Raw genomic sequence first — 71,654 nt, forward strand, 5'->3', positions numbered from 1 at the left:
CAACACTCCTAGACGTTAGTTACTTTGCAGAGCAGGGTCAAAAGGAGGGAGTGATATTGTTTTTTCTTCCACAGGTATTGATAATAAAGATTGTATTACAGTGATGTTTACAGTGCGGTGAAATAAAATCCAATACAAGTTGTTTATACTATGGAATAGTATAAAAGGAGGGACTGTTAGGTTGTAGTGGATTTTATATATATTTGCACATGTAGATAAGAGAAGTTTATGTTTTAAATTAATACATAAAGAAAGATATGATAATTAATTTGGGATATTATGAGGAATATTCTGGAGGAATGTATTATGAAACATAAGAGAGGATCACTGTTTTATTATTCTGTTTTAATGACAAATGTAATGATTAACTGTATGATGCATGAGAATGAATGAATGTTTTATTGTTTAGACAATAGTTAAAATGGATGCCGATTGAAACCTAATGTGTTGCTTTTATTCGGAAGGCAGGATAATAGGGTTTTATTGTGAAGGGGAACTTCCTGTCCTTGACCGGAAGAGTGAGCTTTGACCTCGCCTGTTTACTAATTGGCGTAGCGAGTAGAACTGCGGCATCCTTTGAACTGACCAATGGAACTAACCTTTAGGTGTGAATTCATTTGCATGACCATACTAATAGCCGAGCATTTGTTCTGGGGACATGGTTCTACTGGTCTGGAGACTCGAGACAGCCCCGGTCTGTGGCTCCTTGGGAGCTGCACTCCGTCTGTGGAGAGTTCCTCCTTTCTGGCCCCACGATCGTGAACGCTACATGAGTATTATCTTTGCCATTAAATATTGTTAAACTTTAACTCGAATCCTGAATTTCCTGCGGCCACGGGACCCGGAGCTTTGAACACGAATCTTACAATTGCTAAGGTTCACTACAGGAACAGCTGAGAGAGGGAAAGAGCAAGGTTAGAAAGAAGAAATGTCTTTCTAACCTCAACACCCTCAGTCAGTGTTTCAGTGTCTGGCTCTGAAATGAAAAAGAGAAAGAGAAAGAGAATAGTAAATGTGATTGTGTGGGTATACGTGTAGAAGTTCAACTGACAGTTCAGTTTGGCTAATATTAGAAAGAAAGGCTTTGGTAACAGCATATCTATCATTTTGAAAGTCTTCAGTGGCCAGACACAAAGTTACATATGTTGATGTAATATGGAATGTATTAAATCAACTCCTACTTTCTGGACACAGTATGAGTCAAAAAGAGGATTTTCCAAGCAACACATTAACAGGTTCTGTAGCAACTTGTGAAACTATATGAAACTAAATCTAACTTTCACTTTCATGATTTGTCATAATTTTTCCAAAGGCAATTTGATAACATTTACTTTAAAGGATAGGGCCAGATGACTATGTCAAAACACCACTCTCAGGTCATGTGTACGGTGAATAGCCTTTTTTAAATGTATACTTTGCTTCTTTTGCTTGCTGAGCTGTGGCAGAGGATTATACAAGAAGGAACATTTGGACTGAAAAGACTATATTTTGTTAAAGATACATGGATTTGTCTGACTGAGACTGCTGGAGGATTTAAGCTTCACCTGCACTTTGGAGAATAATTTGGCACAGAATGAGGACTCTGGATTTCGTCCCCCAGTTCTTACACTGGAAAGACATTAGGAGCTGATCCCATGACGATCATTAATGAAAATAAATATGACAGCAACCTATAATTTCTTTTGTGTGCATATGGGTTAGTGAGTATTGTGTTCCAACTTGAGAAAAGTGAACCTATATTCTATAAATTTAGAGAGCTTATTATCAAGATGTTTTACCCTCACTATTGCAAAGGAACTATTACACTGTGTAGCTTCGACACTCGGACTCGAAGGACGGTCTGCTGTGCTGCACATGACTCCAACAAAAACTTTAGTTCAGGAAGCAGGAGCTCGTTAGGATGATGGATTACTATGCACGGCAGACATTATACAGTTTGCAATAAACTCTGTGCTGCATATCTAACGTGATCCTGCTATATGCAACAGATAATGTTTGTTAAGATGTGCACAATAATACATTATGATTACCACCCTTTGATTAACCATTTCGAGCTACAACTGTATACATCACAATAAAACGTTGCATAGCAAAATAAGTCATTTTGTACCTTGTTTTGAAGGTAACAGAGCATTTAATAGCCAGACTGTAGTCTCGTCCCAGCAGGTCAGTAACCTCATTATGCTGCGTCTTTCTCTTGAAAGGAAAGCGTTAACATGGTGTGGAACCTTTGTGATGGGTCTATGTTCAAGAGTTGTGGAGTGGGCTGACATTTGTAAGATTGTGGACCCTGTTCTCATTTTGTCATTATAAGCATGAAGGTTGTTTGCTCAAACACGGACATTTGTTAGTGACCTTTTGCAGTCATGTGGCTTTGACACAGAGTCGCCTTGTGGTTTTAGTATTGTATTTAGATTAGTTTTATTTATGTATTTAGAGTTAAAAACAGATGGGTGCTAATTGGATGACCAGTTAGCAAAAGACAAATCACCTGTAAGAGAAGAGTAATAATGAACTTAACACAACTGTCAATGCAAAAAAAAAATGTCAATGCAAATACAATTTTACAAATGCATTTATTAATTGAGAAAAGTCTCAAAACATGTAATATTAGTAGTAGTAGTATTAATCATCCTATAAATTGATTTTAAAAGTACCCACTTTATTTCTTTATTTTTGTACATTTGGAGAGTAAAGAATATTTGTATAAAGAACAATAAAGGTTGTATCCTAAACTTCTTAATTATCTGATCAAAAATAACGTTTTAAAGTTTAGTTTTTGCAACGAGAGTATGGTGTGAGGTGAAATGAGTTCTGGTGTGCCTTTTGGTTTTGCATCTGTCTGACACCCAGAAATGCTCTAAAATTTTCTGTAATTTTGCTAAATTGTTTGACACTTGTTTTATTTCTTTAGTCAAATGCATTATGCATGAGAGCAAGAGCTCAGCAGCCCGATGCCTTTAATGTACTCGATGGCTGAACTGCAGGTCAATGGTTCTGCTGTCATAATGGCTGATGTGGAAAGTGCAATCGTGTCATGCAATGACAAAAAAAACTTTTGCAGAGCTAACAAGGTATTTGTTTTCAGTGCTTACTGACAGTGTTTGATGGTCATCTCATGAAGCAGAATTACTGAGCTGAGCTGACTCGATATTGGAAACAAATAAAAATCCTGAAACCTTTTTACTACAGTACACATTCAAAATTTGGACTGTTTTTTTGTCTAAATAATTGTGGCGATATTCTTTATTTGTCTTATCGTCAACCAAATTCAACAAATGTATTTATTGCAAATGCATTTTCCCTGGATGCCAGGATTTACAATATTTAAATTGGCACCATATTTAAGTTATCAATAAATAATGGCAAAAAGATGAGGTGGATACATCTTGTGAAGAGCCCCCTTGATGGAGAGCTAACGGATCACCAACAACAGTCGACGCTGCAGTGAACACAATTACACCGGACAGTTTTAACAAATATTTTCATAGACATCTGGGATTCAGGGGATGAGCCGCTTGTTATTGAGCCGAACCGAATATCTCTCCCCGGCCTTCATCCTCCAGACATCTGGTGCCATTGCCACCAATGAGCGTAGAAAGCTTTGTGTAATTGCGTTACTCAATAGTCCACAGGAGCTGTTGGTTTGATTTAAAACACACAGTGAATTTAGACCAATTCTTTATTTATTTATTTATTTATTGTTTTTATTGTAATTTCATTTATTTTTAGTTTTAAATATGTAATGTAAAGTGTCTTTGAGTACCTTGAAAAGCGCACAAAATGGCTGCCATTTATGGTGGGAATTTAATAATAAAACTGAAGCCATCCATGAAACCCATTGTGATGGCAGCTGAGACCGTTGTTGGCAAGTTAAGAAGCACCTTTTAATTTCTCAAGATCGTCATCGACCAGACTTCGGAGGGGAAGTAACATTTCTCAATTTATCTTCCTACTCTGACAAACTAGATGAGCTTTGTTTTTCCTAGAATTAGATATCGATACTTAATGGAGGGTCTCCACTGCCACTTCAAAGCTTGGGGAGGTGTAGCTGATGGGATGGTGACAAACCTTCCCACACTTGAGAAAAATAAGAGGAGCCAGACGGAGAAAGAGTATTTCATTTGTCATTGTTTGACAATGACGATGGCTGTAGTCTAGGAGGCAATCAGGGTATTGTTACCTAAGTAGCTGCTGAAGTGCGCTCATCACATAATGGAAAACAATTCACTCCCTTCGGCTTTGTAGCCACAGGGTCCTTGAGTGCCACTCCGTCTGTGAGCTATAATATGTGTTGCAAAACATTGTTCTCTGTCCTGTGACTGATACGAGTGAAGTTTTGTGTCTACTCAAATGCAAACATAAATCCAGCACATCTCAAATCCATGTTGCATGCATTCTTGAACGTTTTCATTGGACTTAATGTCAGAACATTCAAGCAGACATTAAAATGGACATATGTTATAATTTGCTCTTCTTCAGAAAAGGGACAAAAATAACAGTCTGTCACACTAGCATTGCATTTTATTTCTGAATAATGAAGAGGTCCTAAACCTTACTGACAGTAATGATAATAGTGAATCATAATCACATATCCATCACTGCTCAGTTTTGTGCTTTCTCTTGAGAAAGCTGTAAATGACCATTTCTAGAAGACAGTTATGTACGGATGAATACATGTAACATCCAAGACAAAAAAAATAATATTGTTCAAGGGTTGACCTGTTACCAAGGCTAGGATGGTCTTTCAAACATGGGCTACAGTCTACGCACATTTGACAACTACATACACTTCAGGTTACACATGGGTATAATAGACCATCCTAACTACATGTTTTCTTTTGTATCTAGATAATTCTACTACATAACAGAGACATGCAACATATTGACATGACAGGTAGTCAATCAAACTACATACTGTCTGTCTATGCACTTATATCATAGGAAGATGTTGGCTCTTAACAGTACACAAGTAGCTGTGTGTTTTTTTTTAAAAAAGCATCCATTTACCTGCTAGATGTAAAAGTTCTTCCTTCATAGGCAGTATTTGTACACTTATGTACACGCAACTGTGAGGACATATTATTTAACAATTAAATACACAACAGTCTGATGAGAGTGGGCAACTTAGGCAATGGACTGCTATAATAAGTTCAATCACATGCTTTTTCTAAGAGCCTATTGTGGCTCAAAGCTTGTGGTAATTACCGGAGAATTTGCTGTCACCAGATCAATACCTCCAGTTTTCACTCAAGGCCATTCAATTATGGGGATGGATTTGTGAATGTCGATGAGTTTGACATTTCTGCACATCAGTAATTACCAGCACAGAGGAAGCCTTTTGTCACCGGAAAGAGATTGAACCGGTCTTTATAGACGACATAAAAGAGACTGAAATTCCTGTCAGTCCAATTAAATGACGCCAAAACCAAATGGTACTTCTCTTTTAATGGGAAGCAATTTCATTTTCAATATTCACCATTATTTGTTTTGAAAAAAAACCTCAATGCAAACCGACACGACTACTTTATCGCCTGTGAAGAAGTGGCATTTCCTGCTTCATTTAGTTTTAAGCAAAAGAACTTGCTGCTTTTTATTTGTGTGAGAAATTCAGATTTAAAGTTTACTCTAATGTCATACTGTGTAAAGAGTCAGCAGCACAGAGGATGTGAAAAAGAGTCTAGCAGTCTTCGTCATGAAAATTGTCCAACAATTCAAAAGATGAAAGACGACCAGAGGCAAAAAATTTTTTTTTTTAAACTTGCCTAAGGAGATACATTGGATTTCTTGTTGTAAAATTGAGTGCTTCCAAACCGATGGTGTGCTGTGAAAGTCTTAACAGCTGGCCACTATTCTTATTACCATACAACTTGTCTCTCTTAGGCTCTAGGTCGGCCTCCTTCTCCCTCCTAAATGAATGGGAGTCCTCTGTCTCTCTCTCGTCAAAGGATGCTGACTCTTTCAGTGAGGCCTTGCACATCTGCATCCTCCCCGCCCTCCTCGTCGTCAGAGGCGGGGGCAGGAGACGGAGGCACAAGGTAAGCAGGGTAAGGCAGCGTGTGTTCACGGGCAAACATTTGCCAGCGGCTGTCATCGCTCTCGTGGGTGATATAACGGCCGCCGAGTTTAGTCTCCAGTTCCCGCAGATCCAACCACGCCTGATAGTCCTGAGACATGAGAAACGGGAACAAACAACGGATGAAATTTCAGTTTCAGGAACCCTTACAATTAGATTAAAGTTTAATGGTCTTGTATGCGTTTATAGCACATCATCCGCTAATCACTTAAGCCTGTGCATGTGTGTATGCCTCTGCGCGCGTGTGTGTGTGCGTGTGTGAGTAAGAACTTGAATGACCCTCGTCTTGTCTGACTGCTTCTGAGAAAATAGGGCAGCACCGACACTGAAGCTTTATTAATGATACGATCTTGCACCAAAACAACAACATCAGTGGACTGGTTTAAACTGATGGAGAAGGTTGACCTGTAGACATGTCAGACCTGAGCTAAACGCTCCTCAATGAAGTTCCCACATATCAGCCTTGAGCCTCTGTCTCACCCCTTGGTTGTAAGTGCAGACTCCTGATGTTTATATTTTCCATTTCTGTAATGGCCACAAATTATATTAAGGCGTTTGCAGAAGTAAAAAAAAACAACAACAAAAAAGGTGCAAAATGTTGGCAGTCACCATATCTGCAAAAAGTGCTGCTTCCTATACTTTGAATAGGGGAATCATGGTTTCAGGGAGTGTGATAAAAAAGGGAATAAACCATGTACTAAACAATGTGTATGTTTGTGTGTGCATACGAGTAGTTTCTATATGCTACCTGGAGGTATACGTGGCTGAGACTCTTGTCCACGCTGTAGCGTTTCCTCATCTTAACTTGCAGCAGGTTGTTGATCAAGTCGGTTGCTGGAAACACAAAAGTATACGGATCGGTCTATAAAGTTCAAATGACTAGATAAAAGTAAAATAAATCCTGTCTTGATATTTATTACAAAATCTGTTGTGAAATATAAACATTTGAATTTGTCCTGCTTTGACAGTTCGTTAACCTTCCTCATATACACAGAGAGATATCGCTTCAACATATGATCATTTCAGATAATATAGTTTGTGGTGCTGTTGAACTAGATTAATTTGATAGGTGAGATGTTTGTTTAGTCTACCCTCATTGATATAAATGGGGTGGACAAAAAAAAAACTCAATATAATTCAATAGCATCCTCCAAAATGATCATACGGTGGAATCAACATCTTTCTAAAGAAGGGTTTATTGCAGGGCTGCTGTATTAGACTGAATTTGTGTAAACTAAATGTCCTCTTGTCCCTCCCCCTCATTGTTTACCATCATTGGAGATCTGTTTCCAGGGGTTCGGAGGGTACATGAAGGCTGCATTGTGGATCTGGTCATTGATCTCTTCGTCCTCATTAAAGGGGAATGTCCCACTCAGGCTGACATACATAATGACGCCGACCGACCACATGTCCAGTGAGCGGTTGTAGCCCTGGTTCAGCAGAACCTCCGGAGCCAGGTATGCCGGAGTGCCGACCACAGAGCGTCGGAAAGACTTTTCGCCAATGATGCGAGCGAAACCAAAGTCACACAACTTCACCTGGGGGAAAAAAGAGAAGCGGTGAAATGACAGAGAGGCATTTGAGAATAGTATATAGATGTAAGGAAAAACACATCTGAGCCACCACACTACAAGAGCTATGGATTACTCATTACAGGGTGTCAAATCCATAATGAGAATGGGCTTCAGTGTGTGTACTGTGTGTGCTTGTGTATACCTGGGGGAAGGGATCAGCAGAGGCCAGCAGCACATTCTCTGGTTTCAGATCACAGTGAACGATGTTCTTAAAGTGTAGATGTCTCAGAGCTGCAAGAATCTAGGCACACAAACAGGATATGAAACTTACTTTCTGTCGCATTAGATGAGCATCCAGACACCACACTGGGCAAGCTGCAAAAACAGCAGGTGCAACACTTTCCATGTCAGAGCACAAATGTATTGACGCACGCAAGAAAACCCCCTCGTGACTGGGGCGCATACACACCTGTGTGATAAGGAACTTAGTGAGCCGCTCAGGCAATCTCCCTTTCTCACTGGAGAGGATCATCTCCAGCATGTCACCATGCAGCTTCTCCATCACCACAAACACTTTCTCTGGAGTCTCAAACATGCACTCCAGGTTCACAATGCCCAAGTGACGTAAACTCTGAGAGAAGGAGGAGGGGATATAGGATTATATGGACATTTGCCGATATGGTTGAAAAATGAATGTGTGATAGACAGGAACAGCACGATGGTAGAAGAAACAGAGACAAAGACAAACAAACAGTCAGCAAAAAATGGTAAACCACTCAAGAGGAATTTGAAACATAGAAGTGAGAACAGAAAATTGAATATTACATAAATATGCTCCAGAGATGCCATGAAATGTTCTCCAGAAGGCATATTTACATGATTCTGAGTGGCGTCATTTAACACATGTATTTCACTTGAAAGCTGGTGAATGTGGCAGTCTTTGAGTCTGACAGGCCAAGTGAGTAACTGCCTTTGAGAGACAGGCAACAGACGGATGCTCATCCTGTCTGCCTCCTGCCTCCATCTGCTGGTGACCAATGAACTGTACATTTAAGTATGAGTCTAATATAGAGACCTGGCTGTTCATGAGAGTGAATTGTAAATGTTGCTAAATGATTACAAACAATTGAACTGAATTGATTGTTGAAAAAAAAAAAAAGAGAGCAATTTTCCAAACAAAACATACATTAGAAAACAATTCAACAAAACATAAAACATGTGTTCCATAAATTCACTCCTTTAACTGAAAAAAGTATGTTTCTTTTCACAAACATGCTGGCTTTCAGTAGTTTTAATCAACTTTGATAATTTCTCCAAGAAATTCATTTTCAACTTTATAACTAATTAGTAAATTTATAAAACCTTTGCAATCTGAGCTTTTTGAGCTTTATAGATGGCAATCTGGCTATTGATAAACCGCATAGCCTTGGCTAATGTTTCCCAAACTGACTATCAGTGCTTTGATACATAGTCATGTTAAAACTCTATTAACTATTGAGGGCGGGGTTTTCCTTTCCTTTTAAAAATGGCCCACACACCACAGATTGGTTTGGTCAGACACTAAAGCATCTGTTCCTAAGAAGTACACAGAGGAAACAGTTGTATGTACTTCCTTGAGGAAACCGTTCATGAAATGATTTATGCAGCGATATTCGGAAAATTGAGAATCAGTCAAACTGAATCAAAACAAACCTCCTCAGTGTCACAAAAAACACCAGTACTGGAAGGACTGTCAGCTGTCTTCATGCATGTGCCATTATAACAAGCAACACCAATATCAAATATCTAGCAACGCACCTGGCTGTTACTGTGTCAGCACTAGTACATAAGTAGAATACCCATGTACAGCTACAGTGAAGCGTATGTGTTTACCTGCAGTATGGCCACCTCGTTCCTCAGCTGGCTTTCCTGCTTGGTGGGAAAGCGAAGCTTGTCAATGACTTTGACGGCTACATCCCTGCCCGACTTCCTTTGCTTTCCTGATGCAGAAATGGAAATATTACATTAAAGATGTGCTACAGCACATATATGTGAATATATCGGTCACCCCCGATGTATGTAAAATAACACCACATTCATTTAACATTGTCAAACTCAGAGTGGGTGAAACCGGACTTCCCCTTTCCAGACACATACTCACTTATGCATCAGTGTAGTATATATGGTTGAGGGGTTTGTGATCTATTGTCTTGTATCCTGTTTGCTAACTTTAGACACAATTGTTTCTTATACAGCACTTTATCCTATTAATGTAGACCTTCACAAAATACAGCAATCTAGAGCTCAATCAGTGGACAAAGATCTACATACCTCCATACACTACTCCAAATTGCCCAGATCCAAGGACTTCATCAGCAAATATCTGGTACACTGTACCAATATCCTGTAGGAAAGCAAACATATTTAACACATCCATCATCATGTATAATTCATTTAAAGATTAAAAGGAAATTGCTTAAGATTTACAACAATTCATACCACATTTTCTTGGATTTGACTGTTGGACACAGATATGCTGATAGAAGCTTGTCCTGAAAATACAGAACCAGGAATTGTGAAACGGTTACAGAGTCAAGCGCTAATATCTCCTGTAAAAGAAACACATAAAGATATATTTTGTTAAAGCTATTTTCTACAGCACTAAAGAAAAAGGAGAACTTTACCTCAGCTCAACATACTTAACTTGTGAAAGAACAATTTCGAAACGTTTGCTCTTTATTTGGCCAATGCGTTTTGGAACAGGGCCTTCATGAAGGTGTTTTTGATTAAGAGTTTGATACAGACCAGACTCTTAGTCAAGAGTTGGCAAGTTTGTTTTTTCACATTTGGTCCGCTGTTTCCCGAGCACCCAGTTGGCTCGTGACACGGCAACAGCACACAATGTCTTGGGCACACACGCCCATCCATGAATCTCAAGCCGTTATGTGCCAATAATAAACCTAAGATGCGCTACCTGCATTTCGCTGCGCTCAACTTACTGTGAGTTGTGTTCCCCGCAGCTGGTGGTGCATCCTGAAAGATGACTGGCATGAGAGCCTGGCGAATGGCGCTCTCCCACGCCTTGGCCACCTCGCGCCCAATGCCGCTGTTAGGTGCTACTTGGTTGGGGGAGGGAGGGGTCTGAAGGAGAGGCTGGGGGTTGCTGGGGGACAGAGTGGGAAGGGCGTTGGGGTCCTCCCCTACAAAGTAGCACATAGTGCCTGTGATGAGCTCAAAGCAGTGAGGATTTGTTCCTGTGGGGATCAGAGTGAAGTTGCCAGCAGGACGCACCTCCAGGATCTCGGACAGAGGGATCTCCTGCAAGAAGAAGGACCAGTGAGGTTGCACACTTGGAATAAATAACTTGAGATTATAGCTTTTCATGGAATAAACTATATTTACCTTGTAGTATTTGTTGGTGGTGTTGTTCTGAAATAGGATGATGCACTTACAGTCCAGACGCCAATAGTGCCTCTTTCTCTGTTGGAGGTTGGAGTAAGAAAGCACAGAGGGTGGGGAGTGGGGCACAGATCGAGGCAAAGTTCAAGGATCAATATGAATGCATTTCAAGTTCGGTCCTGACATCAGAGGAAGAGAAGAGTGGCCAGATGTGAACAAGGATGAGCAGGAGCACAAGCTGCTAAATGAGAAGGTGGAAACAAAGAGAAAGGAGACAAAATGAGAGAAAGAAAAGGAGGGTTAGTAAAGCCAGAAAAGGAAGTAAGAACAAGACTAGAGAGGCAGCAAGGTATCCTTGAGGTCAAATACAGAGAATAGTCAGTAAAAGAAAAAGGCAGAAAATAGGCTTTTAGGATTAATTCACCCCACATCTGCTGATCAATCAATTTACTATTGAGGTGGACTGCTTTAGAGTTATGACAAATGTGTTTACCAGTGTGTCCTTATTGCTGTAGTGAACCACCCATCCTTCCTTGATAGCCGTACTGGATCGACGGGTTGTCTGTCTCACCGACTGCACCACCCTCATTAACGGGATGTAAACACTAGAAGAAGGACAGAACTCGTCGGGTCAAATGCACGTTTTGGTTTGTGTGTGCACCGTTATTTTGGTATTCCGATTACATTCCTTTAGGTATTTTCCTAATGTTTTCCTCACACCTCTGGTCTCCGCTGGCTCCGTCCTGGTTGTTGTCAGGAGAGAAGGACCCAGGGATGCTGCAGGACTCGTCCGAGTCATCTATTGAAGACTTGTCTGAGGCGTCGTACTCACTGCTGTAGTCCATTGGCACCTCCGGGTCAGCACAGGGACTCAACATGTCTGGGGCAAAAGAAGAGAGAAGGGGTTAAGTTAACTTGATTTAAAGTGACTGAGTTTTAAATGTTTTGAAAAAATACTACTACTTGCAACTACTATGACCTCTGTGAGAATAATATAACTATACATGCGTCAATACCGGCGACACTTACCGCAGTTACTTCTGTTTTCTGAAAAGATTTTACAAAAAGTTTCAGTCTTGTTAGATAATGTATCATGTATGGTTATTAATGTAACCTAATTATGCCAATGGAAACATGAAGATTAAAATCTAAAGACTTTTATCAAATCCATGCAGGGATAACAGTCATAAAGACATTTGAATGGTGATATATTTTTATATTCCCTCACCTCCAATGGTCTCCCCGAGGCAGTCATTAGGAATCTTGTACACACAGCGTTTATGGCAGTTAAACTTGCAGTCTGAGAGAAATAAAAAACACATTTTGATTAGATTACATATAATACTATTAGATTTAGTTCATATTCGGCATCGCCCTGGACATCCAGAAATAGTCTCTCTCTTTGTCTGTACTCACCTTTGCACTGGAGGCCTTGCCGGAACAGACCTCGGAGAAGCCTCTTGCAGTACTGACACACCGTTGGCCGCGTGTACGAGTGGACAGCGAACGTGTGCGGCACCTTAACCTTGCTCATCAGGATCTTGTCTAAATGAACTGGTCGGCCTGTGTAGAAGCGCCGGGGGTCACTAGGGGTCCGTGGCTAGCAGAATAGAACGGAAACAAAGATCATCAATTACATTTTGTGTGGGTAAAAAAAAAGGACACCATTATTTAATTTTGGCAACAGGTACTTACTAAATAATTATTTGACCTATGAATAACTTGGAGGCAGCCGAAACAAGTTATGAACACAACATTGACATTATATCATCTATGGCGAACTTGTTAGCGAACAACTGAGAGATATATATATATATATATATATATATATATATATATATCTCAGTTAGTAGAGTAATATTTTCCTCTCCTTTAACTATGCTTTTTTACTTTATCAACTCCTGAAGAAAATATCTGACTCTTTATAACTTCACCACTAAGTTCACCAGTAAGTGGCTTCCTGTGTCTGTCTGTTTGGTGCCGAGTACAGCAGGTTTTTAGAGCTTGTTAACCCAAAGCAGCTGCACTGTTGTTTTTAGAGCTTGTCGTCCTACACTGCAGTGTAGGACGACACTAAGAACGGTCATAGTGAAACAAAACAGCAAAGTTGCAGGCCGGACAGCAAGAAATGAGCTGAAACTCAATATAAAACTCCATAAATCCGAGAGGAGCTGCAGATTATAATAATAATAATAATAATAATAATAATAATAATAATAATAATAATCCATTTAATTTATAAAGCGCTTTTCAAGATACTCAAAGACACTTTACATGTTACATTATACACCGTAGACACAGCTACGGGGAGCAATGCAGGGTTAAGTGTCTTGCTCAAGGACACATCGACTAGGGCGGGGATTGAACTGCCAACCCGCTGAGTGAAAGACGGGCATGTTAACCACTAACCCATAGTCGCCCCACTATAGTGACAATTCTCTGTAGCTCTGTATATTGCCATTTAATACATTGTTAGTACGCATATATTCGTTATAGCTGCTTTAAGCTTATGTTTCCTATATAAATACTTCCCTTTCACTTCTTTATTTAGAATAGATTAATAGGGCCCCAATGAATTCATTAATTGCTGATGTTTTTTTTTCTTCTTGATTGAGCTGATCAGTTTACATTGAGTGTGTAAAATCTAGTCGAATGCAGGCGGTTTTGGTTTGATTTTCAGAGGCTTTTGAGGTATCCATCTTACCACCTCATATACCTGTGTTAGAAAAGGTCTCAACCTAAAATGTTTTCAAATCAGTGAGTGACTAAGTTAAAGTGGCTTCACCCAATTTGGGACAACAACATAACCAAAGCAACATTGTTTTATGTGGGAAAATAAATGTTGTCTAAAGGAAAGCCTCTTTAATTGTAATAGTCTAAACCCAAACAGAGCATTGTGTGCATCAACACCAGCAGTACCATTTGTGTGTGTGAGCGAATAAGGCTGGCGTCCTCTGAGCAGTTGGAGGCCGTCCCTAAACTGTACACCGAGTCAGTGGTAGAGAGACGCAGGGACTGGCTGCTGCTCAGGGAGGTTGTGGACAGACGACGTTTGCGAGCTCCACTGCAGTTGTTTGGGATGCTGAATGCACAGCGCTTGTGGTAGTTAAGTCCACATCCTACAGGGGGCAGCATGGACCAACAGAGCAGAAGAGGGGAGGAGGTGGAGAATATTTGGTGAGTGTTACAATTCCTTTCTCAGAGAAACTGGTGGACAACATCGTTTTTTCTTATTCACACTTCATCTCTCTACTTTCCTCACCGTCACACTTGAGTCCTTGTCTGACCAGCCCAAAGAGCATCTCTCCACAGTGATCACAGAAGGCTGGGGCCCGGTATGAGTGCACGTTGAGTGCATGGGGCCGAATCTGGAAATCTTCAAACGTGGCCGCCGCTACAAGAGAAAACAAGTGTACCACGTGATCACAGTGGGTGTCACGACAAAATCATGCAGCTAGCGAGGTAGAATAAAAAATGATTTGAAGGATGAGATAAAGACTGATTTCAGGGGTTGTGAAGCAGAGCAACGACCGTAATAAAAGGGAGATCACAGAGAAATGGAGAAGGAGGAAAGACGAGAGAGCTGGTCACTTACCAGAGAGCACCACCTCCACAAGGTCTCCCTCCTCAATGTCACTGGCACCGTTAACCAATTGCAGGATGTTGTTGGTGGTGGTGTCGTGCTTGAACAGCAAAATCTTGTCGTAAATGCCATAGAAACCGCACTCTGGGAACTAGAGAACAGAAAGTATAGTGGACTTGTTAATAACATTGGATTTAATTTATACCAATAATGTATCCGATATCAATAAGCGCATGTGTGTTGCAGATGTGCCAATCAACAGTTCACTACGCATGCGTTTGTGGCAGAAAATGTTTAGTCCAACTGCATCCAAGAGTGAATACACAGTCTGAACCCATTTCAATTTTAAAACATTATTTTAACGAACGACATTATAGACTTCCTTGAAGAACTAAATATTAGGCTCATGTACAGTACAAGGAACTTTACTTAAAATGTAATACAAATGGCATGCAGCTACCATATTGTTTTTTTTTTTTTACCATATAATCATTTTTACAAGACCCCATAGAAAATAATAACACATATTAAACAAACTGTTGGTCCTTTGAAGCAAAGTGGAGGAACGTGCAAAATGTATTTTTATCAAACTATATGACTAAATATATTACAATTGATCAATTTAAAATGAACTGCAAAGAAAGAGCATGAGAGTAAGAGTTCAGTACATCAGACTGCGTCCTTGGTAACTGTGCCACACGCAGACCACCGACTCTAAACTCAACAGACCGTATATTCAAGCTGAGAGAAAGTACCACATGCACATTTACTTCATAAGATACTCAAACTACACCAAACATCCTAAACTGCCACTGCTCCACTGTTTTTTTAAATGTTATTAACAATAACCAGATCTGCTGTAGCATTTGGAACCATCACATTGAACACTGAACCAGTGCATATGTTCTCAAGCATACCAGTGCATGTATGTTCTCAACTAATTATTCCATACCCCTCTATGTAAAGCACCTGGAATACAGGGCAGCCATCACACACACAAAGACAAGGGTAACCACTGATACACAAGTGGCTAAAGTCCACAAAACAAGTGTTAATGTGGAAAGTAAGACACAGAAGAAACTCAACCCTATCTTCCTGTCTGTTATATAGAAATACACACAAACTTGTTTCCATGAAGCGCTTCCAAAGATATGAGGGATGAGACTGTCAGAAGTCAGCAGAGCAAAGGAGTGTCACAGGGAAACCCTGCTCTCGTGAATACTTAATGCTGTCTGGTTCACGTCAGTGGCCACACACAAACAAAGGGAAACAGAGAGACGGCCAAGCACTGAGCTTTAAAATGTGTCTTTTACACACACACACACACACACACACACACACACACACACACACACACACAGGAAGGGGAACCCTGGTCTCCACCTTGGAAGGACACACATACACTTCATCCTCACTTACCAACAGACACACCCTCTCTTCCCCCCCACTTCCCTTCTCCTAAATACACACACAGCCTCCCTCTCAGTTTCCCCAACCATCACCGCATCTGAAATCCAGGCCTGGCTTGTACCGCTGCCAAGCTACACAGCGAGTCGACCACGCCCCAGCAGCGAGTTACTGCTTCGACCTCACAGTCAACTACAAGTTACGAATAGCCTATGGCTGCTGTTTTTTTTAAAAATATCTGAGAAAAACATATGACACAAGGTTGCGCCAAAAAAACAGCAAGGAGTTAGAATACAAACGGCAGGAGTAAGAGTTGATTACACACACACACACACACGTATATATATAGAGATATGAGAGAATGACATAAGTAAGCAGCGACTGGAGTTGGTCTGCCTAATTTAGCAACTACTCTGAAACATCCATAAAACACACAGTCAACTGTTTTCATAGGGACTATTTCTTTGGTAGCATTTGCTGTGACAACAATTCTGTGATGCCTGTAGAGCCTAGAATTTCCAGAGTAACAGGGACACTGCTTCTATAAAGAGAGGCTGCTGTTGATGTTTTGGCATTTTTCAAAGATGTGAGCCATAACAATTCCAATCATCTAAATTGTAGTGGGACGGCGGCAGAGATGGCCAGATAAAACCAAAACTATCTGCATGTCTGGAAACTGCATGTGGTAAAATAGAAAATAGGCTCTTCTTTGACCCTTTAACCTTAATGTTTCTGGCTTTGAGTCAATTTAATGACACGTACCAATAAGACGAGGCTCCAACTTCACCAAGACCAGACTTAAAAAGACAACAAGGTCTCGACAGGACTGAAACCAGTAAGTACTGCATGGATCGGTACCTGCGATTGCCACAAATTAGACCAACTGCTGCCACTTGTAATTACAAAACACCCACAGATCCCAGATCAGAGGAGACTCCCAGCTCAGCCCGAATCCACAGACAACCCTCAGACAGTCATTTGTAAGCCCCATGCTGCGGTTTGATGCCAGCCTCTCTGCTATAAGCCCCACACCATTACTGCTACTGCTCACTTCTTTCCTGAGCAACCCAAGAAACAAGGCTAGTCATATAATCCTGCCCCGTTGGTCCAGGACATACACAACGCTCCGACCACAACTGCATTTGCCAGGTCTGTGCAAACCACAAGTCTTTACAGCTCAATATCCCAGTTACCTCAGCGAAAATGACAATTTTGTTCTTCTTTTCTGCTCTCCCTGTCCCAGTTCTCAGTAAAAGTACAGCGTGGGAAGAGGACAAAAGCCGCACGTTAATTCTGTTTGTGTCACAAAGATGACATACATAATCACCTTGATCGTGTGTGTGTGTGTGCGTGCTAAAAGGTATTGTTGCAAGAGACTGTTTGTGTGCAAAGTCTGCAGACAAAGAGCCGACTGTATTATCATACATACTGTAGTACAATGTCGTGTGGTTTGCCTGGAGACAGGGCTGTGTCTCTAGCCGGTTTCTTTAGGTTACCAGGGATCAGGTTGCCCTCTTTTGCCCGCCCTATTCCTGCAGCTCTTCGGGCCAATGAAGCCATTATGAGTGAAATGAATTATGGACTAGGCTTTCTTTACCCAAACGCCTCCTTCTTTTTGTCACTCTTAAAATTCCCTCCTCAGTGTCTTGTTTATCAACCCCTACTCACTTTTCTTCTGGGCTGCCCAGCTTTTCCTATCAAATATCAGTCTTGTGTTTTTAGAAATATATGTTTTATGAGCCTTTCTTAAAAAGCAACAACATATAGATGGAGTAAAGTATGCATAAAGAAAGCCATTCTGTCATCTTTTCTGAGCTTCACAAACATTGCCCTCAATGTGGTCCACTTGCAAGCTAATGTAATGTTAAGGTCAGCCAGCGGTGAAGACCAATGTCTTAACTAACTGGTCTTAAAAGGTTTGGTGCTGTGTTCTGTTCGAGACATGGTAAAATTGACAAATTGGCAATCTCTAACTATTTGCAATACAAAGAGAAAACACAGTTCTTTATCATACTGGACTATTTCAGCCCCAACAGAACAGCATTCATAACCAACAAATAACATGGGAAAATATTTAAACTGTACATACTTTCCCCCCTTGCCCATTAAGGAAAATAGGACAGAACCAGACTTTGATGAGCACATGTTGCTTGGATTGCCATGCCAACATGGAATCCTGTGGGTCTCTGTGTGCCAACCATCAATAAGGTCAAACATGTGTCAAGATTACTCAGCCAGTCATTATTAAAAACACACACACACACACACACACACACACACACACACACAAACAAAGGGATCTAAAAACAAGTGATATCACTCCGTGTGTACACTACACGCACAAAACACCTTTCTAATCATATAAGCATGATGTCATGGAACAAGGCTATTGTGAGGGAAATTTGATCTTAAAAGCATCATTTTGAAAACACGCAAAAACACACATAATGCCAAACAGTCACTTCTGGGCTCGTATTGTGTCGGTTTGTCAATACCTCTGGACCACCTCTGCGCCAATGATGCAGGTCACATGCAGAGGGAGCGATTGAGAACGTTTGCATGAGGAGCAGCAAGTGCAGACAAACTAGAACCTGTAGATCATGAAAATTATGACTCAACTCCTCGTGCCTCTTCCAGTTAACTCGTTTGCGCACACACACACACACACACACACTATGTAATTATATTGTGCTCTTGAGAAATGAATGAAGGATTGACGATTTTAGTTAGATAATCAGGACAAAATGTAAGAAACGTAAAAGGACATTCCAGCAAAGGAGCAGCAGCAGAGCAATGCCCACTTCAGCATCAGGTCTGTTGGATTGATTGAGGTCGTCAGGGGTCCAGTTGAGTCGCTTTCACTGTGCTCGTCAAACGGCTGTAGAGCACACTTTCTAAATATAGTGGCCTTTTATATGAAGACGCTGCATGTGTCACGAACACAAAGACTTCAATGTCCTGCCGAGGAAGCCACTTGTTTCTGCTTTTCACCCCCCCCCCCCCCCCCCCCTCCTCCATCACTTCCCCTCCAGAAGCATGAGCCACCTTCGACCACCGAGCCGCACAAACACGCAAGCGTGAGACTCACGCACACACAATCAAATTGATGCAACAGCTTTAGTGCCATCCAACCAAAGCTCTGCTGCAGTTTACAAACATGCAACAAATGTAGGTAGTTACTCAACAAAGCAGAGATTAAGCCGTTATTTTAGTTCAATGACTGACTGATGTAATTATTCATATAAAAGTATTTATGCAACCGTAGAGATGTTATTTGCTCTTTAGTTTTACTTTTTGTAAGGATGTAAGGATGCAAAATGGCTCAAATATAAATGACTGTCTTTGACATCAACACGTTGATGTGTTTTTCCCCTCATAAGTAGAAACTGCACAAGGCCCATGAACTAACAAAGACAGGACTTTTCTGGCCCAGGAGGCCTCTACTCCAATGTTGGGTTGATTGAGTTCTACATCAGTACTATTCTACACACCATAATAAAACATTATTTCTCACTTACTTACACAGGAAGTAGTGGTAGTGCCGATAGCATTAGTTACACTTCATTTTGTAGTATTGATTGTGCTAGGACGTGGTACTAGTGCTATTAATGTTATCAGTTACCTCCACGACACAGGAAACTGCAACCTAGAGAATGTGGTTTATAGCCTTCAAGGGTGTAAATCAACATACAAACTAATGTGGTTCTAAGGAGGAAGAATAGTAGCATTTAACAAAAAACAAAATGAAATATTGCCCATCTATTAAGTTAATGAAGGATATTTCCATGTTTAAGAGCCATCCAACCAGTTCATCCAGACTTCCCACAACAAGGTCAGCATTGAATTATATGATCAGTGCACAAAGAGCACAAGTTATCACATCTTGGTACAATACGTCAGAATAAATGAAGGAATGGTCAATTTCATGTCCCTCTGGGAAAGTAGTAGCCGAGACTAAAATGGAGTAAAACCTTCTCCACTTTAAAGTTCTGCGGTTGTCACTCAGTTTATTTTGTAAATGTGCAGTGTAGATCGACTGGTGGACTGAGATGATACAGAATGCCAGGAGCTGAATTTGTGTTTACACAGAGCACTATATGCTACCAACACTGCAGTTCTGCAGGATCAAATACGCCAAAGTCCAATGATGAAAGCACACGTAAAACTACTGAGAATCTGCACAGATAAAATACAAAACATGCTGCGTGTGACACCTCACGCTCAGCTCTGTAAACAGTGTGACCTCTATATCCTTACATGGCCCTCCACGCCGATGTGTTTCTGCAACAGAAGCTGGTTATCACAACAGGAACCTGATCCAGACAATTTTATAGTCAAGAGGAAACACGCTGCATCCCTTCAAACAACAGACATTGTTTAAACATCCACGTCTTACTGTGTAACAAACCATACAGCCTCCTGCACGCGTGTTGTGTGCCTGAATCCTGCACTTTTCTGTGCATCCGTCTTCTTAAGACACAAACTCACGTTGTTGTGAACATGTCAGACAAAGAACCATGAAAGCTTTCATGAAAGCTGTGAGGGTTTGACATGGCACGGGGCATTCAAATACGTCATCCATCCGACCTCATTAGCTCCTGACAACTTGACGCAACACAGGAATTCTTTCCTTTTGTGCCGACAGCGTTAGTGATGGAACACACACACACACACACACACTAACGAAGAGATGGCGCAAATGACAAAGATCATAGCCATACCTACTCTCCCTCAGTAATCTGTAGTCTGTGCTTAAGTTGGCTTTAAGAAAACAAACAAAGAACATGACCCTTTGTCTTAACACCACAACTAACACCACACATTAAATCACTGCAGTGAACGACAGGTCTGTGCCAGGAGGACGAGGAATTACAATGACGTCAGCTAATCGTTGGCTTGGCAGACACAAAGAAGGAAAACACAATGATGAATCAACACAGAAAGTGTGTACATAAAGGACAGCTGAAAAGGTGCATCACACGGTGCAGTTTACCATGCTCTCATGATGTCACAAACCATAACTTATTCACTTACTTGATAGTTTTACTTTGAGCGTTAAACTTCATGCTGCAACACAAAGACACCTTTCGTCAGAGGTGGATGTTCTAAGTCTTCCTGTTTATTTTGTCCTTTAATCACCCTTAACTTTCCTAACAGACACAAACACACATACACAGAAATAACCACACAGAAGAGAAAGTGCCTGCATGTGGCAAGAAGTACAACGCTTATTGAGAGCTTGTGAAGCAGAATATGGTTTATCAATGGAAATAATACAAATCCAATCACTATCTTTGCAAGGAGACATTAAAAGCTACATGCAAAAGCTGCTTTCTTCCTGGATTTAACGTGTTTCCTGTTTAGAACGGATACTGGGGAAGAACAAAGGTTAGAGTATTGTAACCCTAAGTCTAAAAGCGCATACGGAGAGCTACAGTGGCTAGAGACATCACACAAACCATGACTTTTACAACTCCCTGAATCAGATTATTCATTCGGTCGATGCTATGGTCCAAAATGTCGGTCTGAGATGGCGGGGGTGTTAGACTGGGAAGATGACAGCAAAATGCCCAACACACCCAAATTGTTGGCAGCTGCAGCAAGCTGCGCCCCCAGTTGAAAGCCTGTGTGAGTTACAACAAGAGACACAGGAGGGACTGTTTGAAAGAGTAAAGCACAGCGGCAACCTGCTTTACTCTTGCCATTTTTAGTGTTCGGGTCTGTGCGGCATTCAGACTTTGTTTTCCCCTGACTCGTGCTTTCACTGTGTGTGTGTGTGTGTGTGTGTGAGTGTCTGTGTGTTTTACATTCCTGACCTGCTAGTTTCTACATACCAGAGATGTCTGTGGGAACCTGTGACACTGGAGGGGGGAATGTAAATGCCAGTCTCACCCACAAACATAAGCACAAAGTTATATTAAAAAAGGATTTGATCCAAACCATGGCTGAATAAACAAAACACAACAGCGACAATGTGCATACAGAAATGGAGTTTTACATAAAACCCATAAATGTGCATTAGCCAAAGAAATACAAACAGACTGGGTTCAATACACATAGAAACGCACACTCTATATTAAAACAAACACATAGCAAATTTGACATGTTTTCTGTGTAACACAAGGAACCGTTGAATCCTGCATGCATAAAAAACTGGTCAAAGGTTCAAAATAAAAAAAAGGTTTAAAAAATCCCATATTGTTTTTCCTAAACAAAAAAAAAAAGAGCACGTAGATCCATTTCAGAGTAAATTAAAGCAAAAAGAAAGAGAAATGAAGCATACAGTTGATTGAAATGGACAAGTTTCATAGAAAAGACAGACACCAGTGCAAAACACTGCAGCGAGAATTCTTACCCGCTCAAATAGGAGGACACACATCTCCCCTATTCTCAAAGCACGTCATTGGCTGCCAGTTTCCTTTAGGATCAATTTTAAAATTCTGGTTTTAACTTTTAGAGCTTTACATGGTCAGGCTCCACCGTATATCAATGATCTGATCCAGCCTTACACCCCAGCTCGGGCTCTGAGGTCTGTGGGTCAGAATCTGCTGATGGCTCCGCGCACCCGTTTCCGGACCAGAGGAGACCGATCTTTCCAGGCTGTTGCTCCCAGGCTTTGGAACGATCTTCCGCTCTCCCTGCGCTCAATGGAGTCTGTTGACTCCTTCAAAAAGAAACTTAAGACCCTTTTATTTGTCAAGGCTTTTGTTTAATTGCCTTGGGGCTGCTATGATCGTCATTGAGTTGTCTTGGCCTTTTTTTAAAGTTAAATGTGTATGTACTTCTTAATCTGTGTATTGTTTTATTGTAATTATGAAGCGCCTTGTGACCCTGGTCTGCGAAAGGCGCTGTACAAATACATTTTACTTACTTACACCAAGTGTGTGTCTGTGTGTGTGTGTGTGTGTGTGTGTGTGTGTGTGTGTGTGTGTGTGTAGTTAGTGAAAGGGGCTTAGTCTCAAGCAGGAGCAAAGGGACAAAGACTCATTCTGCTTCAAGCATCTAGGAGGACGGTGAGGTAACATGAGAGGCATGACCAGGCATGAGAGAGGGGTCTGAGGATAAAGGAGACATGTACTGCTATTCTGAACCAGCCTTTGTTGGTAGTAGCTCCCGTCTCCATCAGACCCCACCCACCCTTGTCCGCCTCCCTGTCTTTCCTTGGCTCGCTTTGAGCAGGTAAGCCAATAGGTACCTTGGATTCAATCCACTCTGTGCAATGAACAAGTTATTGATTCATGACAAGAGGGAGAGACAGAAAACAGACCTTCATAAGAGACAGCAGGAAACTAAATGAGCAATAAAATGAGAATGCAGATGCTTATATTAATTTATCAGACTTCCTTGTGATTCAACGGCCAGATTGTCTATTAAGTATTTTATCAAAACTAAACATTAAATTAATTTTGTGTCAAGAAGTTAAAAAGCTCCATTTGGGTAAAACTAAATTATTTCCAAAACCCCAAAACTTTTTTGGGTGAAATTAAGGTAAGATTCCTTTAAGGCTTTGTTGCACCATTTCATAATTATTAGTGTGTTTAAAAGGCTTTTTTTTTTTTTGTCGACAGAAAATGAAGGCGGCAGAGAGATGGAAGGGCCAACAAAGAGCCCGGGCCAGACTCAAACAGGGGACATTGCAATTACATTACCGAAACCCCTTTGCCACAATTCTAGGAAATACTTGGAAACTAATACAACGATGCATTATTTACATTATAAACAACCCAAAGTAAATGTGAATGTAGAACATGGTGAGGTGAGTATAGTAGGTACACCTGCACTACAGTCGAGAGCATACTAGGTACACCTGCACTACAGTATACTAGGTACACCTGCACTACAGTCGAGAGCATACTAGATACACCTGCACTACAGTATACTAGGTACACCTGCACTACAGTCGAGAGCATACTAGATACACCTGCACTACAGTATACTAGGTACACCTGCACTACAGTCAAGAGCATACTAGATACACCTGGACTACAGTATACTAGGTACACCTGCACTACAGTCGAGAGCATACTAGATACACCTGCACTACAGTATACTAGGTACACCTGCACTACAGTCGAGAGCATACTAGATACACCTGCACTACAGTATACTAGGTACACCTGCACTACAGTCGAGAGCATACTAGATACACCTGCACTACAGTCGACAGCATACTAGGTAAACCTGCACTACAGTCGACAGTATGCTAGGTACACCTGCAATACAGTCGACAGTATGCTAGATAAACCTGCACTACAGTCGACAGTATGCTAGGTACACCTGCACTACAGTCGACAGCATACTAGGTATACCTGCACTACAGTCGACAGTATACTAGGTAAACCTGCACTACAGTATACTAGGTACACCTGCACTACAGTCGACAGTATGCTAGGTAAACCTGCACTACAGTATACTAGGTACACCTGCACTACAGTCGACAGTATACTAGGTAAACCTGCACTACAATATACTAGGTACACCTGCACTACAGTCGACAGTATGCTAGGTACACCTGCACTACAATCGACAGTATGCTAGGTACACCTGCACTACAGTCGACAGTATGCTAGGTAAACCTGCACTACAGTATACTAGGTAAACCTGCACTACAGTCAACAGTATGCTAGGTAAACCTGCACTACAGTCAACAGTATGCTAGGTACACCTGCAATACAGTCGACAGTATGCTAGGTACACCTGCACTACAATCAACAGTATACTAGGTAAACCTGCACTACAGTATACTAGGTACAGCTGCAATACAGTATACTAGGTACACCTGCACTACAGTCAACAGTATACTAGGTACACCTGCACTACAATCAACAGTATACTAGGTACACCTGCACTACAGTATACTAGGTACATCTGCAATACAGTATACTAGGTACACCTGCACTACAGTCAACAGTATACTAGGTACACCTGCACTACAATCAACAGTATACTAGGTACACCTGCACTACAGTCGACAGTATACTAGGTACACCTGCACTACAGTATACTAGGTACACCTGCACTACAGTATACTAGGTACACCTGCACTACAGTCGAGAGCATACTAGATACACTTGCACTACAGTATACTAGGTACACCTGCACTACAGTCGAGAGCATACTAGATACACTTGCACTACAGTCGACAGCATACTAGGTAAACCTGCACTAGTCGACAGTATGCTAGGTACACCTGCAATACAGTCAACAGTATGCTAGATAAACCTGCACTACAGTTGACAGTATGCTAGGTACACCTGCACTACAGTCGACAGCATACTAGGTACACCTGCACTACAGTCGAGAGCATACTAGGTACACCTGCACTACAGTCAACAGTATACTAGGTACACCTGCACTACAGTCGAGAGCATACTAGATACACCTGCACTACAGTATACTAGGTACACCTGCACTACAGTCGAGAGCATACTAGATACACCTGCACTACAGTCGACAGCATACTAGGTAAACCTGCACTACAGTCGACAGTATGCTAGGTACACCTGCACTACAGTCGACAGCATACTAGGTACACCTGCACTACAGTCAACAGTATGCTAGGTACACCTGCACTACAGTCGACAGCATACTAGGTACACCTGCACTACAGTCAACAGTATGCTAGGTAAACCTGCACTACAGTATGCTAGATACACCTGCACTACAGTCGACAGTATGCTAGGTACACCTGCAATACAGTCGACAGTATGCTAGATAAACCTGCAATACAGTCGACAGTATGCTAGATAAACCTGCAATACAGTCGACAGTATGCTAGGTACACCTGCACTACAGTCGAGTCAGTGGAAAGACGGTGTGAGTGAACATTGTATACCTGAAGTATGGTTACTGATCATTAAGGGAAACATTACAGAAGTCGTTAAAACTGGTACATACATATTTTCTTAAATTATATTAGGCTTCTTTAAATCAAAGTATTTAAAAATCTTCAGTTAGTTTCCAAAAGGTCAAAAGAGAAAATCATAATAAAATACTGTTACAGAAACAGTGAAGAAGATACAATAGATCAATTGTTTTTGCTGGTGTACCTCGACTATATGATTTAACTCTAACCCTGAGAATAATAAGGGAAAGCAGGTCCTTCATTACTATAATGAATTCCCAAATAGTTTCCATCATTCATTTCCATCATGTGTTCTCTTGGTTCTCACTTCACTAACTTTCACTGTGCTTAAACGTTGTCTTTTTTAAAGTGTAACTTCTTAATACCTAACTTCTTACTAATGGAATTTTAAGAACAGATAAAGTCAAAATTCCTCATAACAGGGCCATGAACTGGTTAGATCCAATACCACACAATTAGCTTAGCCAGTTGTTACGTGTGCCTTAAAGGAATGCTTCACCCTTAAAATGCCTATTTGTATATCAATTACTACTTGTTCCCTTGAGTTTGTGTAGAAAATGTGAAGAAAAACAGCAAAACTATACCAACATCTGTTTCCAAACTCTTACACAACTCATCGTTGTATACTCAATACTTCCCAAACACATGCGTTTTTGCCAAATTCTTCCTATTAAAACCTCTTCTGCCCCTCCTGACTTGTACCCTGCGCATCACATGAAATGTAACACCAAGAACAACAATCAAATGATATAAACTGAGAATGACTAATGTAAACAACTGCAGGTGCTTCAGAGGCCTGCGGTGACATCTTCCATGAGTTATACATTACTAGAATGTATTAAAATATATTAGATCAGACCAGTCAAAACCTCACTAATCAGCCATTTGCTCAGACCCCCATCCCTTTTGTGCCAAGGTTAATAATGACAATAATAATAATAATAATAATAATAATAATAATCTACTATTTCTCTGATAGATTGTCAAAACACACTGGGCCATGAGGAGCAATCTCCATGTGTCAAGAGTGCTATTGACACACAAACACTTGAAGCTGCATGTTGAAGGCCACAATAGGCACATAACTACACTCTGAGTCGTCCCTTTTTCCTTTATGCCCGTTACCCTCTTTTCTCCACATGCTGTTCTTTCGCTCCCTCTTTTCCCTCCTCTCTCCTGTGTGGCATGGCTTTAGATCCTAATTGAAAGACAGTAGGGGGAGAATACGCTGCAGGCTATCCACTGAACTCAAATCTTATGACAAATGTCATAATCATTTTAAATATCTAGCATACTCTTGCTGGTTTCTCCAATGTTGATGACCTCAGCTTTAAATCATTAACTCCACAATTTGGGAAATACACTTATTCACTTCCTGGCGGAGAGTTAGAAAGTGTTAATTCATGAGCTTTAGGAGGTGCTGGTAGATGGATTGTGTTCCCACTGCACAGAGCTAGACGTGTCCCTCTGTTTCTAGTCTTTGGGCCAAGCTGCTGGCGCTAGCTTATTGAACCATGAGAGTGGTATCAATCTTTTGGCCAGAAAGCAACATTTTCCAAAATCTCTAACTAGGCATGAAACGAGGGTGGGAGTATACAAATAATTATTAGATTGTATACAAACAAATTGTGATTATAACATAAGACAGATCTAAAGTAATTATGGTGAATATCCAACCCAATGGTGAAAATAAAAAGGACATACTGATGAAGAAACTATTTTCCAGTTGCTTCTTCCAGTCTTCAATATTGATGTCATGCATTTATCTACAGATGTAAGACTGTGGTGTTGCCCATTTACCCTCATGCATGCACAGGCACCTCACCATGTGTCTGGGCCAGTGTCTATGGTCTTTCCAATAATTCCTTGTCAAACACACAGTTCACACACACCTGACACTATAGCAGCAAATACTGTTATGCCCTGCAGCAATGTAGCTCTCCTGCTTTTCTATGAGATCGTGCAAGATATTACTGTGCGTCAATATCTATCTAACTGCTATCATCTACTACAACTTTTAACTTCACTAAATGACAAATACCCAAAAGTGTGTAATTTACTCAGTTTTGATCCATTTCAATTGAAGTCACCAACAAAATTGGCCTCACTAACCTTAGTCTCTCTCTCTGTGTGATGAAAGTATGCTAGTGTGTGTGTGTGTGTGTGTGTGTGTGTGTGTGGGTGTGTGTGTGTGGGTGTGTGTGTGTGTGTTCTCTAACTGGTAAAAACTCTCCACATGCCACCAAACGCTGCTCAGCTCTACGGCTGCCAATTGGATTACGGCACAAGACCGTTTTTACCGATGCTAATCGCCAGATTAGTATCATAAGGTCTCCTTTAATCAGAACCAGAGAAGGAATGTAGGGGTAAGAAAGGCCGAATGACAAAAAAATCTTAAAAGAATAATTCTGTTTTATTACAACGTGAGTCTCAGTTTACTAGTTTGGGCCATCATTTCTGCTTTGAAAACATTACACACTCAAAATCTAAAGTTGGGATCTGGGAAAACAGCAACATTGTATATAATTTGGTGGGGCAAGACACACACACACGTGTTTAAACCATTAGACAGATTGACTCGAGTGATGTCTTAGTAATATCCAATTTGAATGTAAAACTGAAAGTTACCGCAGCCAAAATGTCCAAAACCATCCCTCATTGCACAGGAAAACTGTGTGCATTGCATATTCTTCAAAAGTCATGTATGGTAGGTCCAGTCCAGTCAAATAAATTATATTTCTAGCCCTAAAATCACAAATACACCCTCAGTCCTCGGGCCCTGTTTTCGTGGCACCAATTCTAAGATCAAATATGTAGGAATAACAGAATGATGCTTAAACTGTTAATACATTGTTTAATTAAACGCTGTGCAGCCAGTAGATGCGTTTAAATCTGCATCAATATTTAATATGTTTAAAGCAGGAACTGAGGTCAATCTGTCCACATTTCTGAATACAAATGTTGCAGAAAGCGAGCCAGCATGCTTTCCTGGCTATTCTGACACAAAATCCTTTGCAAGGAGGCCCAAAGATTAAGCTGCTATGTTATGAGGAAGTAGTATGTCCCGAATGAATGCGTACTTTGTAAGGGCAGCTGCATGTGCTGAAAGTAAAAGTAAAAAGGTATGCCATTTGAAACACCGCTTGTGTGCGCAGGTTGTGCCGTCTGCGACATCCAGACGACATGATTTTCCATTTGTTGAGCTGTTGTGGTCTAAGGTTGACTGTGATTCCTCTTCACATTGCTGCACATACTTGAACCAAAATGGCTAGAGAGAGTGAAATAGGTCCCTTTGATTCTTAGTATCGCTGAGGAAGAACTGCAAAAAGTGTAATGGTGAACAGGAAGTCAGTCTCCAAAATAATGTCGACTGTGTTTACAAAAGGACAGTTTGAGACACTTTTTCTATTTCAAATAAGTTTGACCAAACAAGGGGTTTGTTTTAAGCCCGTACGATGATCGTTTCTTCTTCTGGCTCAATCAAACTGCTTTTTAGAGTCAAAGGCCCAGTTCATAGCAGTGAACATGATGGCCAAGGTGTAACAAACCAGAATGACCCTTTCATACACAATTGTTCATCTCAAGATCACAATCTCAGCTGCTGCTCAAGACTCAACCCCTTCATCTCTCCATCCATCATCCCACCTTTCTTTCCCTGACTTCGATACACATCTGTGGCACTGGGCTATACGGCCAGCAGTGTGTGCTTTGAATAATCAAATGTCTTGGTGTGGACTAAGCTTCCCCCGCAGCTCGCCGCTTACAGCCGGGAGACACCTGGCACGGTCACCCATGCAAAGCTGTTCCGCTACCATGCAAATAGTTGCAAAAGTGAGAGGCACACAGTGAGAGAAGGAGAGCAGTATGGGTAAGCAGAACTGATACATGTTGCTGTGGGTTTACCCTTTTTAAAATAGACACCATTTCCTTTACTGCAGTATGGGTTCAGTAGCCTCTGTAAGATTTGGAGCGTTCGGCTGAGGCTGCTACAATTAGTCAGTGGCTGTGTTATCTTCACTCAATCATCAAATGACGTGCGGTCTGATAAAGGTGCTGTTTGTTTTTTGACTTGTATGTCCACCTGCCAGTGTCTTTCTAATTGTCTGTCATTTATTCATTGACGAACAAAGGTTTGAGTTGATAGGCAGAGAGTATTTGCCCAGTAGCTCCGACACATACAGAAGGCCTTTTAAAAATACAAGCAGCAGGACAAAACCCCTCATGACATTGTATCGGTACACTGGCCGAGTACGTAGTCAGACCAAATTAAGTCTGTGTGCTCACCTACAGTGACGCTGAACATGTAACTGTGTTGTTTGCATACAAACAATTTGACCTCTGTCAGGCCTTTATTTGGAACATCAGTGCCAACTGTTTAGTTACTTTACAGTGTGTGTGTATGTATGTATGTGTGTGTGTGTGTGTCTGCTGTGTAGAATACATGTGCAGGAGAGTGAGGTAAACAGGAGGTGGTGTGTATGATCCCATTCCCAGGGCCAAACTGCGTCTCAAGGGAGGGAGATAAAGAAACGGACCCTTCCAAAACGGAGGTGGAAACAATGGCCAGGGCTCTCAGCAACAACTGTGTGTATGTGTGTGTGTCGGTGTTCAGTCGCCGATATTTCTTTGGGCTTTTCATGATCAAACTAAAGAACAAAATACACTTCTATTCACAATAGTTAACCGAATCAGAGAGTCTCTTGTCACAAGATATACAAAAATAAATGAAACTATAGGTGCAAGTTGATTGCCGAATGTTCAGCAGCTTCCACATTATAAATGAATTATCATCAGTGTGCTTCTATTGCTGGACTTGACACAGCTCGACGGCAGTTAAATGTGTCGTAATTCTTTCATGGAGTCTGCAGTCTTCAAACTATCATGTAATGTGACCACAGCGGTTCTCACATGTTGACACACATATTGAAAACACACAAACCGGTGTCAAGTCAATCGGCATGCCTCTCTTGGATGACAAAATAAAAGTTCTTAGTGTTGAAAAAACAGAAACAGTTTTGGCAGAATTGGCAAACTAGGATAAGGAAGGAAAACAAAGCCAGACCGGACCAAAAAGTATGTTAACTCTACTCTCACCATTGTCTAATATTCACTGTAAAAAACATAATTAATTGTCGCCGAGGTAACCGCTTGTACAAATGGGCGAACAGGATTTCTGACTCATCACTTAGTAGAAAGTATGCGTCCTCCAAACCTGTATTGTCCTGCCTTGTATAACCAGGCAAGTGTGAATTTTCCCCATATTTGTTCACCGATTTAAAGTGTGTTCAAGGTGGCAAACAACCAAAAGAAAAAAGGTGAGATTGACAGGGAGGAAAGTGGATGAACGGGGAGGTGGGATGTGATGAGGAAGAGGACGCAGAACGGGAGAGGAAGTTGACGATAAGGCAGGGAGAAGGGACCGGAGATAAGATGATAAGGAGAGGAAATAAAGCATCTAAAAGAGAAAGTAGCGAGGGAAAGGCACAACAGGAGGAAGAGTAGGAGGTAGTCCTCCCACAGGCAGAGGGAAAAGACGTCAGTAGCTTTTCATCCCAACAAACAAAAAGAAGAAACATGTCCTCTGCTTCTAACTGAATTTCTCTTAATTTAGTAGTTATTCCAACATTATCAGTACATGGAAAATAAATAAACAGATTATATTTTCAGACCACAACTCATAGAATGTGATGAATAATTAGAGTGAGATCAAAGTCGTGTTTTTTAAGTTATAGAACAACAACACTATAGATGGTGGGACAAGAAGGTACAATGAGGAAAGTAAATAGTGGCAGGGGAAATAAGGGGCCAGTGAGGCCTTCCCAACAAAAGAGCAAATACATCAGAGCTGCATCATGGTTGAATGGAGACAGACCTCTGGTTTCCAGGCCGCACTATAACTTCTTGTTCCATCTAGAGGAGAAGGGGGTTGGGGAAGCTGGAGGTGGGCCAGCTAAATGATTTTGGCAAGCACAATTACCAGGTATACAGCAAAGCAAGGTTTTAGGAAGGTGTGGGCAGCGTGGGCTCTAGATACTGTGAATAAAAAGGTGGATTTGGGATTCCTGCCCTGAGACTTGGCTCAATGCACAGTTCAGGAGACTGTGAACAAGACCTATGGGATGGCCATCGACTGGGTTAGTGTTGGAAGTTGAATCCAGGGGAGTGTGTGCTCCTCCACAGAGAAGTGAATGGAAAAACGTGTCAATGGAACACAAGGAGGGGGCCCGTGAATAAACAGAACCGGTGACTCACCCTTTCTGGGATGGGAGAGATGACTGTGGGCGGGGGTGTGGGGTACCAGACTGCCTTCAATACCCCTCTAAATACACCAGTGTCGGCATTCATGCGTGCACACAGTCCAACTCATGTGTCACACTCAGTTAGCCAGACCAGGACAAGCTGTCTATTGTCCAAATCTCCCCCCTAAAGCTGTAGTTCCTAGCAGGCCAGGAATTCTGGATTCAAGGAGATTGCTGTGTGTGAGTGAGTGAGTGAGTGAGTGAGTGAGTGAGTGAGTGAGTGAGTGAGTGAGTGAGTGAGTGAGTGAGTGAGTGAGTGCTCTAGCAGGGCTTGAGAAAGATCAGGCTCAGGGAATGAAGGTACTTGTTCAGATTTGTTCATCTTGCTTGACTCTCACGGATGGACAAGGAACAATAATGGAGACCACCCGTTTCCTCTGGACCACTCAGCAGAAACACCTCTGAATTGTATACTGCTTAGGGTTGTATTAGTGTTAACACAAAAGCGAGACTGAAACACAAGCCATTACTATACAACAACCATTTTATCAAAGTTTTAAACAATAGACATTACAGAAACTAGGCATTAAATCACTGAAAATGCATTGGCTGCCGAGGGAAATTCATGCTCTGCAATTGACCAATCGTCACCATTTAGGAGCAGTGGACAGCTATCGTTTTAAATCAATGGCAAGAGTATCCCAACACATTACATTTAGCTGACGCTTTTATCCAAAGCAACTTACAATCATACACCGTAGACACAGCTATGGGGGAGCAATTCAGGGTTAAGTGTCTTGGTCAAGGACACATCGTGAGGCAGAACCAAATCATAAAAGGTGGCCAATTTCTTTCTTTTGCTGACAAGGGAGTCTTTCCCTTAATTAGATGCTGCGGAGCAGAAACCACTAACTGGTACCCAATGTATGCATGCATGTATGTATATATGCATGTATTCTGCAGGGGAATCAACATTCCTTTCTCTGTCTTAAAACACAGAACACATTATGTTATGTCAGGATGGCTGGTACTACGGTGGAAGCACAGTTGGCTTGTGGCCATTGTACTTAGCTGTTATATTGCCTTGGTTGTTTATTAATTACCATTTGTGCGACCTTACTGCATGTCACACTGACTTTTCTCCATCCTGCCATGCATCGGACTCTTTCCCAGACAGCATCAAGTCGATGCTAGTGTGGTATCACCCACAAATCCACGCACGCACACACACACACACACATAATACCGCATGATCCCAACTTCAAATTGTACATTTGAAGTTCTCCAGCTGACCAATGCCATAAAGGGACATTTACTTGCAAGCTGTGACACCCTCATCCAAATTGTACTAAAATTACCTTCAGCGGTTTAGGAATGTGGAGTGACATAGGGAGTTGTCATGGATCAGAGCTTCACTATTTTCCATTATTTTTTCAGAGGTGTAATGAAGTTAATTTCTTTCTTGAACTTTTCCACCAACACAAATGTAATAAAAGAAGTCTGAATCTAAATGTAGAGGCTTCTTTGACCTCTCTGGTTTATTATGGTTACCTACAAAAGAGACTTCTACTCCTTGTCTTATTAGCTTTCCAACTGAGCATATTGTTTCTTGTTTTAACAGCAAAGAGGGTTTTTAGCAAAACAACTTTTACCGTGAAGCTGCTGCCGGTGTTGTTGAGTCACAGAGGTATCTGGCTAGTTGAAAAAAGGTTGTAAATCTATAAAGTTGTTATTTGGACATTTTGTAGTGTGTTTTTCAGTGAAAAACTATGACATTTATGAAAGCTTTGGAAATTGACTGACTATATATGAAAAAGACAAAACAAAAACAGTTTGAAAACTTCTAACAACAATCTCTTACATTACACAGGAGAATTCTGGTTGTCAGAGGAAACACAAAAAAAAGAGGAAGAAAAGCAGACGAAGCCAGAGAGCTGCTGCCGTTTACATCGTGATGATGGTAAACAACACCTCTTACTTGTTCTGATCACATGGAAACACAGTTGGAAGCACGCCACACTATAGCTAGCGTGGGGAGTGGAGCATCAGATAGAACAGCTGAATGCTTTCTCTACATTAAAGAAAATACATGCTAGAGAACCACTTCCACAAGGAGAAAACAAAGATTATTGTGCACAAGAAAAGATTAGCGGAGTGGGTAAACAGTCTGGAGACAGTACCAGAATTTCCTGGAAGATTTGCAATTGTGGGGAGCTTTACAAAGGCTGTTGAAATCTGCTAATCTAAACACCTACCAGCATAATTAGCCGATAAACCCACATGGGCTGCTTCAACTACCTGTAGGATAATGTGTTCTCCTCGATGGGTTTTCTACTCTACATGTATACGATTCAAATTTGCTGGCCTATAGTTGGTGGTTCTTAAATACTGTAAAGACCACATTCCTTATAACACTCATTACTTCCTGTTGCAAAGAGGATGTCACTACTTCTCCCCCCTGCCTAACCCTGCACATGTTTGTTTTGAAGTTGTCTTCTTTCAGTTTAATGGAGAAGACACATTTGTTTTAAGTTATTATTCTCATAACTTCCTACCACCTGGGAAACTCACATAACGTCTCAACAGTTTGTCCTCCTCGTGTTTTATAGACCAACGTTTTTAAATGATAAGCTTGTTTGTTTAAAATCAACATGTGTGCGTGTATATATACAGTATACATATTTTTTTTCTCTAACTTTCCTCACACTTGGAAAGTAAAGGGGCTCCTCAACATGTGGATACAGACTTCCTTTTGTTTTATGCATCTTAGGCATGCAAGTAATTTTTTTTAAAGTATGTGAAGTGCTGTAAATATTGTCCCACATTCCCTGTTTCATGTACAGTAGTACACATGTTGGCCAATGCATGAACAGCCAGATGAAACCGTCTCCAACACTGAGCCCCATCAAACATCCCTTGGGCGCCTGAATGTGGCACAACACAGCCTAATTGAACAAAGTGTTCTCTTCCAACTCTGTGAGGGGGAAAAAAATGCTTTCTGTAATTAGAGCGGAACTAAATTGTGCCATTTTGTACATTTTCTCAGAGTCGGTCACGGACGCCTGTTCGAATACTGTGTCTGCTTGCATGTTTGAACCCCTCCAGTTACCCAAGACAAGAGCAGAGTGTATACAGAGGTGTTGGTGGGACACAGACACTGCAACAGAGACGTAAAGAGAACTCCAACTGGGCATCTGACACACAAGTGTGGCACCAGAGCCTGGAACATAAACAGCTGCCCACCTGGGGAACACATACACAGTTTTACCTGAAAAGCCCCCTCCACCCCAGTTCATACATATTGACCCCCACATGTACACACTTCCTACCTTGGTGTCAACAATGGAGCAGGCGATTTGTTTCACATAGGCCAGGTCAGCACTCTGGGGCATCAGGACAGACTCTCTAGTCAAGCCGATCTGGATGATGAAGGACACCCCTGGAGGGGGAGGCTGCGCGGGTATCACAGCCCCACTAGGACCCTGGCCCGGTGTCAGGTCCATCAGAGGGAAACTACCCTGAGCAGGCACAGGGGGCACGGATATGGGGGTCCCGTGCTGCATCACAGCTGAGCCTGGTGGGGAGGAGCACCCAGGGGGGAAAAAGACCTGGGCCATGGCCCCCGAGGACATACAAGGGCTCGCGTTAGCCATTCAGAGTCTGGCTCTCAACATGCACGCACACAAGTTCTCAGAAAAGCCACATTCATTCAAACGGTCTCAGTGGAGGAGAGAGGGGCTCACACACTGACACATGGACACACACGCTGAGCAGAGAGTCCTGGTTCCTCTGTGTCCACACACCCAATCAGGGAAGAAATCCTTATCCAGGAAGTTGTGTGTTCTCTTTCTTTTCTTCCTTGCTGCCACTTCTTTCGCGCTGTCCCCTCTTCACACTCCTGTTATTGTCCCGGTGAGACAGGCACGAGCAGTGTGTGTGTGTGTGTGTGTGTGCGCGTGTGTGTGTGTGCGTGTCCTCCTTCGCCTAGAGAAGTTGGCGTGAAGGGGAGAAAGTCCACACTTGATTGAGAAACTCACCAGCCGTGGGAGAAGGAGACAAAACAAAAACAAATGCCAAACTTTGTTGTGCCTCTTCTCCAGGCTGAGTTACAAAATGGCCTCCTTAAACAGGAAACTGTGAGAATGAAGGAGAGCAAGAGACTGCACTTTTACGAGCGTTGCCCTGTTTCAGTTTCAGCCCCAGCTCAGTCTTTTTCGTGAAAAAACACTCCGAGTGCGAGAGCCGTCTGAGGGTGCCTCCCTCTCCCCCTCTCATGCCCTCTCATATGTGATCTCGCCACCGCCAGGGAGGAAGTGAAATGACTGACGCAGCCTGAAGCCAATAGCTTCTCGCAAAACCCCGCCCCCCTGACTCCTTGGCTTCTCCCTCCTCCCTCTTCCTCTTCCTCGCTTTGGGGGTTATTGGTCTTGTTGTCTCGCACCCTGAGTCCAGGCCGGATCCTCTTACACCGCCGGAGGGGGGGGGGCGGCTCCACGTTCAGCCCTCCCGTCTCTTCCCCCCCCCCCCCCCCTGTACCTCTGTGAAGCTCTCTTGTCTTGTGTTTTCCTGTAGCACCTTTTTGCATTCTTAGCAGACACACCTCTGCTAGATTGCAGAACAGGGCCACACCTCCCTCGGAGCTGTTTTCATGCAACGTCGATGCAAGTTTCAATAAAATGAGGAACTTTCCTGGCCAGGGAGTGGGTGGCACTTTGTACACACCAGAATGTACAGTAGAATTTAGGTTTGGTTACCACAATCATCAACATGAGTGACTCTGCACTGCTATATTGTAAAGCATGCAGATGAAAATAATGAATTATTAACGTTGGTCACTAGATAGTTACTGACCATTATTTCGAATATTAAAACTAAGGCAAGAGATCACAATAAGTAAGCAGCAGCAAATAATGCTTGTTATGACTACTTTCACCACAAGAGGGCGATGTTTGATGTAGATGGATGTCGAATAGCTCATTCCAAAGTATCGATGAGACCATATCGCTGCATTGTTACCCATTCACCTGGAGATTTGGTCTCATATTACAAATGGACATATAACCACAGGTGAAATGAACACAAGGAGTGTTCCATTAACAATGAATTAAAATATCAACATTGGCCAATTATGTAAACAATGTTGTTTATGCAATATTTAAAAAAGAAAGAAATGAAACAATTTTACAAATCTTACTCACCCTGTTGCTGAAATCATACTATTAACAATTGTAATGTGAAGATTTTATGTAGAAAAAAAAGATATAGAAGGCATACTCGTTTGAGTGCAGTCAGCCAAAGCTTGTAGGTTGCATAGGTTCATTCTTGGTTAATAGCCGACACAATACCTGCGACAAGATGAGGTTCTCTAAAATCCAAACAAGACTATCAAAGAATTTCTGCTTTACTAGTTTCAGTTATCAATGTGATTTGGGCTGGCTGCTTTGAAAGGGGAACTCCATTTACAAATCGAGATTAGCGGGCCCATCATGGGAAGTCCGATAGGAGTTCAGCAGGATGTTGACTTTGAAAACAGTGGTTTGGCAAAAAATGATATTTGCCTATTCATAGATTTTCAATAGATTTTGAAGTAGATGTGTTTTAGGAATTTTAACAAGATAATTCAACTTTTTGTGGGAAAACCACATCAAACCAATTACTATTAAAGCAGAGGAGAATAAAAGACAATATCAAGTTATGTTAGGGAAGTATGGAAAGATTGAAAGGAAATCGTGGTCTCTGATGCAATGAATTTCAACAAATTTTTAAACATTTCTCTGAAAAGTCCCTTAACTAAACTGATGTAGTCTCTTTTTCAGAGTTATTCCATCAGGGTACTTCGACTGTCTATTTTCTGACAGGGATGATACTTCCATGTGTCTAGTTGTTTTTGAAAGTTTTGTATCCATTACTAGAAGGCAAAAAAGACAACACAAACAACTCTCAATTCACTGTACAAAAATCTTCATTTTTAGTTGTTTTTTTTCTTCCTTAATGACATACGACAGGGGACCCGTAAACAAAAAGAGAAAGTCATTTGATACACGCTAGAATGCAGTTCAAAAATATATAATAAAACAAAAAATAATAAAAAGCAGGTCTCTTATCCCTTGTAGTTAGAGGAAATAGTTTGAATACAGCGTAATATGATGTACAAAATATCACACAGTGATAAATTGCTAATAAAAAAATAAAAACAAAGAAATGAGAGTCCTTTACCGTGGCCTCTGACTGGTAACAGATTTTTTTTTTTTTTTTTTTTACATTTTTCTTTTTCATGTTTTTTAATTGTTTTCTTTTTTACAAGTTATACATTGCCATTATCAATCACAAGCAAGTTCTATGCCTAGCAAGGAAGAATGATTCACTCATGATACTACAGTATTCTTACATCTTAATAATCATATTCATAATCAAAGAAAAGAAATGCAAGAAAGAAAGCAAGGAAATGATGGGCATTTACAGCACTTAATGGCATTTTGAGTCATCATTTACAACCTCTGTTTTGATTTCTTTTTTGATGAGTCAAACTGATTTGTCTTAGAAAGAGGCCCTATGTCACCCTCACTATCAAATAACTGCGAGCTACAGCAGGTATTTCACCTTGTAGTATTTACTTTAGATTGTATAAGAAATACATGCAAACCATTATTTCTGCACCCTGTTGGTAACCATTCCTCACCACAAGCATCCACAATTAAATGTAGTGCAAAGTGGAGCCAAATAGTAGTTAATGTGATAACAGGATGTTATGTCCAGCAGCAGTACAATAATGTAGTTCCGTCCGGAACAGTCCACCATCCTGTTTCAGAAAAATAAAATCTGAACTATGAATGCTAGTGTCCGCAGTGATTAGGAAAGAAGTGTTTACATCTAGGCTACTTTTAACCCTTAGATCTGACCTCTGACCCCCAGTGTGACCCTGTAATCTTGAAGAGGTGAAGGGTCCCCTGAACCAAGCGTTTTAACACCAGATTTATTCGGTCTTCTCCAGGTAATACGATACAATTACCAGTCAAGTAATTTAAAGTCAGGTCAGTTTAGATGCAGTAAACAAACCGAGATAGACGTGAGGCGTCTCAAAGGAACAATGTTTCCACCTAAACCAAATGTCCTCAGGGTTAAGCTCAAAATAGCAGAACCGGAAGGGATCAGCAAGACAGATTAGCTGCAGAGTCATGTTTCATTAACTGACCCCAGAACATCTCCAATTCATTATTTCTTCTATTTCTTTTTTCTTTTTCTGAAATGGCATAAGTGGCTAAATTGAAAATGGTCTCTCTTCCTTTTCTTCCTCCCACCTCTTCAGAAAGAGGAGACATCATTAGCTCTCTGGGTAATGTGCTACCGTGCAACTGATGCACGTCAAAAACAAGGCAAGGGAACCTCACCAAAACATACAAGTGTAGGTAATGTCAAGCTTTTTTTTTTTTTTGGAAAGCCTGAATAAATAACAACAAGCCAGAACCAAGCGCCATCCACAAACTGGCACCGACTTTCGAGATGAAATGAAAAAAAAAAAGACAATTTGAACAGCTCTCATCCGAGTGGTACTGTAAAACAAATCACAATCAGCTCTGTACATTCCTAAAACGATCAATGGTGACACTATTCACATCTCTAATGAGAGACGGTAATAGTTCATTCTAAAATGTGACCACCGCTATTGAAATGATTAACCAATGAATTGTCATTTAAAAAGCAGGTTCACTTCATAGCCCGATGAGTGAGAAACACAGTCTCTCTTTCCCACACGAGCACACAAAACCGTTCCCTGATCCCGACTCAAGACTGACGAGGTCTTTCATAGCACCGTGATTTAACTCGTGCATATAGCAACACAGGCACTCACTCTTCCGTACAGTAAAAAGCTTGTTGAGAGCATACGGCCCGGCCTCACTACCTCTGCAAGTCAACCGACTTTAACTGCACTCTCGTGATATCTACCGTTAGCTGGTTAATGTGTCGTGAGAGCGTCAGTCTACAGGGTTCAAACTGCACATTTGGAGAAACGGACCATGATTGCGGAAACATGTTCATTCATCTTGTACAGCAGAGTGACATTTCATCTTACATATCATGGGGACGTTATAATACTCATACATACAATGAGACTTTGCCATAAAGTGGAAATTAAAGCTATTTGTTCATCACTGGTTAGCAACTGTCCAATGGCTCCTCACATCACACACAGCCCCGTTAACACACCAAACCTGAATACAACACCACACACACACACACACACACACACACACACACACTCTACCTGCAGTCTTTGGAATGTAATACATTGATTCCCAATGAAGGGGTTGGCCAGGTGTTTTCTGCCGACATTGGGAAAGATAACTGTTATTAGTCATGTCTACATATGAATGTAAGCCACAAGCAATTTGTTAAATTGAGAGCTCAACTGAAATGCGTGCAGTGGTGCATCATGTGTGCTCTGCAGTGCGAGCGTTTCCTTGGTGGTTTCTCTGTGAGAGTAGTGTGTCAGCAGTTCAAGCACACAAAAACACACACATGCACATGGGGGTTTGTAATACTTGTTGGTAGAATGAAAAGAAAGCAGAACGGAATTTTGTAGTGTAGAAAAGTGTTATTCCAAATATGATTATTTGAAAAAAGGAGCAGCAGGGTTTATATAAAAAGGCGGTATGATTAGTATTACAAGAAGTCACTGAGGCATCAGAGTGGACGATTGAGAGGAGGTGATGTCCTGTGGCGATGACCCAGCCAGTGGGGTACAGGACAAGTGTGTGAGTGTGTGTGTAAGCGGTTGACATTTGTCCACTGTAGTCTTCAGTCTCTTTTGGCCCAGTTGTTTTTATAGGACTTAAAAAAGGCAGAAAAAAACAAAGTTAGACCAACAGCCATTCAGAACTACTTCTAACATTGACATACAGTAATACTGTAATTTAAAAACATATCCGGTTTGGTAATTTACAAGACAAATAAATCAAATTAGATTTTGAGGGTAATTTGATTTTTTTTAGGAGGGGGGAAAAGTACCCATTTAAGATTCTTAAATTGGACATTTTAAGGCAGAGAGGATTCAACAAAAACAGAGATTTTAAGCCATTTTGTGAAGCCCAACGAATTCTCAAAGAAACTGGACTTTTTTAAAATTCTGTTAAAGAGGGAATGTGCACCGGTCCACTGTAGATTTACTTAGAAATTGAGGCTATCCATATGTTATGATATTTAATAAAGACTTGGGGAAACTACTTTACTCATAGAAAGTTGTTCTCCAACACTTAATTTAGTATTGCACTTTCATAAAGATGAAGGATTTACAGGTTTTTAAAAATGAAAAAGGTAAAAAGAGAAGCAATAGAGGCAGAGATATCCTGACTTAAGCTTATAGTATTACAATTCCCAACCCAATTTAATAGACTTTCCTTAAACCTTTCATTGCCAGTTAAATGTCCCGCTATCAATCTCCACTCCCCCATTTTGTAATACAGGCTTTCTGTCGAAAACGTGACCCCCGTCTCACCAGAATGACGACAGTGCGATCAGACGAAGATCTTGGCAAGTGCATCTGCGCCGGCGCTGGCGATGAAGGGCTGTGAAGAGTGGAAGGCCACGTCATGGATGGCCTCGTCGTGCTTCTTCCTGTGAGCCGTGATCTCCTGCACGCACGTCCTGTTGTCCAGCATCCACAGGCGCACCGAGCAGTCGTGGCCTGCAGGGGGCAGAGAGTGGGTGAAAACAAAGACAATGGTACAGGGACAAAGACCACTGTGGAGTGCAATGTAAAGAAAAGCTTTGTATCGTTTTAAAAACTAGACTTAATGCACAACTTCTTCTGCAATGCATTATGGTGCGACTTTAGAGAGACTACCGATTGTGAGGCTTTCTGATTGTTTCATTCTATCTATACACAAGTTTGATGACGTATAGTAGATGGTGTATTACTATGTACTTTTCTTTTCATCACAAAAACATTTTGTTTTACCTTTGAGAAATTTTATTTTCATCACTTCTTTTTAAAATTCCCACTACCTATTTATCAATTCCTGCGAAATACAAACTTGTGTACAGAATGGACAAAATATTAAAAGAAACTGTTGGCATTCAAATCTCTCTCTCTCGGTACAATGAAGTTATATGAAACTAGAGTCTGGAGTGATTTGTGAATAAGATAATAGTTTATGGTATTTTGAAAACGATCCTAAGACGTTCCGCTAAATAAGGATACAGTAAAGCTGAGTGTACTCACTGCCAGAGATGAGGTAAGTGCCTTTAGGGTCTGTAGTGAGGCAGGTGACCGCATCCAGGTGAGCCACCATTGAGTGGACAACTTTACCTGTATGAATACACAAAACAAGCTTATTAAGCTGCATTCACATTCCAGAAATTACCAGATGACCAGTACAAATAAAAGACATGCAGATACCTGTCTTGTTGTCTAGGAAGCGGATGGTGCGGTTCTCATGTGCAGTGACGGAGATGGGCTCAGATGGGTGACTGACCACACAATTGATGAGCTCACTGCCTGCAAAGAACACAAAACAACTCCATCTGAATCTCATCTGACTTTGAACTTCTCTCAAAGCAGGTTTCAAACAGGCTCCAGAACATACCATCCTTGGTCTCTGTCTCTAGTGCAGTGATGCTCTGCTCTGTGTTGAGGTCGTAGAGCAGCGTCTCACCGCCGTCGAATGACACAACCACCTGGTTGGGGTCCGTGGCCACAAAGGCTACCGAGGTGGGTGTTCCGTGCTCTGAGAGAAGACGTGAGGAGATCAAGTTGTGCGGCATGGACGCAATACAAAAGCTCAAAACGCACGTCTTCACACTCAACACAGACGTCTACCTCTCTCCTTATTGAAGACAGACAGGCAGGGAGCAGAATTCTGAGGGTCCCAGATGCGAATGGTGCCATCGGCTGAGCACGAGGCGAGACGATGGTGAACTTCCGAGTAAGTTAGACCCCACACGCTGTCCTCGTGGCCGGCTAGCACACTGCTCTCGATACCAGGATCTGGATGGACCAGCGCACATATTAACAAATACACTTCTAAAATGGACAATCATTCTTACTCTGCAGTTAATAATGACTGACCATAATTATCATAAGGATCCACATTGAGGTCTGGCATCTTCCAACATCTGACAGTTCCATCTAGACCCCCGCTATAGGAGGATTCTCCGTCCTCGCCCATGGTCAGCGACAGAACAGCTCCACTGGACATAACGAGAGTGGCATCAGTGGTTGCACTGCATCCGTGTATGGTAAGGGTTTGGATTTGTACTCAACTCACCTGTGTGCTCTAAATGTGTAGATGGGCTCCACATCCAACGCCGCGTTCCTAAAGAGGGAAGCAATCGTATAAATGTGCTTCTTATCTTTGATTTGTATATTATCTGTCCTATTGCTGCTCGGAGTGATTTGTAAGTTTAAAAAGAGCTATATACATTGTCTTCACTCCCTGTGGATCTACAGATTCTTACTTTTTAGAGTGCATGGCCTTGTTGAGGTTCCACAGTTTTAGAGTGCCATCCTCAGAGGCCGTGAGCAGCACTGCTTGACTGGGGTGAAAGGTCAAAGCGCGGATGGCATCAAAGTGGCTGCGTAGTGTGAAACGAGGGTTCCATGTCTTCTTAAACTCTTCTCTGTTATCTTGCATCTGACGGGACACATATTTAAACAGAAAGAGTCAACATCCACACATCGTGTGCACATGCACGTTGGATTACAATCCTGTGTATTGACCGGAACAAATGTGTAATTACATCCATGGAGAGATCGTTGTCATTGGCAACGGTGAGGTCAGCCAGTTCACCCAGGTTCATGTCTCCTCCTCCGACGGCATCCATAATAAAGACGTCAGAGGAGAAACCCAGGGCACCACCTGCAGGTTTGGAGGTGAAAAAGGACAAGAGTTACACAAAACATCATAGCCCTATAAATACAGGCAGAGATGAAGGGAATGTACAATGTAGCAATACATCTTAGATCTCCCCAGCAAGCGTCTATAAATTGTGTTTCCTTACTCCCACTGTGCATCAGAGGATATATTTAAAAATGTGTAGGAGCAGTTTTGTACATTTACGCCTATGCAGGCTTTAACATTAAACAAAACTGAGACAAGACATCATATTTGAGGTTAAACATCTAAGCTACAATCAAGCGTGTAGGATAGTAGAGGATAGTCTACGGTTTCGGATGGGGCATATATGGTGGGGAGTCTTACCTTCCCCGGGGCGAGCTTGTCCTGATACAGAGGGGGGCGGGGTGGGTTTAGGGGGGAAGTCCGACATCATGCCTTGTAACTTGTTCCTGCGGTTCTCTGAACCCGCCAAGAGGAGAGAGACACAAAACATCCAGTCATGCAGAGGGGCGGAGGACGGTTGGAGAGGCCAGCAGACGGACAGATGAGAGACAGACGGATGTAGACAAAAAGATAGACTTCATTCTTTAAATACAAAACATACACTCAAACAATAAAAAAAAATGTTGCACAGGGCCACAGTGTAAATATGACTCAAAGAATGAAATGTGGACATTAAAAAGAGAAGGCAGCATGCTTGGCAACCTTTGAAATGACCCCGCACCACAGAAAATACATCTACAGACAGAGATGACAGCTACACAGCTCTCAAGAACCACAGACTGACAGCTCGTGAAACAGGACAGAGAGACAGGTGGTTGGGAAAAGAGGTTGGTTTTATTGACAAGAAGAGATGCCAGGACACAATGAGAAGTAAAAGATAAAAAAAGTGAGCGGGGAGGGGGTGGGGGGGGGCAAAAAAGACAGATACACTGGTGGCAGTGATTCTGGCAGTGCTGTGCTGATGACGTTGCTATGGCAACAGCGTACCTAACTCCCGTCCGTCCCCCGAGATCCGGGCCTCTCCCGCCCCCTCCCCATCCTCCCCCGAGCCCAGGAAGTCAAATTCACTGAGGGCATCTTCCGAGTCGTCTTCGTCCTCCTCGTCCTCCGGGTCCAGGTCTGTGGTCATGGGCTCCGAAGCCATCTGGACATGAACACAGCCGAGAAGAGGATTTACTATGCGATTAGTCACGAATAAAGTTTGCAGTTTATAGTTTGTGTTTAGTCATTACACCTTCCTCATTTTATTCCTCATCCCTGGTCATACCTTTACACGAGACTTCTTGTTCTTTCGCGGTGAATCGATGCAGTCAGTGGCCATGCCTTGGAAGTCATCCTCCTCGTCACTGTCGTCTTCATCATCGTCCTCACAGCCATGCAGGAAGGGGATCTTATCGAGCACCGAGCCGCCCAGACGTTCCTTAGAGCTTTCCTGGCCTGCGTTTCTACAAATGCAGACAATTATTCTCTCCACTCCAGTTGATAAGGGGAAAAATATTATATTTCGGTCAATACCTTGCAGAGGGAGGTAGGACAAACTCAATTATACTTATATAATACCATATTATAGAAAGTTTGGCCAAGGTGTTATGGGTGCATTTTACCATCCTAGTTAACCATTAACATTTTGATAATTCTATCCTAAAATATTTCCAGTCATATATTAAATCTTTACCAGCTCGACAGGTACATATATTTTCTGTGCAATGACAGGTACACAACCGATGACCTTTTGCACTAAAATGACCATCATCAGCCAACCGTAATATTTCAAGCTCATGTCTGTGAATAGATAATCAGATTGTCACGACGCATCATGAACTTAGGCCATGTTAATATTTGGCAACAGCAGAACCGCATTACCAATATATTTTCTTTAGGTGGGGAAAAAAACTGTCTTATAGCAGTCGCAGGTATGGAAAGATCATAACTGTACATTTAAGGAGCAACAAAAACAAAGAAAATGTCATTCTCTGTTTCATGATTTTGGCCTTGTGTTGCAAACTGTGGGTGTCTTCACTATTCTGACAACAGCAGGGAGATTCCATTAGCTTCCACAGTCTCACCTCTTGATTTGTTCCTCTATCTGTCTGACCAACATGGACTCTCCACCTGCCCGGGGCTCAGGCTCAGGACTGATTTCACTGGGTGGAGGCCCGTTGGCCTCTGGGCTGCTCCGCCCGAGCAGCGAGCGCACACGCTTAGATCGCATGTCCAGGATGGTGTCTGAATAACCCACTTCTTCAAGATATCTACATTCATAGGAAAAGGCACACAAAAATAATTGATATCCACCCCCATATAAATGAATTATTCTGGTCTAGATCACAAGTTTAACACCAATGATAAAGTACTAATGGACTACATAAGTATGGTACCAAAATAAAAAAGGAGTTGTTGACGCAGAGGCCTTACTTGCGTAGTAGCTGACGTCCCTCTTTCCAGGACATCTGATTGGCTGGCTCAGAGTCTGACTCAGCCGGCCCATTGGGAACTATAGGAAAGAGATTAGTCAATTGTGATGCAACGCATTAGCAGAAATTTTTAGTTGCTAGGAAATTAAAGCAGCAGTGATAAGGGCCTGGTTAAACATACGTTGGTCTGCTTCTGTCTCTGGTTTCTTGTCTCCGGGACTCTGGTCATTACCTGTCTTCAGCTTCTGATGCTTTGCCCTACAACACCACCAGAGGGCAGCATTACAGGCAAATACAGGAACAACGTTCACCATCAAATCTTTGTTCCTTCAGCATTATTATCACAGAAGGTTAAGTGAATAACAGACATGAGGACACGGGCACAGAAAAGAGTCTTACCTCTCTTGTTTGAGGGCGTACTCCAGCATCTTGATCCGCCTCACCAGGTCCTGTTTCATATTCTCCTGCCCTTTCCTCTCGCCCTGTAGGAATGCCACCTGAGCCTGAAACACACATACAGGATGGTAAGGACCACAAAGTTCCTTAAAAAAAAGCACACATATACACACTCGCGGGACATATAAGGACACTCGCGGGCATATATGATCGCAAAATCAATTTATATGATAACTGCAGAATGTGCTTTCTCAGTTGAAGCTAGAAAAGCATGTGACAAGCATAGCAAACATGACTTCTGAGAACCCAGAGGAATAAGTAGAGGGTTGTGGAACAGAGCTCTTATTTTTAACTTCTCCTAACCGAGGCCTCAGTGGAGGAAAAACAAGACACACATCGGCCAAATTCAAATACCCTCTTTTAAGACACATCCTTCCTTTGTGTGGTTCCCTTCTCATGTTCCTTCCTCAACTGAGCTAATACAATTATTAACTTGAGGTAAGAGATATTCACTGCCCACTCTTGCCGTACGGCAAAAAAATGTAAGAAGAACAATGTGATAATGAGAGAATGCAGGGTGACAACACGTTCAAGATTTGACAAGGGCTATCTTTAGACAGGGTCTTCCCTTGGGTGAGGCATCATATGGCAAGACTTGACAAAGATGAGAAAGGGCTGCCGGAGTGATGAGAAAGGTTTGTATCATAAGTGATGCTTCACAGTGGGCAGTTTTTGAGCAAAAACTGATTCACACCAGGCAACAAACATCCTGCCCTCTATTGGGTGGAGGAGAAAAACAAAACAGCTCCGTTTCCAGTTAGAAGTAGGTTTAAAAAAAAAGCCTACCACTGTTTCTAATCTCAGGATTTGCATGCAGGTATTCGCAGGTATTCGCAGGCACAATAGTTTTGCATTTTCACCATCTCTGTCTCTCTCTGAGCCAAGCGGTGCTGGAGCATCAATGACTGTTGTTTTACAGTCCATTTCTCCTGTGCACGTCCCAGTGTGTGTCCACGAGTCTGCTCCCTCCCGAATACACAGCTCCATGAAAGCGGAACAGTCTAAAACCCCTATCTCATGGGGCAGACACTCAGTCTACTTGAGAGGGTAGTCAATCAGCCGGGAAAGTGTGCACCACACACACACACACACACACACACACACACACACACGCACGATAATCTGCCAAGCAAACCTTACAACTGATGCTGTGAGTAATCCTGATTAATACAATGTGACTTTATACGCTTGTCTGAGACGTTTGGAGATAATTGTAATAAAAGCTGCCTGTGTCAACACTGCAGGCATGTCCAAAGAGGTTATGACATACAGATATGCAATTCAGTTTTTAAAGAAGTAAATAATGGTAATAGTAATTAATTAATTAGTTAACGTTTTTTATCAGGAGCACTGAAAGGAAACGTTGAATAGCAATGCGTTCATATATTCAACAAGCCAGGAGGAATAGTGAAACACAAAAATCTGCTTCGCCTTGTATAAACAGCCATGGATGCATCATTTGCTGTGGCTATGTGGTTGAAAGAGCAGCTGGCATCGGGTTAGCTACAACAACTAGTTAGCTGAGATGTCCCAGCTGCACACAAGTAGTAATTGCGTAGTTGTTGTGTTTTCTAATGGTAGAAACTCTTGTTGCAGTGCAACAGAATCAAACATGAATGCTTGATATGCTAAAATACAAGTCAAGCAGGCAGTTTTGCGAGCAGCAAAGTGTCATAATGCGGGGGGGGTCAGAAAACAGCTCACATTAAAAATGAATCTTCAAAAGGAAATGTGCAAAATAAGGGTAACATTAGAGGTTGACCTAGCATCCACAACAATGACGAAGAACTGTTCTGATACTGTGGCCTGCTGCTGATTCAGGAGAGCCAACTTGGGCACGAAGAAGGGGCAGAGTGGAACACGAGGTCCTCTGTCCACAAATAAATAAATCCTTAACACAGAATCCTGAGTGCTGAGAACATTGTCAGCTCAGCATCGATACACAGTTCTGGTTAAAAACGTACAGATCGGTGGGTGCCGAGCTCTGGTGAACCGTTCTTATGTCGGCCAAATTTGAATTGAACTGAACAAAAAGAGCCTGAACCAAAAGCAGCTTCATCAAAACGGTCACAGAACTGTCCCCCTAGTGTGGACACTGATTTGATCATTTACTGATGTACATTTGAACAGTGATTCCATCACTAAAATCAAACAAACAAAGTCAACAGTCTGTATTCTGCTCTTTGAACTAAATTATTTGAATGAGCAAATTGTTTTGTAATTTCTAACTCTACAAGGTATGCGTCTCCTTCTTCCCTCGGGGGCAGGGCACGCGTTTGTACTCCTACTCACAGACAGACGAGCTGCAACCTGCTCTCACGGAGAGATAACCATCCCACCCCGTGTGCACCAGCATCACACAACTATGTTCCTAGAAGGACAGGTTCCCAGTAGTAGTCTCTCACACACACACACACACACACACACACCTTGATCTATTACTTAACTGCTCATTATTTGTCTCTGACCTGGTTTTATTTGACATTTCTCTCCGACAGTATTTCTCTTTGAATGTGGTAATGGGGTTAAGAGGGTAAAATCTGATGTCAGAGTAGATTAATTTACCACAGCACACATTGGCGGTTGCAGGGACAAGAAGTAATGCAGCTTTCAAAAGATACGCTTCTGGTTAAAATGAGATTCTACAATCAACAGCTCCCACCAAGGTGTGTGAATACATTGACAAAAAAGCTGTACTATTTTTAATAAACACTTTTGTTTTGTTTTGTTCTTTCCCTGGTCTGTATTATTCTGCCCTTTGTCTGGTTCAGATTGAGACATGCTTGTTTTTAGTTGTGTGGGGGGGGGGCCTGCACCAGCCAAGGTGAGTCAAGGCCGTCCATTCATCAGCATGTAAAGGTGGTCTCATCAAGAACACTGACACATTAAATGAGAGCCAAAATGGAGCAGCAGGTCCAAAGACATCTCAGTATATATAAAGAAAGGTGTCGTTTAATAGAGCCTCTGCTAACATCGACCCTGTTATTTCTTTGTATGATGTTGGTAAACAAACAAAGGAACCTTGTAAGGAGCAAATGTGTCACGCCATCTGATCTCTCTTTCCTGTGGGTGGGTTTTCCTCTGCGTGGCCAACTGCTGCTGACCTTTCCAGGTTTTGTTGTAACATGGAGAGCTGACACATTTAGCCTTTTCTGACAGTATCCCTCTAATAGCTGCAGAACAGGGTCACGGGCAGCTTTCCTCCTCCACTGGCCACCCTCCATCTTCCCAACCGTTCATCCCCATGAGAGAATCCATGAGCCAACAAGTAGAGCACTGAACTTTTCTGGGACAGTGTGTGTGTGTGTGTGTGTGTGTGATATTTAGCTAGAGAATGACATCCTAGGAAGTTGGTCTTGCTGCCTGTGTTTTGATTAGAGCATTGGGAAGCAAACATACTGCATGAGATGAATGTTTTGAATAAGAGGGTAAAAAATAATAAGATAATAAAGATTTCAGGGGAAGAGTTGGGAAAGAAATTGGGAAATACAAGAGGGAGAGAATTACGTTGTTTTTTTTACAGCGTGTATAGAACAGGAGCTTTGTAAGTGAGCGTGGGTGGGAGACACACTGTAATAAGGCAGTACATATAGATGTCATATGTGTGTTATGCCTGACAACACAGAGCTATTAATTAAAGATGTGTACTCAGGAGCCCTCTGGGCCATACTCAACAGGAATTGATGTCATCTGGGTCACCAGTAATCTATTCTGCACAACTATGACACGGTTAATACAATTAAATAGCTTGAAATGAGAATACTGTAGTTCAAAGAGGAACAGGTAGAGGTCTGCCCTTTTCCCTGTCGAATAAGAGCAGTGACTTGGTTTGATGTCCGTTTGTCCATAAAATTATAATGAGAATCAGACAAAAACAAGCTTGTTTGCACACAATGCACTAGTCGTGTAATTTGATAGAATACATTGGAAAAACATTCTTGTGCGTCTGAAGTACAAAGAGACGAGGCCACTGCCACCTGTCCCCTGTGCAGTGTGTCCCATGGTCGTTCTGGAACGTCCCACCTGGCCCAGGGAGGGCAGGGCCGTCATTCCTGGCATGTCATGGGAGACACGACACCACAGGTGGCTTTTCACACCAAGAACACACTCGCAGACACAGCACATGTGTTACAGTCTCCCAGAGACAAGCTATACTGCAGACATCCACGCCGTCGCACAAAGAGGCTCACAGTTGTAAAATGATAGTGTTTATCTTAAATATTGGTGATGGTTTTGCTGCTGCTGGCATCTAATATGTTGGTTGCCATAAAGCACAAAAGGTCATGTGTAGTCGACATGTGAGCAGACAATGGACACAAGTATATTATTGTGCTGCATACACTGAGGACTTGGCATGGGGCGCATGCTAACTGGCATGTTGAGAGCCCTGCCAGCATGTTGGCAACAAAAGCCAGACGCCTGTGGGTGTTAAAATGTAAGCTGGGTCAATTTCTCAGCCTTGCACTCCAGCGATCCTTTCTTTCTCTCAGCACAGGACGCGGTGCTAATTGTACCCGTGAAACCAGACCATGTGCAGGACACGCAAACAAAGTTCCATAACAAGCACTAATGGCGTGTTGGACATAGCGATGGACTGCTTCTACCTTCCATTCTCACTCTTTCCCACACACACGACTATAAAAGCAGCAAGCACAACCAGTTTGTTATTGTTCATCCATATTTTATCAAGGCTCCTATTTATAACTAGGTTTGAGTTGAGGGCAAAGTGAAAAGCAGTGACAGAAGAGAGGCAATATTAAACAAAAAAGATCCTGCAGTTTTGTCAAGCTAATGAACTCCAGGAGATAGTGTGTCCCAATTGCAAGAGCACTTTGGTTACAATAAGACCACATATGGGTTTAGGAATGAAAAGAGGAACTGTTCCTCTTTTTATTCCAAACGCAGAACAAAAACATATTTGAATGCGTGTATGTTTTACTAACCTGCCTTAATCCTGGAACAATTTGATGAGTAAGCATAATCTTGCCCAGCAATGCTCTGCCTCACACAGTTAAACATGCATATATGAATGTTGCAAGGTACAACCTCTGTCTTCTGCTGTCAGTCTCTGAATAACTGGAACCATTAGGGGACTTGTGCCTTGCTTAAGGAGCTTTTCTATGACATAGACATTCATATAGATCTTTCTAGACATTCCAGGGACTCAAATTGATGAACTTTGTGGTCAAAAGCTCACTTCTCTAACCTAAAAGGCAGACAGCACATATGTTTTTGTAAGTGGCGGATTATAATGTTTACCTTCAGTCAGGATGTGCAAGGTTAGGCCTAGTTTCTAGAAGGATGATACTTAACGGACGATAATCTAAGTGTGAATGATGCGGATAAATACACCGGCATTACATACACAACCCTGTCTGTACACCACACCCCTGACTCCTCCATCTGTAAGTGATACAGGACCTAATGCAAACAGTGGATTTCCATTAAATGCCACTAGATACACAGATATACACTTTTATTACACTTTTACTACACACCCCTATTTGTCAAAAGTATGCCTCAAGGAACTTTATCGGAAGAGATTATGCAATAAATTGTGATTCAATTCAAAGATTGCTGGCAGTCTGGTGTTTTACTGGCCACGATTAGAGTGGAAGTCTATGTTACAAAGGTCACCACGATCACTTTCTCTCACTGTACCAATTGTTTTGTCAATAAAATAAAACATCAAACTACGCTTAATTTTAAAATGGAACAGCACTTTCACAACTGATGCTCAAATGACTGATTATAAAATGCAGTGATTTAAAGGAAACTCACAGCTGTTTGACACTACCAACCCCTTTTAACCTCACATTAAAAACCCTGATTGTCAATTTACAATCGATGCATCCACATGCATGCCAGAATACCACTCTTTAAATGAGTCTGGTAACAGTCATGTGCACATTAATGTCAAACCGACACTGCAAGGTAACCTCAACTCTGTTTACTATTTGCTGGATATCTTGCTTGCTTTTGTAGGCTGACCCATCTCATCTAAATGGAGGAGTATATGTTTGTGAGTGGGATGTAACTGATTTTATATCAGGTTGAAAGGCAAAGACACAAATGTTCCTGGAAAATACAGTGTATTATAGCCTGTGGCTGTTTGGCTTTAGGTTACCATCAGCTGGAGGTCATACAGCCCCTTCATTGTCATGTCCTGCTTAGTAATAACACATCCTTGTCAACACAATATGATAGGGTGTAATGTTAGCACATTAGAATTTCGTAATGTCGAAACTGATTGATTGTATGTAGGGCATGTGTACTGTCACAAAGCAACACTGGAAGAGCTCCTCCAATATCCGTCCTGGCCTTTATTCGGCGTTAACGTTGCAAAAACCGTCTAAATGATAAAACAACATTTACCCTGAGTTCGTCTCTCTCCGCCTCCCAGCGGTATTTCTCGGCCTGGAAGCGTCCCCACTCGTACTGGATGAAGTGAAGGATCCCAGGAAGCGTCATTCCCGAGTCCCCGTCCTGTAGATCCCGAGCCTGCGACGATCCGGGCATTGCGCCGGCTGCTGCTGCTGCCGCCGCCGCCGCCGCCGCTGCTGCCATCACTCCGTTGGCCGCAGCTGATGTCGCCTGGCCCGGTGCTGCTTTGGGCCCGTTTGGGTTGCGCCCCGCTCCGCTGCCGCCTCCTCCGGAGTTCGGGTTTGGTCCTCCGCCGGATCTATCCGCCTCCATTTTACCCGTTCAACCTTTCGCCAGGATAAGGAGGCGTAAATGGGCAGAGTGTACGAACAATAATAATACAAAAAGTACCTCGTACGGTTCTTCCAACCCAGCAGCACTTCGCAATAGGCGACCCTCTTTTATCGCCTTTCTCACACGCACAGAGCAAAATTACTATTCAGCTAACAAAATACTACTCTTCCGCTTCTAAACCTTCAAGATAAAGTAAGATGATCAAGTTACATATTTGTGACATTCTGGCTTGTCAAGTCAACAATGTGCCACATTTAACATAAAGGCACACTTGGAAACTTCCTTTAAAGTAACATGGGAATAAGGTTATTAAATGTCTATCACTCTCAAAACACTAAAAAGGATGTTTGCGACTCTTATTTTGTACATCCCAGGATTTGTTTCCTGTTTGCTATTGGAAATGTCCGATGTGGGTGACAAATAAAGGGCCATGTTTGCAGTAATACACAATGAACACGTCGCTATGGGAATTCATTTCCTGCCATTTTGTGAGCAAGCGTGTTTGAGGACAGTAAGGTTAGCCAACGGTACCCACAATTTTGTTTCCGGTTTGAAGTTTCCACGGCAAACGTCCTTCACGGGTCGACCGTGATTTTGTCTTCCCGTGAGCCCCTCCGTGTGGCCACAGCACACCGTTTTCTTGCAGATCTATTATCAATTGGACTCGAATACAACACACATGGATATAATCATCCAGGAGCATTATTAACACATGGTAATCTAGATGTTCTAATTTTCGATTGTAACCAGTAAGATACACATGGACATAATATGTATATAATGTATTACATAGCAACGGCTCAAGACAGAACATCAACTGTACAGATCGGGTCCGTTGGCATCCCTGCGCTTTAAGTAAAACACATGGGGATACATTTATAGCAGTTTCTCAAAAATAACAAATACCCACCCACCTACATTCACTTAATTGTAATAATGTTCATACAAGTGTGAAGACTTTATGACATATTTCTCATATATTGTTCTTACAAATGTCTCAACTTGACTACAGTGTGCTTTTTTTTGCTTAACAGTTGAGATTACATGATAGTGTAAGAATACATTTCAATCCAGCAATAGTATTTTGCAATTGTTGTGCAAAGATATGTTTTTGTTGTCGTTGTTGTTGCATTGTTAATATTTGTACTTTTATTCTGAAGGATTCGAGCCGGAAGTCACGGCAAACGTGCTATCTTAGTGGTACATTCGTGCAGATGGGTTTCATGTTTGAGCTTGAGTTAACTACATAGTAATGAAATATTCTGAAGCGATTTCTGTGCACTATGAATTTGATCTTGAAATGTTGGAGAATCGATTTCAACCACAACCGCACCAATATTAGCTAACAATGCAGATGCATCTCCGTGTTTGCTGCTAACGATTCAGCCAGGTTTGCTCATATGCTACCAGAGCTGGCTGAGATGGACCAGCCTGGAAATCAAATACACTATAGTGCAACAAGGTTAATAGGCTTAACGTTGTTTTATGCCTCCAATAACATAGTAATGCACGACGCAAAGGGCTGCAAATAACTGCCAAATTAGATAGATACATCCAAATTAAGGTGAGTTGTAGTAGGGAATTTAACAGCCGGTTTTAATTGCTTGATAATGCAGCTAACATTAGTTACTTTTATTTAGAAACCTTGCATGGAGTTAGTGCTGTCCTAGTTTTACATTGAAAGTAACTGCTTATGTCTGCACTGCTAACTATTTCAAATTAGAGCAGTCATCTGTGTTATTTTAAGGAAGCATGAGATTGTACTACGCAGTCATATAGTGGTTATTAACGTATACATCTGTGGGATTAAAAGCATAACACAATCGCTGCACAATTAAATTTGTGTTGTCTTTCACAGGTTGTCTTCAACTGTAATTCCTCTACTATTTTACTAATGGGGACCTAAGACCCACCACTGGATTTCTTAATTGAAACTTCTTCTCCTGACTGAAACTGGGAAGTAAACATCAGTTGCCATGCGTATCAGTCTCTGCCAAGGCCTGTTGACTGGTGCCATCATCCTCAACCTCCTCATTCTTTACTATGTGTCCCGCACTCAGCAGCAAATGATGGACAAGAGGAAGGAGCTTGGCAGGGGCACGAGGAGGGCTGCCCTTCCAGCCTCTGGTCTGGGAGGAGGCCTGGGGGTGCCTGTAGGAGCTGGTGGTGAGCCTGGAGTGGTTGGAGGGGAAGGACACAGTCGTGGCCCACGTGTAACTGTTCTTCTCAGGGAGTTTGAAAACTTTGAGAATTATGTTGGAGATGTGGCTAAATCTTTCCTCCGCCAGAGACCTGAGCTTCCCTTCCTGGCTGTGGCAGACGCGTCTCCGTACCCTCCCCTGGTACTTCCAGAGGGGGCCCGCCTTCTAGTTCTCTCCCCCAGCCCAGACCAGCCACCACAAGCTCACAGGCCAGAGTTCCATGTTCAGACGGAGTTTGTGCTGCTGGTGCCTGACGGGGTGGAGTTGGAACAACCTCGGGCCATCGAGAGGCTGATCAGGGAGTTGGAAGGTGAGGGTGGGGGGCCTGTGAGGCTGGTAGCTGCACCTGTGCTGGCTCGATCAGCCGTGCAGTGTCTCCACCTGCGGGTGAACCTCAGAGAGTGGACCGCCACCTACTCACCAGCTGCGTCTGGGAGCAGCGGAAGTGTGTGTTCAGCTTTACAAGGAGATGCCGTTGTTCTCATTCGCACTGAAGATCTTTTTAATCTCTCTGTCCCTGTGGGGCGGCCCCTCTTCTCCTCGCTCTTCGTCCAGACTGCCTTGAGAGGCTGGAAAGTCAAGCTTCTGGAGAGCCCTTGTTTCGCCGCGAACCATCGGCCCCTCTTCAGCTCAGCCCACAACCAGTGGAAGGCCGACACTCGACTGAAGGAGGCCACTGGGAAGCTCATGAGGAGCTTTGGTCTGAAGCGTCTCCTGCTGCCTGATGGGAAGGACCAGTGGTATGGTTGCAGTAAAGAGACGCCTCGCTGCTTTGGCACTGTGCAGGATGACACTCCAGATTACCTTTATCTTGATCGCTGGACACCTCCCTGCTGTCTGCGTGCTCTCAGGGAAACCACCAAGTATGTTATCAATATCCTGGAGACCTCAGGTGTGCGCTACTGGCTCGAGGGGGGGACTCTGCTGGGCGCCGTCCGCCATCAAGACGTCATCCCATGGGATTATGATGTGGACCTTGGTATCTACCTGGAGGATGTACCCAACTGTGATCACTTGAAGAACCTGGACTCTGGCTCTCTTGTGGATGCTAACGGCTACGTCTGGGAGCGCGCAGTGGAAGGAGACTTCTACAGAGTCCAGTACAGCGAGGCCAACCACCTACATGTTGACCTGTGGCCATTCTATCCACGTAATGGCGTCATGACCAAAGACACATGGACAGAGCACAAACAAGACGTGGAGTTCCCAGAGCACTTCCTGCAGCCGTTGGTGCCCATGTCTTTTGCCGGCGTCACTGCCTACAGCCCGAACAACCACCGAGGCTTCTTGGAGCTCAAGTTTGGAGAGGGGGTTATTGAGAATCCCCAGTATCCTAACCCCTCCAAAAAGAGGCTGGACAGAAGCAAATTATGAGATAGAGACTCGAAAGCCCATTTAATGTTGTATCTGTTTACCTAACAACACAAAATTGTTTGGCCTCAACTTATTATTATCTTTAAACAGCATAAAAGATGATGGTTGAAAACTAATATGCCAAAATGACTGCATTTTATGTCAATTTTACCACAACTATATCACCAGTTTAATCTCATGCTTGGTACTATTTTTACTATTATCAGTATTTGAATGCAAAGTCTAAACTTGGACTGCCTTTTTATTCTGTGTCAGAGTGGTGAGATTTTGTTTGCAAGGCATGAACGCTTGAAAGATTTAATTCCATACACTGGTATTTTTATCAGGCATATCTTAGAGGCAATAACTGGTTCTACTACATCGGTATGTGTTGTACAGTAAAGTATGAATATGACTGCTGTAAAGATGGTAAATACTTTTAAATTATATTGATATTGTTTTTTGGTTGAAAGCTGCAGTGTACATTATCTGAATAATGATTTAAGGTTTTGGACAGAATTGTCTTTAATAATAAACAATTCTTAAACTTTATTTATTTATTTGCACTGGTACTTTCAGTTTATGCAGTTTATGAATGAATATCGATGACATTTGGTACCAAACTGCTGTGGCGTGGCGAGTACATTTCTATGTGTTGAAATGAACGAAACCGGTCATTTATGCCATTATTGTTGGCATATGGAGAGGAAGAAATGTTGCTTGATCAGGCCTTAGTATTCAGTTAAAAAAAATATTTAAACGTTTCATGAATATTAACTCTAAGTATGTGTGTTACTACTGAGCACCCACGATGTACGAACTGGAATGGAATTCCAATTCAGAGGATTATTTAAAGAAAGATATTCCAAAAGAGAAGTTGCAGATAAAAGCGCACCAGCCTCTCCGGGTACAACAGGTGTTGTGTTGTTACTTGTGTCTGTGAGATGTATCAAGTTGTCACTCCAATTCATGAACTGGTTAAAATAAAGGAGTTGTTAAAGATTGATGTTATTTCATTAATGTTATGTTTGAGGATTGTTGACAAATCTATTGCAAATGCACTGAATGTGCCAGATTGTTAGCATTTATTTGGTAACACTAGGTGGCACGACAAATCAAAGTATTCTATAGGCTTTGTAACTCCTAAGTTGTGTTCTCAAACATCTGGCAGAAGCCTAGGGGGCAGAGGAATTAAAGACAGAAACTGGAATGCCACTTGCTTGTTCGTAAAACCGGTCTTGTGTTGTAAACCAGCTTCCTAATCAAGAGGTTAGTGTAGCTCAAAATAGCCATCTTTCACTTTCATTGTATTGTATTTCCCAAGATGTGTTTGCCTTACCACTGAGAGACTTGTTGGATGCAAAGACAAAGCATCTTAAATGTTCCCCTCTTGCATGCTGCTCCCGTATGGCACCCGAACGTGACAAAACATAGCTTGCATTTCATGCAGCCACAAGTGTTTTGTTGTCGTGGTTTGCTTTACAGACTGTAGTGCTTTCAGTTAACAAAAACAGCCATATCATTTATTTATTTTGTAACTATTTATTTGTTAAACCCTAAGACCAGTAAATTCAGACCAACCAGGCAAGTTTCTTTTAAAATATAGCCCAACTGTAATATCATTAAACTAACCACCCGAGACACAAATTCTATGCTCGAACCAGACAAACTGCAATATGGTGAAAAATCTCAAAGAATAATTTCTTAACAACCGTCCAACAAAACAAAACACATGAAGTGGAAACTGAAGCACAATCACTGGTTTGAAGCAATGATCAACGTGTTTGCACCCTGATGACATAAGACTGCAGAAATGAAGATTCAGGATGATTAGATAGCCATCATGGAAAAGACAACACCATAAAAAGCTTGATAGAGTAGTGAACATTTGATAACAGTGGTAACGCAAACGCCAGTCATTTGGTAGAGCTTTAAACCGTGAAAGATGATATGGATGGAATAGATAACATTCGATAGTGCAACTTGAAGACTTGAAGTTCAAACAACCCTACAAATGGGAGTTAACAACATGTCCAAACAGTCTTAAAATGTCTTTGGATTATGGTAATAAATGTGAACAAAATCATTGTCTTAAGCATCACCAATGACAAACAAAGGGATCTACAGCCCAAAACTAGCATTTCTGGTACATGTTCATCACATAAATAGATTTACGTGGAGACATCCTTACTTTCAATTAAATCTGTCAGGATTTCAGGCCTCAACCGTCCCAACATACCACTGCAATGCTGTCAACGTTGACGCATCCTTGTAGTGGAAGGACTTTTGTTACTTGAACACAGTCATTCTACACTTCATACAACATCAAACAAAAGGTCCTCGTTACAGACTGTGCTTTAAAGCCCATGTGTGCCTTATGCTGGTACCTATACAGAGCAACAGCATGAGCATCTTGGAAATGTCATTCAATTTGAGCATGAGTTTAACGGTCTCTTGCCTTTTTGCTGAGTCTGTGCTATTTTTGGTCTCAAGAGTATTAAGAACATCAAACCATAAACCTGAGGTTGTGTTGCCTTCTATTGCATTGATGTCCATTAGGAAAAAAAAAAAAAAAAGGTAGAAAAGGTCAATCGGTGTCCAAGCATGTTGACATAATTTGAGTCCTTGAGGAAAAAAGTTCAATTTGTTTAGCTCTGAGCAGTTATTGTGTGAATATAAAAACTACTGTTTGTGCCTTTTGTCATACAGACATTTACATGCATATGGAATATATTTAAAACTACCGTTCCATATGCTTTACCAATCAAATAAAAAGATAAATAGTTCAACTATTTTTGACACAAGCTGCAAGAAAGTGGCTATCATGTATAATAAAATACACCAACGAAAAAAGACATTAAGACGATACATTTCACAAATATAAAATTATTTTTCGGTTTGGGAAGATAAAAATGTGACTTTGAAGTTTGAACACAAACAGAAAAAAACAAAAAAAAGATGACGGTAACAAAAATCATTGTTAAAATTCCAGATGGAGAATATGAAAAACCTGTTCCAGCAAGCTGCATGTGGTCCTCCTCAACTTTTAAAGTCAGACATGTTCATGTGTTCCACTAGAAAATTGGAATACCAGTTGTTTACAAATAGAATCCAAGGAACTACCATTTCACCATCATAAATTAATGTAACATTTCTTCCATTTGTAAAATGAGGTAATGGCAGATGGTCACTAGTCCAGCGTCTCGACGTCCCAGTGGATCTATTCATTATACATTGGCAAGCACCTAATGTATACAACTTGGTCACAAATTCTGACTTTAAAATTGACGAGGATTGAGCAAATGAAACATTAGTAGCCAGACTAATGTACACTGTCCCTCAAAAAGGAAACAAAAGTCACTGTGCATAAATGTATTTGGAATACCCCCCCTTGACTTTTTTGCTTTCTGCCCAGAATAGTGTTCAGGAAATAGATCTTTTCATTGCAAAGTAATGTACTGTCCATCCTCTTTTCTCCAGGGCAGGAAAAAAAGGAAAAGAGTGTGTTGGTTTTTGCAGGGATGTAAAATAAGTGAGCGTGTCATTGACGGTGTCAGCAGCTGGATTACATGACAGACTCGTTTTCACCGGACAGAGACTTCTTAGCACTTTCTGCACGGTGCCCCTCAGCTCGCTTCTCAATAAGCGGCGAGTGCTCAGGGGCAGCAGCTGATGCGTTGCCCTCCAGCCGGACCTCGCTCAGCTCTGCTCCCTCCTCTCGTTTGGACGTGCGGTCCACAAAGTTCTGCAAGAGCCCAGCTCCAAAGGCGTCGCCCTCTACATTCAGCACCGTGCATGTACGGTCACTAAAATTTTTTTTTCAAAATAAATAAAAAAATAGACAGAATGGAATGCAAGCAATTTTAATATTATTGGTTCAGGGCACATAATACATTTAGATTAGATTATGTGGAGTATGTCACATCAGTTGCTTAAATATTGTGCTCTGTCTACATATAATACAAAAGGTTTGGTACTCACACAAGCCAGTCGACAGCCAGGATGAGAGACAGGTCGTTGGTGGGCAGTCCCACCGCCTCCAGGATGATGGCTAAGGTCAACACACCACCAGCAGGTATACCTGCAGCGCCAACACTTGACGCTGTAGCTGTCACACTAACACAATAAGCGGGAAGATGCTACAAGTTAGACTCTTGATAGAGCATTTTCACTTTTTCTTTTCACCGACTATCTCTGCAATGAAGTTACTTGTTAAGTGTGGCAATTGTACAATTTGACATAGTATTCAATCCAGCTGTGTGACCGCGGACGTGTTTCAGTGGCTTTAGGACTTACAGGATGGTAATGACTTGGACGAAGTTCAGGGAAACGTTGTTCAGCTGAGCGATGAAAACTGCAGCCACACACTGGAAGAGCGCAGCTCCGTCCATATTGACTGTCGCTCCGATTGGCAGGATGAAACGGCTGATGTGCTTGGATACGCCGTTATTTTCCTCCACACACTTCATCATCAGGGGCAGAGTGGCGGAGCTAGGAAACAAGGAACATGTGAGTGTATGAAGGCGAGAGGATATGTGCCAGTGTGTTTGTAATAGCAAAAAAAAAAAAAGTGGGCATGTTAAGACAGGACATCCTCATTATTAGATATTTAACAAACAAGAGAGAACGTGTGTGTGTGTGTGTGTGTGTGTGTGTGTGTGTGTGTGTGTGTGTGTGTGTGTGTGTGTGTGTGTGTGTGTGTGTGTGTGTGTGTGTGTGTGTGTGTGTGTGTGTGTGTGTGTGTGTGTGTGTGTGTGTGTGTGTGTGTGAAGTGAGCAGCATTTTATTACCTGGAGCTTGTTCCGAAGGCGGTTGTCAGAGCTGTAAATATCCCCCAGAGGAAGGTGTATGGGTTCTTCCTTGTAATGACGAAGTAGATGGCGGGCAGCACAAGAAGGCCATGGATGGCATGTCCGATGAAACAGCAGGCTATATATTTTCCCAGACTGGAAAATAGTTTGCCAACATCCTGCATTTCAACAATCTTGCCAGCTACAAGGAACATGATACCAATAGGAGCATACCTGTAGAGAGATGGGGAGTGCAAGAAAGAGAAGAGACATGATTAGAAAATGGTGCTTCTGGAACATGGCAAAAATAAAAAGTCTCTCATATTCAATGATCACGTGTTTTTAAGCTCCATACCGATTGTATTCTAATCCCTCCCAACCCAGCAACATGTCGGTCTTACCACATGATCCAAGAGACCAGCACCATGGTGGCCTCGTTGAAGGAGTTGAAGAACTTAATGAGGATCTCTCCTTCCTCTCCCAGCTTCCTCAGAGCCACACCAAACACTATGGCAAACACGACCAGACCAAGAATATTCATGCCATCCTGGTCTGTTCCAAAGGGCACCTAGAGATGCATGAAAAGCAGTCAGGACACACAGATTCACACCAGACATTATTATGGAGACACGTGTCTAGTGTATTCATGTGGACCACTAGGCCATTCACTTTGCTCACCTTCTCCACTGTGAAACTGAGGTTTCCATCTGTGCCATTCTTGGAAACCAGCTTGTAGCTGGTTGCATACTGGATGGAAAAGAACGTGTTAGTTTACCACACTTTATAATTAATAAATTACCAAAATTATAAAATTTAAGTGCAGTACTTACTGATTGAAAGGCAGCAGACACCAGGTTGGAGGGAAATATATTTCTGAGGAGAGAGAAAAAAACTATTCAACCATACTTTAAATTGCTGTACTCTGTGTGTACCGAATGTTTTGACAAAAACACGATGAAAAAGATGTGGCTGAGCAGAACGCATTATTCTACTTGATAAGTCTCACTTTTAAAAAGACACTTAAAAAAAGGACGAGAAAAGAGACAATATCCTCTGGACATCAGGGTTAGTTCAAACAAGATCACAAGATTGAGCATGTGGAAATAGCTGAAAGCACTTAACTATTAATCCTCGTGTTATCCCCTCTGCTAAATGCTGGTGTGTCATTAACACACATGGTACAGTTCCAACTGAAATATAAAGCTGTAAAGAACCCATAAACCCACGTGTCCCCGATATGCCTATATGTAATGGATTCAAAGTAAGGCATTCATTTCACAAGCTCTTTCCAACCATTCGTTCCCTTACAGTGGAACCATAATACATAAGTATTAAACATCATCTGACTATGTAACAGGGTAGCATGAAACAGAGGCGGAGTTCTAGTTGTGCAGCAAAGACATGACAAAAAGATGGCCAGGCTTTCATGCCAACATTGTTTATTTGGATATCCAAATTCTTGTGTGACTAAAAAAAAGTGTCCTTTTGCATTATGTGTGAATTTATTATCATATAGATTTTAGAACAACTTTAAGTGATACAACTCTGTTCTAGTCATACTGCTAGACTGGAGCCTATTAACGAACCATCACGCCATGCAAATGTTTTAAAAATTAATTTTTAAAAAAGGCCCCCAAATTATGATGTGTGCCGAATGATGTAGTAGGTTCATGTCAGTGTTTATAAAAGACGTAGATGTCTGGAAACAGCTGCACAATATTGTTTTTCATAAATAATGCAGAGCTGAAACCTAAATGGATCTACTTTCACTTCCCGATTATTTGCTGTAGCTACTTCATTCACGGTAAAAAAGGTACAACACCCAGTTTTAGAAGATAATATATATATCCGGGCATTCACTTTCTAAAACACACCAGTTATTCAACACTGAACAGGTTAACATCCTTGTACAGGTTCCTATTAAACATGCATGTTGTGTTGGTTATATTTATTTGAGTTTTATCTTTATCATAATAGAGAGTCAAGGAGAGAATCTCATACACTGTACGGATTGTAAAAACCCTTTGAGACCAACACGTGATGGTTTGCACTGTAAATAAACTGGATTTGAATATTGAAGAACCAAATACAATGAATGGAGGCATGACAACATTCCACACATTGTCATTTAGTAGGTGTTTATTTTCTGGAAGGCTTGAGTAAAGTTAATTTCCCAGACGTGTGTTACACCAACAAGCAGGTCTACGTGGAAAAGTAAATGTTTAATTAGGAACAACATGATGCAAAGTAAAAAAGGTGAACTATGCCCCATCAAAATGAATACATGTATTCCTACAACCTAAGACCAACATTAGGTCACGGGGATTAGTTAACATGACCAACTCTCTCCGTAGTACAAAAACAGTACTAAACCTTAAATGTGTGATGTTGTCCAACAAAGCCTCTTTTTGATATACCGAAAGGCAAGTAGCTTCTGTAAAAGATAAAACTCCCCCCTGAGATACTCCCACTTAATTTTAGCTGAGCTGGGAACGAAGTGGCCAGAACTTTATCTAGCCTATGTTGAGCTTGGATTCACAGGGTGAAATAAATACTCAAAGGTTATAAAAAGGATTTATTTTTAAAACGTCTGACCCATCCAATACCACAGGTAATGTGATACAAGCAGAAATAGATGAACCGCTTGAGAAATACATTGTGCCACATAATCAATATTTATAATCAACTATTCGCCTGTAGCTAAAGACAAATACTCTTGTGTGGTCAATACATGTGCAGGTGACTGCTAGCACCTGTATGCCATGTGGTAAACAAGATAGGAGATGGGAAATGTCCATAAGGATGTGTAGGCGTGGCTTGAGTTAGAGTTTAACCCATCACAGGCATCCCAAGGCTGACTTGTGGTCTTTTACTATCCTGTCTGGACAATGACAGAAAAGCTTTTAATAGAGTGTGTGTCTGAACAATAAACAGGCCGATTTTACGCTTTGATGAGCAGCTCTTCCATCAAAGTCTTTCTGTCTTCGTTGGCAAAATTAACTCGGACACCAACTGAGACGGACGGGTAATGAGGTTTGTCTGCTCTCCCATTAGGATAACGTAGGAGTGTGTGTCTGTTGGTTTCTTGTGTCCTGCATGAGATAAGCAGTACCAAGTTGTGTTTCTTCTTCAAAAGCTAGTTACATTCAATAAATCTGGACAGAGGTGCATTCAAGAACATAAGTTCCCAATAAACTGGACCGCTATACTGTTTCTAGTAGTAAAGGATTACATCACATTTCATCCTCGCTGTTGAACATGAACCGAGTCAGGCAAAAGGCTAAATAGCCCATCTGAGTTTTATAAACCAGACCAGACACTGTTATGCAAGGTCCTCGAGTAAAAAGTTCGCTTGGACCTGTTACTCTTGAATGTCAATTTTAAATATTTTTAAGAGGCGTTGCCAGAGCTTTGTCACGCTGCTGGAGGATTGAGAGGGTGGAAATTTTAGTCTAATACACAAGTCATGCTTTATTGAACACAAATTAAAAACAGACAACATTATGCAACAAAGCCTTAAGTGTATAGAGAGTGTATGCAAACAGTGACTTTCTGATAAAGTGAAGCATCAAGGCAAGTTCATATCCCCGAAATAAAAAACCCAGATGCAACACGTTTAGTTTTTATTTATATATTTATTATTAATATATTTATATATTTATTATTAAGACATTAAATAAACCAATTATGGATCGTCGAAGAAAGTACATCACATATTCCCACAAAACTCAAAGTAGTAGGTTTGTACTTAAGAGAAGCCACTCTCGCTACCATGTGTGGCAATGTGTTGACAAAAGGTTGAGGTTAAATACACTTCGACCTTATGGTAAACTAATCTAATGAATAGCTGTTGACTCAGATAAGCTAGGCAGTCTTTATCCGTTTTGGGTGTAAAACAGAAAACCACCCACCTCATGCAACACGTTACTTCAAATTCAATACATGACAATGTGTCAGAAGATGGTGACATCTCACCATTTCAGTCAACTGTATGCCCAATCTGAGCACTGTCACTTCCCTTTATTACTCATTGGATGAGGTGACACATGGAGGGGCGTATTGTGAGCTCCTGAATCCTAAACGCACATGTTTAGAGCAGCGAGATGCAGAATGGACACTGTTCTCCAAGGGGAAGAAAAGGCCACCAGGTGTAAGCCTGCAGGGCAACGAGCAGTGAGACATCCTTCTGACGCCCGTGAGATGGTAGACAACATTCTTTTGCCACATGTCTGTCGGTAGCCATTGTCTTTAAAATGAAAAACCACATCCGGTAGTCGTTTCGTTGAAAGTCAACCTCCCCCCCCCTCAAAGCGGGTCAGTCACGCACGTGGAGTTAGTTACTCCACGTGGCAATAGCGTCAAGATAGAATGGGAAATAATACCAAATGAGTGCGATAAGCATCGTATGAAAAGCACCATGGCCGTGTCATCTGTCCGGGACAGCCAGCGGAGAGTTGATCCTCCACGTGAGCAAAGCTGACGCAACCGATCATTGTAGTTACAGCGCCGACGCTCGCGTGTCTGGTTTGGCCACCTGTCACCTGTGGTGAGCGGGACGTATTCTTCCCCTCTTTGGGAGTCTTAAAAACACATCACCGTAGCGGCTCTTGAGCTAAAACGTTTTACAACTTAACGTTCACTCACCTGATCAAATCCAAGAAGGAGTCGATCACTTCTTTAGGGGCTGGCACGTCGTCACCCAAGCCTTGCACCTGGGGTTTGGCAATCGACCCCGACCCCGGAGATATGATGAAAGCCATCACCACCCCGATGGCCGAGGCAATTAACGTGGTGACCAAGAAGAAGAGCATCGCCCAGCCGCCGAGTTTGCCCAGGGATTTAGGGTCGATGCTGGCGGCCCCGGAAACCAGACTGCACACCACCAGCGGGATGATAATCATTTTCAGCAGCCGGATGAGCAGCTCACCGGGGAAACCGACGTAGATTACCTGGGTCCTGTTCAGCTCCACGTTGCGCACACCAAGTCCAATACAAACACCGACAATGACCCCGGCCACGGTGAGAATCACCAGCAGGTTGGCCATCACTATCCTCTTCACCCGCTGGGACAGCGGCTCCGGGTTGGCCGGGGACTCATTGAGATGCGGCTCTCCGTTAGATACCTTCACTTCCTCGGCCATTGCGCACGTCGAAAGTTACCTTAAACTTATCCAAAGAGCACTAGTCTGTGACAAAAAACTATTGTTAACGTGGTGCGAGTAACTTTTAATATTACTAGCGGTATACTGCCACCTTCCCTTAAATTAACGCACGATGTTCGTGTGAGCCACAGCGTTTGCTACTTATCCGCTCAGGCAGGCCCCGCCCACTCCTGTGACGCATGCGCTGGGCGTGTGCAAGAGAGAACATGGCAGTTGCCAATTATGTAAATGTTACATTCTTCTTCTGATTTATTTTAGACTGTAGTCGAGGTTTGAGGATTTAATGTCTGGTTAAATCTACATTTGGGTGTAATCCTTTATGTGGCAGATTTTATTAGTTTGGGAAGAACAAATCAAAGTTATTGGTTTGCTATATAATTTTACATCATGAAAGATGTTCTTTTCGGACAACAAGTACTGTGCATTATTTTTACAATGACAAATCCATTACAATTTTAGAATTTCACATTCAGTGTACAACGTGTGTCGACTTTAAGGACCAAAGCATTTTTATTCTCTGAGACCATAAAGTAATGTCACACTCCCTCACCCAGCTCCTCAAGCATTAATCATTTATGTTTGCCTATATTGTGCAAACATAAAGTGTTAGTACATCTAGAACAGCAGGTGTTCTGTGCCAAATTATTGATAGAAAATAATTAATATACTGTAGCTTTAAGTGCTAACGGTGTCTTTATGGACCCCAATGCAGTTTGCTGCAGCAGAATACGAGAATAGCCGTGAGGTGACCACTCACTCACTAATTCACTAAGTGTTAAGGCAATCCCTTTTTTGCTTGACTAACTAACTTCAAACCAAGTATTGCATCATACAAGGAAAAGCACGACTGTATGGAAATTCCCTTCATTATTTATGGAAATCACGGAGCTGAAAGAGAATTTAGAAAACATTGAAAAGGAGGAAACTTTATTTGAAAATTAAAACTAATCTAAAAGCAAAACAATTAAAATATAACAGCCTCTGCCAAACCTTAATCTGCTACTCTCTTTTACTAGAGTAGCAGTTAAACATGATTGCATTAGCTGAGGAGCAGAGGCTTTGCCTACAGCTGCCTGAGAGGAGCCTTGATGAGACCTCCCTCCTCTGTGTGTTTATTTTCTCTCCTCCCAAGTAACAATTCAGCAAAGACAACCATTATTGTTGCATTTATACCATCAAAGGGAAGTGCATGTGGAACCACAGGCACAGCTTCATCAAATGAATAATCATTTGAATAACGAAGATTGTATTACCCAATAGAGAAACAGGGAAGCATGGACATTTACCACATCCTTCTAGTTTCATTCAGATATTTACAGGAATGAGTGGCGCCAAAAAAATAAGAATGAGTGAGAGTGAGTGAAAGTTTGGGATGGAAACGTTATCACATTTTCTAGAAAGCATGGTTGCATGTTACCATCCTGCAGTTTTTTGGCAAGTTGTGAATCAAACTGTAAGAAGAGACAGACTCGAATTGTCTGAAATACTGAGGGCTACAGTCTGATAGTTTAAAATGGGTTAGGTAAATGGGTTTGTAAGGGTCCAAGAAAACCTGGGGTTATCTTATACTCAAACAACAGTGTCCCACCGGTAGAAAATGGTGGGAAAAGCACCTTTAACACCAAATAAACCCCACAGGACCATAACTCAGGCTGATAGAAAGACGTCCCCTCAGTGCTCAGTTTGTTATCTCAAGCTAGTTCTTTGTTCCCTCTGACCGTGTGAAGGATTTTGCTGCGATTCTGTGAAATAGTGTGTGTGAGAAAGGACAACTTCAATAGCTAAATCCGCAGGCTCACAAGAGCCCAGAGAGTTTTTTCTAGAGTAGGCCCCATCTATAAAAACACTCACAAGCTGCACATGCGGAGGACATGAGATTGTGCAGTGACAGCAACATCTCAACATTTGACGGGTCTTTTAAAGTTAAACTAGAACGACCAAAAATCCAGACGGGAATCGTCAATCAATGATGATATTAACAGCCTAGCATGCTGTGGACATACTGTACTTCCATGCCAACCGGTGGGATTTTTGGCTTAATTATACTTGTAGGAATCCTTTGCCTCAATCTAACTGACAACTAACTGGATTTATTTGTTCCAGTATATGTGAGGGGTACTTATATTGTACCCAGTCTGTGCAGCTTCAGCTTCTACGATGGTGAACATGATAGACATCACCAGTTATAACATGTCAGCATTTTGAGCTCAAAGCACTGCCGGTGGTCTCGAAGGGCGTGAGGCTGAAGACTTGTGTGATATAACTCATCTCAGGCATACAAAGCTTTTGCTAATGCACTATCATAGAAACCCATAAAATAAAAATGTGGGTTCTGCAAAGCAAAGCAGGAAGAAAGCTTGTAACACAAATGAAGGTGATACAACCCTGGTTAAATCGGAGAAGCTTATTCCTGTTCTTTCTTTCCTTTTGTATATGTAAATGTGTATAAGGTTTTTTGAGTACCTAGAAAAGCGCTGTATAAAATTGAAGTATTATTATTATTATATATTGTTGATGGTGTGTTTTGCATTGTGTGTTGTTTTCCCTTTCTGTACTTGGAGGAGTCAAAGACAACTTTCTACTAAGGTGAACAATAAAGTTAATCTAATCTAATCTAATGTTCTAAGGCACACAGCACAAGCATCATGTGACCTCTGCAACTGGAACAACAATGGGGGAAAAACTAAGTGCAGCTGTCTCAGGTATCGTGAGAACAGGTGAGAAACATGAGGACAGACGAGAAATAAATTGGAAAGGTGCTGGAGACAAAAGCTTTCACTGACTGCAAGCTCACCTCCAAGGGACAATGTCATTTTTAAGAATTCCTCGAAAAAAGCTTCCATGAACTCATAATAATGTGTGCCCATAGTTGACAATGAATGTCCTGAGTCATAAAAAAACAGCATGTGATTCAGCACCAGTGAGTACCTGCAGTCCACAAGTGAGAGGAAAAGGCTGCTGAACCCTGTCTGATCTCACAGAGCCGTATGTGACCAGGAGGGCCTCCTGAAATGATTCACAGATTTACTCTCTAATCAGACTCACATGCCCCATGTGTCTGTTGCAGCCCGCCTTTCATAACCACTGACTTCAAGTAGAGAGGAACTTTGATTTCATTGTAAATAATCTACTTATCTAAATGAATTACTGTTACCATTGTACATACTGTTACTGTTAATTACGAGAGAGAGAGAGAGAGAGAGAGAAGCTTTGGATCTTAAGGGTCAATTTGTTTGCTTTTCATTTATTGATGATTGAGAGGTTGGATGCCTGAAGTTTGCCAATACTAAATTACTACAATTGAATTGGCCTGTTGTTCACCCCTTAAAGAGCAAGTCATGTGCAAAGCTTCATATAGCCCCCATGCTCTTTCTCACACAACCCTCCCCATCCACAAACACGTTGGGCTGATTATCCACACACAGTATACATCATCACGAGGCATCTTGGTAAAAGAAACCGCACCATGTGTTGGAAAGCTGTTTTTGGGCCCAAAATGTTCTAGCTTCAAATGTTTAAACATGCACTGCTCCTCCCCTTCCACCACTACATAGTGTTCATTTGGCTTGTTTTTGCTCTAAGGCCTGGTTACTGTAAAATGCTAAAAGATAGTTTTGTACCCATAAGTAAAGTAGTATAAGTGTATCTGGCACGTTTTCTGTTGTCTTTTAAATGTGGTAGATGTTGGCAGCTAATAGTGTATGCTTGCAAACACAGAAGTAATGAGTGTATGAGTGTATTCATTATCATATCAGAAACTCCTCCTCCCCTCCTCTTCAATCTTGGATGCTTCTGTTGATGCTTGAAATGATGCTTTCTGTCCCCTGTCTCTCCTCACGGTTAGCAAATTGATATTTCTGCATGCTCCCTCTCTCTCCACTTGTAATGGGTGAAGAGAGTTACCGAGCAGTCTGTCGGCTGGTCAAAACACCGCCCCGCCTCAGGTCAAGGCCATCCTCCTCTGTGCCACTGGACAAGGAGTACACAAAAACAATACAAGCTGTGCATGCATGCATGTCGTTACCGCATTGTGTGGACGTGTTTGTGTCACTGTGTGTACCTGCAGTAGGCTGAGGTCAATCAATAACACACAGAGAGGAGCGCACTCAGCTGGGTCTGTTGTGCTCAGTGCAGGCTACTCCTACTCTCTTTCTCGTTCACTGGCTTTCTTTGTGTCGTGCCCATAGAACAAAAAGAACTGAGGGAAAAGGCGCTATTGTTCTGTTTCTCATGCCACATTTGCTGGCTTCTTTAAAGTCTAACATTTCAAGAAAGACTCATAAAACACATCTGTTCAGAAAAAGTCTCAACCTCTCAGGTTTTGAAGGTTTAATGCTATGGAGCGAGCCCTCTCAGTGACAAACTATATTGCTGACTCACAGCAGCATTCAAATATGACTTGTATTTTTCTGCTCTCTCTTCGTGTGCAGAGGGCACATGCTGCAGCTAGTAATGAATGGCGTTTTGTGTCTATAGCTTACAGGTTGCAGAACACAGGGATATGTGTTTTCTGCAGATGCTCATTTAGTCTGCCCATGACATTGGGGGCTACTAGGGGGCAATTAGAATATGTGGTACATTTTGGGGAAAGGCTTTGACCAATCAAATAGTAGCCCACCGGTTCATCTATTCATTAAACACAAGGCAACTAAGTTCAAAACA

General features: G+C 41.9%; 4 protein-coding genes across 6 annotated transcripts; 1 reads left to right on the top strand and 3 right to left on the bottom strand.

Moving 5' to 3' along the window:
- Positions 1 to 4,506: 4,506 nt before the first annotated feature.
- Positions 4,507 to 36,587, bottom strand: prkd2 (protein kinase D2). Of its 2 annotated transcripts, XM_034548713.1 has the most exons (19): positions 35,392 to 36,587; positions 14,564 to 14,702; positions 14,231 to 14,362; positions 13,888 to 14,087; positions 12,385 to 12,568; positions 12,197 to 12,268; positions 11,998 to 12,015; positions 11,689 to 11,848; positions 11,462 to 11,573; positions 10,972 to 11,049; positions 10,569 to 10,887; positions 10,069 to 10,121; positions 9,901 to 9,973; positions 9,463 to 9,569; positions 8,060 to 8,221; positions 7,793 to 7,891; positions 7,347 to 7,614; positions 6,825 to 6,910; positions 4,507 to 6,167 (listed from the first exon to the last, which is right to left on the bottom strand). In XM_034548713.1, the coding sequence occupies exons 1-19, from the start codon at positions 35,713 to 35,715 to the stop codon at positions 5,943 to 5,945; spliced, it is 2,811 nt and encodes a 936-aa protein (XP_034404604.1). In that variant the 5' UTR covers positions 35,716 to 36,587; the 3' UTR covers positions 4,507 to 5,942. The 2 variants fall into 2 exon arrangements, with proteins under 2 accessions (XP_034404604.1, XP_034404605.1); XM_034548714.1 differs by lacking the exon at positions 11,998 to 12,015.
- Positions 36,588 to 38,000: 1,413 nt separating this feature from the next.
- On the bottom strand, positions 38,001 to 53,680 carry strn4 (striatin, calmodulin binding protein 4). Its single transcript, XM_034548715.1, has 18 exons — positions 53,145 to 53,680; positions 46,713 to 46,816; positions 46,495 to 46,571; positions 46,315 to 46,393; positions 45,966 to 46,151; positions 45,167 to 45,344; positions 44,887 to 45,043; positions 44,260 to 44,355; positions 43,799 to 43,917; positions 43,517 to 43,692; positions 43,327 to 43,374; positions 43,128 to 43,249; positions 42,879 to 43,046; positions 42,646 to 42,786; positions 42,459 to 42,557; positions 42,282 to 42,368; positions 41,556 to 41,744; positions 38,001 to 40,891 (listed from the first exon to the last, which is right to left on the bottom strand). Exons 1-17 carry the CDS (start codon positions 53,463 to 53,465, stop codon positions 41,575 to 41,577), a joined length of 2,328 nt encoding a protein of 775 aa, XP_034404606.1. The 5' UTR covers positions 53,466 to 53,680; the 3' UTR covers positions 38,001 to 40,891; positions 41,556 to 41,574.
- A 971-nt stretch (positions 53,681 to 54,651) lies between these two features.
- fkrp (fukutin related protein) lies at positions 54,652 to 58,037 on the top strand. Of its 2 annotated transcripts, none has more exons than XM_034548717.1 (2): positions 54,652 to 55,050; positions 55,345 to 58,037. In XM_034548717.1, exon 2 carries the CDS (start codon positions 55,463 to 55,465, stop codon positions 57,059 to 57,061), a length of 1,599 nt encoding a protein of 532 aa, XP_034404608.1. In that variant the 5' UTR covers positions 54,652 to 55,050; positions 55,345 to 55,462; the 3' UTR covers positions 57,062 to 58,037. The 2 variants fall into 2 exon arrangements, with proteins under 2 accessions (XP_034404608.1, XP_034404609.1); XM_034548718.1 differs by having other exon boundaries at positions 54,674 to 54,948; positions 55,345 to 57,845.
- A 1,871-nt stretch (positions 58,038 to 59,908) lies between these two features.
- Positions 59,909 to 67,158, bottom strand: slc1a5 (solute carrier family 1 member 5). Its single transcript, XM_034548143.1, has 8 exons — positions 66,475 to 67,158; positions 62,661 to 62,703; positions 62,509 to 62,577; positions 62,232 to 62,398; positions 61,831 to 62,064; positions 61,337 to 61,531; positions 61,022 to 61,156; positions 59,909 to 60,846 (listed from the first exon to the last, which is right to left on the bottom strand). Exons 1-8 carry the CDS (start codon positions 66,969 to 66,971, stop codon positions 60,606 to 60,608), a joined length of 1,581 nt encoding a protein of 526 aa, XP_034404034.1. The 5' UTR covers positions 66,972 to 67,158; the 3' UTR covers positions 59,909 to 60,605.
- Positions 67,159 to 71,654: the final 4,496 nt, after the last annotated feature.

Source organism: Cyclopterus lumpus, chromosome 13, assembly GCF_009769545.1.
Source record: "Cyclopterus lumpus isolate fCycLum1 chromosome 13, fCycLum1.pri, whole genome shotgun sequence".
NCBI classification, from domain to species: domain Eukaryota; kingdom Metazoa; phylum Chordata; class Actinopteri; order Perciformes; family Cyclopteridae; genus Cyclopterus; species Cyclopterus lumpus.

Bases quoted from the DNA above. Each gene is read 5' to 3' on its own strand.
- strn4 (XM_034548715.1), bottom strand. From the start codon at position 53,465: ATGGAGGCGGATAGATCCGGCGGAGGACCAAACCCGAACTCCGGAGGA. The intron at 46,394-46,494 runs GTATGTTTAACC...TCTTTCCTATAG, and splicing joins AGAGACAGAAGCAGACCAAC to TTCCCAATGGGCCGGCTGAG. The intron at 41,745-42,281 runs GTGAGTACACTC...TGCCCCCTGCAG, and splicing joins CACTTACCTCATCTCTGGCA to GCCACGACTGCTCGGTGCGC.
- prkd2 (XM_034548713.1), bottom strand. From the start codon at position 35,715: ATGGCTAACGCGAGCCCTTGTATGTCCTCGGGGGCCATGGCCCAGGTC. The intron at 14,703-35,391 runs GTAGGAAGTGTG...TCTGTTCTCTAG, and splicing joins GCTCCATTGTTGACACCAAG to TTCCCAGAGTGCGGTTTCTA. The intron at 11,050-11,461 runs GTAAACACATTT...AACCTCCAACAG, and splicing joins ACAGCAATAAGGACACACTG to AGAAAGAGGCACTATTGGCG.
- slc1a5 (XM_034548143.1), bottom strand. From the start codon at position 66,971: ATGGCCGAGGAAGTGAAGGTATCTAACGGAGAGCCGCATCTCAATGAG. The intron at 61,157-61,336 runs GTAAGTCCTAAA...TTATTGTGTTAG, and splicing joins GTCCAAGTCATTACCATCCT to TGTGACAGCTACAGCGTCAA. The intron at 60,847-61,021 runs GTGAGTACCAAA...AAAAAATTTTAG, and splicing joins CTGGCTGTCGACTGGCTTGT to TGACCGTACATGCACGGTGC.
- fkrp (XM_034548717.1), top strand. From the start codon at position 55,463: ATGCGTATCAGTCTCTGCCAAGGCCTGTTGACTGGTGCCATCATCCTC.